This window comes from Cygnus atratus, chromosome 3, assembly GCF_013377495.2.
Source record: "Cygnus atratus isolate AKBS03 ecotype Queensland, Australia chromosome 3, CAtr_DNAZoo_HiC_assembly, whole genome shotgun sequence".
NCBI classification, from domain to species: Eukaryota; Metazoa; Chordata; class Aves; order Anseriformes; family Anatidae; genus Cygnus; species Cygnus atratus.
In genome coordinates this window covers 98,532,776-98,604,864 of record NC_066364.1, presented here as the reverse complement: position 1 = coordinate 98,604,864, position 72,089 = coordinate 98,532,776, and the positions used below count along the sequence as shown (strand labels likewise).

Here is a 72,089-nt window from a genome sequence, read left to right as displayed (position 1 = left end):
AGGTCTACATTAGACTGACTACATGAGAGTGACCTACCTAACTCCACACAAAAGTTAATGTCAGAAAAAGGCTAATACTCATGAGTTCTTGGCTTCTAGTCTTATGATTAACTCATCATATAGAAAATAGGCCAGATTAAAGAGCAACACTAGGGAAATGAGCAACAGGTTCATATGTGACCAAAGACCTTTTTTTTTTTTTTTTTTTTGTGACAAAAGCTTGGATGTTTTTTTTTCCACTGAGTTGTTTTGGGTGGAGGGAAAAAAAAAAAAAAAAGCTAGTTTAGTAATTCTGCATGAACTCGAATTGTTTTTGTTGAATTATTTACTGGAAAAATGTCTTTATACATTTTTGTTGAAACATCTCCTTTTTATATTTCCTTAATAAAGCATTCAGAATTTTCAAATTGAAATTGATTTTATTCCAAACGTCTTTTTGCTTTTATTAACTAAAAGAAGAAAATATGTTTTAAAGGTCATACATATGACATATGACCTTTTCATAATGTATTGCACAATGATTCTCCAGTCTTTGACTTCCTGACATTACCAATAAACCATAAGACCCAAAAAACCAGCTCAGCCTAGTTCCTGTTGCTCATTTTACAGTCATCACCTCCATCACTAACAGTATTGGCAAACCTTTCGGTATTTGCAGCACAGATCTCCAAGCCCATGAAAACTATATTAGAAGAAGTCAAAGAGAACAACCAAAGTAAAACAGATGCTAGAACAAAAGTCCAGTTTCCTACTGTTTGTGTGCTTTGTCATACAGCTTTCTCTGGAAAAAAAAACACACATATATATATACATACATACATATATTCCTTGCTCCTTAGCAAACAAGAGAAAATATACATCATGGTTTTAAAGGACATGCATTTCTGGTGTTAACTGGCCAATTGTCTACAGCAAACAAAATGGCAAAATGTCCAAGAGTTGTGGTTTTTAATCCATTAGCTCTTCCCCAGCTCCCATTTCTCATGAAACTCAATGTATTTGGGGAAATACATTTGTGACATCTATCTTTTATCAAATCTAGCTGATACTAAGCATTGATTCAGAACTAACTGATCAAAGGCAAGGAGGACTGGTAGACACACTTTGCTTTCAGCCTAATTTCTTGTACTAATGCCTTTTTTTTTAAAAGCTCATATGAGAGAAAGGACAATAAAATTTGTGGTTGAAAGGAATAGAAGGGAAAAAAAAAACAGGAAAAAACGGAGTGGCAAAAGACATGGATTGAAGGCTATAACTTTCCCCTATCCCCTGGCACGAGTGTTTCTCCAGAAAATGTTTGTTTATTGGAAAGAGCTCTATGCAGAGGAAGATAACCTTTTCTGTTTAATTGCAGGGGAAGATGACTTTTCCAGAAGCTGATGTGTATGATGGACGAAGCATACTTGCAGTTTCTCTACCTGATCTAATTCTGAGCCAAACACGGCCATGGGAGGAGGAAAGCTTACTTTGATTATCACTTGATTTGATGTTTTCCCTTGCCTGAAACACACCTTTCACACAGGGGACCTACTTCTTCTTTGCCTATGGAAAAACCTGACACCCCCTGCTCTTTCTTGCGCATTATTCTATAGGCTTTGCATGTAGAATGACTCTAACCCTCTTCCTCTGCTCACCTCATCCACCAGAGCTGCAAAAGGGTGACTTAGCCAGCTTTCCCAGGAGCTAAAGGCAGTGGATGCAGAGAGCAGAACAGCACCTCACTAACCACACCAAGGCCCAAAGAGAGACCAAAGAGACCTTCTCCAAGCTAAGAGGAGTTTACATCCTTCACCTTTGACACACCTTTCAGGTAACATGTGAAATACATGCCTGTCATTGGCTATCTCAAGAGGATGTACAGGAAAAGTGGTTGATAATTAGGAAGGAAAATATTTTATCATTAGGAAGGTGAAGAGAAGGGCAGAGGCAGGTAGAAGAGCTTGGGCACGGTCACAGAGCAATGCTGGGTACAAGGCCACCATGTGTCCCATGGTTCTTGCTTCCTTTGGGCTACATGGACACTGGTTCAAGTCCCCCTCCAGACCGGCTCTTGCTTATGGCAGTCTGTCATCTCACAAGAGTTCTGTTATTGTTATCAAGATATTTATCTTTCTAGGTCAAAGGCATGTTATAGGCTTGCTGACAGCAGGTGACGATTGTGCATCGGCTGCCAGGCCCCCAGGTGAGATGTGCGGCGCCAGCACTTCTGGGAACACTCTGGGGGTTGGAACCGGCTGAAAATCTATCCACTTGGCATGAACCCTTTACAGCCTGCACTGCTCCATTATAGAACATGGAAAAGGGTTTTGGAGGGTCACCTTCGTGTACGGTGCAGCAACAGGTAACTGAAATGGAGACAGAGCTTTTCTACTTTTTGTTCCAAGCTGTGAATGCTTTGGGCATTTTGGCATTGTGGATTTTTCAGACAGTATTTTTCATTACTTGCTTAGGCAATGCACTACTCCAGCCATGTACTTCTCAAGGAGAAAATCATAATTAAGTCAAAAGAAATGATTTTAAAGGAATTTTATTGCTTTGTGAACCTGTCCTATTTAGGGTAGACGTTATTAGAAAATAATTGTTTTAAATGGTGAAATAAGCAAATAAATTTGATCACGTGTCCCTGCAATACAAAGATTGTTTCTATAGAAGATGGGAACAACTGTGTCCAAAATATTAGCCTGCAGTTCCTGAAGACAGTACAACTACTAGCATAATCATAACTACATACAGGCAGGAAATGTTTCTCACTTAATTTGGAAAAAATCCTGTGCTTATTCACATTCCTCAGCTACATACCCTGTATCTGCACACAAAAGGATTGAACCATCAGCCTTCATCCATGGACGTGCCACAGGAAGAGAGCTGTATTCAGACCGAAGCCTGCTTCGCAGTGAGGTCATGGTTCTGTGCAAATGGCAAAACACCCCTCATGTTGATGGAGCTCTGCCTGTCATCTGTCCTGGTTCACCTAGTTTGTTCAGCCCAGCTCCAGCCAAAAAACATAAGTTAAAGCAGCGAAGACCAGGAAAATAGTGATGCATCAGCTGTCCGTCCAACCACACATCATTCACACATTTTTAAAGGTGAGTGAGTGGAATGGAATGAACCCATGTTCTCCTTCTGCCACCTGATTAAGCAGAACAAACACTATATTAATGGAAAGAAAATATAACTTGCTTTTGAAATCAACCCTACAAGATATAAATGACTGTCAAGCCAAACATGGCTATCATATTGCACTCATCTGAATAAAAACGTGACTCATTTTTTCCCCTGCTTATATATCTACCTCCTGCTTCCTCAAGTCCTGTCCTCATGCTGGCAGGACCCAGGTGCCAGGAAGCCACCCAGCAAGACACTGGTGACTCTCCATCAGGGGAAGAGTCTGCTACCTGCAGCAGAGTAACCTCTTTGAGGTTATCTAGCCTTGGGCTCCTCCAGTTCTGAGAAATTTTGGAAGATACAGGTCTGGCATATCCTCCACTGGATGAATAAAACTTCTGTGGATTGTCCCATATGAACTCCCCTTTCCAATGCAACTGCTCCACCGCAGGGAGTCTCAGTGCCACTCAGCATACTGACCTCCACCACTGCCCAGAGCTGGAGGAAGCTTCCCACCAGAGCCTTTGTGCTCATGCAGCATCTAAGCAGTGTGCACGGCAGTGGTGGTGTAAAGTGACACGTCAATGTTCAGGAGCATGTCAGATTTTTTTCTGTGCCTTGCAAGCTGTCTCCTGGAGCACTGGAGGATAAATACAGAGTGTTTCCACAGGGCTAAGTGTATTTGCAGTGCTGAATTTAAAATAAATGAACAAAGGAGCAGAGCCACTATGCCCAGGTGCAGCATTTCATCTAGCAAGCTGAAATTGCTGGCATGTATGTGTCCGAGCTCCACCCAACACACTTGGGTATATTATACTTGCTATAGAAGCACGGCCCAGAACCACAGCAGCAGGTCTTCCTTTTCTTACTGACACTGTGTCACTTGCCAGCATTGTAAGACACCATTCATCTTGCAGCCACCTGTGCATGAGGCTCTTGCTGCACACACCGGAGCACTCTACAACAGAGGGTGGGATAACAACTAAGGCTTTGCACAGAGAATCAAGAAGAGGCACGGTTCTTGCACCTTCCCCTCAGTCATCCTCTTATTCATCCAGAAAGGCCGAGTTACAGTCTTCCTACTCATTTCATGTATTCAGCCTCTCTGAAGTTAAGGACTAGCCCCTTAATTCTCACTTCTTCCCCTCACTGCATTGTTGTGCATGTTAAAATAAAGCAAAATAATCATAATAAAAAATAATAATAAAAAATACCAATCCCAAAGATGCGATTGGTTGTATGATGCCTAGGACCCATGCAAAGACCTAAATAAATTTTTATGAAAAACCGAGTTGCTCACCTAGTTATGTATCATTATATTCTGCTAATGATATTTTCAAAACGAAGTAGGTATGCAAGCAAGGTTAGGCTCTGGCAGAACACAGCTGTGCAGAGACCTCCAGTGTGGACTTGGCACTTGTGACAGAAGGTGCATGCGACTTCAGTACCTGTGGGCTTTTTTGACCTCTCTGGATCTCATAAAATAAAAATGTCTCAACCTATTTATATTTCCAAGAGGCTGTAGGACGAGTGCCCTTAGTTGGTTTATTTAGTTCAGTATGCCCCTTTCAACAGCAAAGTGATTATCTTTCACAGCTAGAGTTGTGAGAATTAATTATTAGCTTTGCTATCAAATATGTGATGAACTTTGTACATGACAGGTATAAGATGAGGTACGATCATTTTAATATAGCACTGAAAGCATTTGCTCCTTATGTCTCGAGTGATCAACTGTTTGCAGAACAGCCCCAAAGAGGCCCTAATCTGTGCAAGAAGCTGGGGCAGTTGGTCAGGAGCCCCCATACTTTCCTGCCTGCCCCTGCATTATGTTCACAAGCCTCGTACATGCTCCTCTACAGCAGCTATGGGAAACAGTGGTGATGATATGAGTAGGGCAGAAGATGGAGCAATGGTTGCTCCCACAGAGCTAGCCCTGCAGGTGAGTAGGTGGGCAGGACAAGGACATGGGGCTCAGGGTGGCAGGCAGCTGGGATCCAGCAGCGGTAGCCTCCAGTGAGCACAGGACCAGCACCGAAGGTAACACATTCACTTCTGAAATGCAACATCACTAGAAGGTCAATTAAATTATAGCTCTGGGGAATTCCTTGCTTTATAATTTACAAGGTTGCCTAAGGGAGTAGAGGAAACAGAGAGAGATAAATAGTAAAGGACTTAGACCAATGTGTTTTTTTTTGTTTTTTTTTTTTTTTTCAACATTTCCATTCTTGTTTTAAGGACTTGGCTGTAGATAGACCACTTCCTCTTCACTCTGCACAGAAGAATGGAGTTAGTGTACTGCAGCCTAGGCAAGAGTTTGTTAAGGATGGATCCATAGCTGGAGTCCTTTTCTTCCCAAGGCAAGGTTGATACTCATTCCTTCCCCACTCAAAACTCTAGCAACTTTTGCAAGATCTTCCTGCAAAAGGTGGCAACAGTGTTTGCACATGAACTCTCTCTCTCGATTCCACATATACTAGCATTAGCCCAGTCAGAGAAAGCAAATAAAAGAAAAACAGAAACAAAAAAAAATTAAAGGAGTTAGGATGAAATCCATCTGAATATAAAGAACCACTGCAAAGAGGGAAAGGAAAACCCAGGTCAGGCCAAGAACTGGTGGTCTAAAACTGGAGGTAGAGAAGAAAAAAAGGACCTCTAAAACTAAGCCCAGTGCAGTATTGCAAGGATGGCAGCAAGAGGCTGTGCCAGAATTCAAGAAAAAATAATTGTTTTTCCAATAGTGGTTTCTAAAACTAATCCCAGGCTGTGGCAGGACATGACTTTTCAGAGGCCCTTTCTTATGATTTCTACAGCAGCTGAACTGAAATCAGTCTCACTGGCTAAGGATCAGGCCTAGAAAGTTAAAATAAAATTGTCCTAGCTTCCATAGAAGTACTGTGTAAAACCTCAGCCTGAGGCTTTGCTTCAGGTTTGCTGTTCCTGTTACATGTCCTCTACCCAATTTGCCAAACCCAAATTCTCACTCCAGCCCAAGGGCAGGTCCCGCTTCCGTTTTATGTAAGCGAGGGAACAAGTCATCTGCACCAGTGGGCCAGCAAAACCCACCCAACACTTCCCATCATCTCCACCTGCTAGCAGTTTCACACCAGAACTGATAGCCTGCTATGACATTTCCCTAGAGTTTTCCTGGCAGTAAAAATGCTCCAAGGATGGTTCAGCATCATTTCCCTGAAGGTGGCAGTATCAGCTTCAACCCTACTGTATCAACTGATGTTTCAAAACTATTTAAGACAGCCACCTGAAAGCCAGGTCCTAGAGAGGTGGAGAGTGTACACTCCTTTGGACTGCAAAGCCCTACAGCAGAGGAGGTCCCAGCTATATTTGCAGTTCTCTTTCTCTACAGCATCAACTACAGACCCACAAAGCAGAGGCAATATAATACTGTCTCAAACATGAGATGCAAAATTTGCAGCTCTCCAACAGCCTCAAGAGGAATTCTTCTTTTTCTCAGCTTCCTCTTCCTCTTCCCTCCTACTCCTCCACCTCTTGCTTTAAAATAAATAAGCAAGTAAAGTCAGAACAGCAAGCCAGTGCTAAACTATGCAGCTAGTGTCTGTTGTTCTCCCTCCTTCTTTCTGAGAGATGATATGAGGGCTCAGTGATGGTGAGCCTCAGGAAGACTTAGTTGAGCTATTTTACTGATGAAGAAATCTGGTAGGCTCATCATGCTGTTTCATGAAGAGAAGCTGTGCATACACGGCCTCTGCTTCACTATACCTCACTGCATCTGAATTCCAGAGAGACGAAAGTTTAATCTTAGCTCTGTGCTCACACAGGAGTGGTCACGTAGCTCCGTATTTCAACAACTCCTGAAGGGGAAATAAGTGGCCCTCGTTTCACCCAGTGTTGTTCAACCCAACCACATGGCCCTACTCATCTACCATCATCTCCTATGCTGGCCTCAGGAGAGTCACATAACCTGTGTCACTTCCAGTTCTGCTAGCTAAACACACAGAACTGAGTAAACTCTAGAAAACTAACATTCCTTGTTTCAGGTCTTTGTTGAAAAGAAACATCAACAACAACAAACAACAACAACAAACAAATGACAACTGATCATTTGGTTCCTGGCACAAAGAACCAGGGCTGAAGTCTTTCACACTTCACCAGAGGTACCACTATAACTCATGTTGACTGACAGAGAGCTCCAGACGCTTACTAGATAGCAGCTTTACGAGACTGATGATTTAAAGACCTATCCAGAGAAGTCTTGTCCATGTTTGTATATAAAAAACACCATTACCCAAAGCTGAATCACTAAGACATGCTTCTTTAATTGTTTTTAAAGCGTCACTACAGTAGTTGAAGTGACTATGAATGAAGTTATATGTGTAAAGATGACTGGGAAGCATGGAGGAGATAATGGAGAACATTTTGAAAGGTGAACTCATGCTTCTTTCATCTCCTACTGTAGGGTAAAATACATATAAAATATTAGCAGACCATGCAGCCTCTCTACTCAGTTCTTAGCCTGTTCCAGGTTTTATTTTCACTCTGGTTGCGTTGCTATTGAATGAAATATTGTTTAAGCAAAACCAGATCCTTCAAACTCTAAGACTGTAAGGCACATCATGCCATCTTCCCTGCACAGTTGTTGTATCAGGACCTCTGCTGCCAACCATCTCAAAACTACAAAGAATAGAGAAGCAGAAAGTCTTGGGAAAACTGCCTCCTTTATAAGGCATTAAAGAAAAAAAAATAAAAAATAAATGGCAGCACCTATTTTTCATTAAATCGATAACCTGTGCGCATTTCAGACCTAACCCCCAGCCTGACTACCCAACCCATATCATGCCTTTCCAGAAAGATCTACTGCACACAGGTGCCAATTATCCCCAGCTGATCCTGAGTATACAGGTGCCCTGAAGTGTTGCACTTCAGCAATGAATTTTGCTGATGCTGCTATTTTACTCTTCAGTCATCTCTGACCCATTTATAAGCGCTCTGATAGCCAGCACTTCCAGCACCTTCTACATGTACACTATTTTTAGAAAGCACACTTTATACTTACACTTACATCTGTCATCGGGAGACCCACAGCCAACATCTTATTTACGCTATTGTATTCTGACACATTGTCAGGCCCACGTTGCAGCTGCAGTTTGATGCTACGTTGAAGGTCATGCCTTTGGTAGCATTTTGACGAGCACTCTTCTAATGCAGAAGGGCAAGGGAAGGAAAAGACCAAGGGCTCTCTTTTAAATAGTAAAATGTGGTGGGAAGGGCTAGACTAGTAGACTAGTATCTCACTGAGGAGCTGGAACTTAAACAGCCTTCGAAGTGTTAGTCAGGACTGACAGGACTTAAAGCTTTCTTTTGAATTAAAAACATATTTTTAAAACTCAGAGCTGTAGCCTTAGAGAAGGTTATGCAAAATTTGTTAGTTTTAAGTAGTTAACACTCTCCTTTCTACAAAAAGTGACACTGTCCACAAAAGTCTCACAAGAGGAAGAGGAGGGCTCAATATGGCTTCACTTCAAGTACGACTGGTACAATGTGGCTGTCCATTGCTATTTGAATAATTCAAAGAGGATCTGTGCTTGTCCCTTTATGTTTTTCCTTGACATTAGCACATAAGCAAGGCACAAGCCAGCAGCCCATACAGAAAACTGAGGACCTTTCATTTGCTTCATCCCTGTAAGTAAATGGAAGAGTGCTGCTTTGAGACAAAGAGATGCCTCCGGAAATAAGTGACACTCTTGCAAGGAAAAATATGGGCTTTGAGAGCAGATCTTTCAACTTCAAACCCTGCCTCTGGCACATGTCTCCCACAAAAATCACCTCCTTTGCCAGGAAGAGGAGCAACAACCCCAAATTCCTCCCACAGTGAGATATGTCCTTTGTCCTGAAGCCACCACAGTGACGCTGCTGCCTTATACCCTACCAAGGCCAGTAAACAATGAGCAGCACAATCCTTGACTCTTTCCCCATTAAACATGCACATAAAACAGAGGTATGTGAACTGTTGCTTTGATGTGAAGATGTTACGCCCTTTAGGTTGAAGAGAAGCTCTTCCAGCTCCTGGTTTAAAGGAAATAGCTTGTGTCAGTTTGCAGGTTACATAGGCTGACTCATCTGCTTGGGAAGGGCTGGACACCAGGAAGCCTTTTTCCCCTGGCTTTTTAAGGACTCTTTTTTTTCTTACTTTTACCTTTGAATGCTTTGCTGTGCCTTTTTTTTTTTTTTTCCCTTGAGTATGAGATTAGCAAAGCTTTTGCTGAGCTATGTAGTGGGATTTGATACAATCACATCTCCCTGGGATAACAAGGGGAAGCAGAAGTCACCTGAGGTATATAGGGACTGCAAACCCCGATGAGAATGGGCAAGTAGTTTACTTTGAGTATTAACTGGAATACTGAGGAGAAAAAAATAATGCAAAGTTCATGGCTTAGTTACATTTAAATAAAATGTAGGCCTTTCTACTGAAACCCCAGAAAGCAAAATGTTTTTAAGTGGATAATCTGTGTCCCAAATATATGTTTCCTGATCATAATTCCTACTGTGTTATGGCCACTGAAGAGGGGGAAGATTATAAGCAGTATTATTATGTACAACTTCATCTGTATTGATTCTTTCAGAGGAGGGAAAAAACAGATCACCTGCAGCTCCATGTAGAAAGATCAGCAAACTCAAATCTCACGTTCTCATGAGCAGTCATTCTGGACCAGACCAAGCTCCCATCTAGTTTTATTTGGTATCACCTACATTTTGTGTATGGGAATTACAGGGCAGCAATAAACCTACCCATAAGACATTTAACCATGCCAACAATTTCTATTAGAATTACCAAGCTTGGAAATCATTACAGAAAGGATTGCCTCTGAAAGAGACTAGTTCCGTTGTATTTCCCAGGATTTAAGAGTAATTCTGTAAAAATGTGCAGGCTTCATACCTGCTCATTTCTGTTCAGTTCTTAAATAGTGATTTATCTTGGGTATAAAAACAACTCAGCAGCATAACTCACATCTGCAACACAAATTCCTGTATCGCACAACTGCTGCCTGGTTGTCCATGGATCTGACTGAAGCAAAGTGGCAAGATTTTCCTCTTTCTACAGACCCTTTTTCTGAGTTATTGACGTTGAACCCTCACACCCCTCCTCAGATGACAGGCTATGGAAGCTATTACGTGCAGGACCCTGTGTCCTGGTGCTGATGTGGGTGGCTGGTCTCCTGGTAGTGAATTCAACACATGTAAGGTTACCCGGTAATCTTCATGTAAATCATCCTGTGTAAAAAATCAGACCATTTCATCCAGTTTGGGGAGCCATGGTAAGTGTTTGGATGGCTGGGAAGGTTTCTGTGCTGCATCCATGGGTGGACACATGGGCAGAGGTGGGAAATGCAGTTTCCACTTCCACCATTCTCAGTTGCAGTGCAGCCTCACTGTGGACGTTCCCCAGGCACATATAGGGTAGCCTACCTGTGTGCCAGGCTGCTTCACTGAGCAGTCTCCCAGGGGGGCCAGTTTCATCCCTTGGCAATGTTGATTAAATTCACTGAGCATATTATACTGGATCACACCACCTCTCCTTCATTCCAGGCAACCAGTCTTCATCAAAAACCATCCCATCCCCAAAAATTCACAGTCAGCACATGCACATGGAAAAACAAATCCAACACATTATTCAACCTCTGGGACAGCTTTTCCCCATTGTCTAGGTGACAATGTACTTAGATGCTGGTAGACGAGAAAGAAAGTGGAATATGAAAGCAGAGCATAAAAAGAAATCGTTAAAGTTTGTTAAAAGTTGTGATCCTGCACCCTTTCATTAGAACCCAGCTCAGAGGCTACAGAGGGCTGCAGCAGAACCCCCAGACATGACAGGCTTCACAGGTGGGAGGAAATCATGTCATCACAGCACCAGGTGGGACTCCATGAATTGTTACCCTTTTATGAGACCATATGACATCTCATGACACAATACAAATGACATCACTCCCCTGAGAAGCATTACATTTTCACTGGTTCCTTTGCCTGTTTTGAAAGGCCAAACTACAAAAACATTTACTTGGAAGTGATGTCATGGGACAGAAGGGAGAAGTCTGCCTTGTTAAAGCCTGCTTCTCCCTGGAGCTGGAAAGCCTTTGAGAAATGGAGTTGCATCATACCAGAAAATAAACACTAGGGGACTCAAAGTGCAGAACATCATTACACTAACCGAAATCTCATAAACACTTTACAAGGTAGGCAAAAGTAATTGTCTTTATTTTCTGTATTGCATTTCACAACTACATTATATCCCCAAATACTTACAAAAATGCACCAAAGCTATGAAGCCAGGTGCTCAAAGTTATTTGGATGGAGGAATTAAGGTAATCTCGTCCATTATAACAGAGTCCTTAATTATGTGATGTCATACCATTTTTTTTTCTGGCCTATGTTTTGTTCAATAAGGAGCTATTGAGGCAAACCTTCCTCTAACACACCTTATGTGCCCCAGAACTTGGTGACCAACCACTGCCACGTTTCACTTGCAGCACCCTGCACCTAGCTCAGAAGCCAAATTCACAGAATCACAGAATTGTAGGGGTTGGAAGGGACCTCATGAGATCATCAGGTCCAACCCCCCACCAAAGCAGGTTCCCTAGAGTAGGTTGCCCAGGCAGGCGTCCAGAGGGGCCTTGAATATCTCCAGAGGAGGAGACTCCACAACCCCCCTGGGAAGTCTGTGCCAGTGCTCCGTCACCCTCACCGTGAAGAGGTTCTTTCACATGTTGGTGCGGAACTTCCTGTGCTCCATCTTATGGCCATTGCCCCTTGTCCTGTCCCCACAAACCACTGAAAAGAGGTTGGCCAAATCCCTCTGCCTCCCACACTTCAGGTATTTGTAAACATTAATAAGATCCCCTCTCAGTCTTCTCTTCTCCAGGCTGAACAGACCCAGGTCTCTCAGCCTTTCCTCACAGGGAAGGTGCTCCAGGCCCTGTATCATCTTCGCTGCACTCCACTGGACTCTTTCCAGGAGATCCCTGTCTTTTCTGTACCGGGGAGCCCAGAACTGGACATAGTACTCCAGGTGAGGCCTGACCAGGGCAGAGTAGGGGGGAGGATCACCTCCCTTGACCTGCTGGCCACACTCTTTTTACTACATGCCAGGAGCCCATTGGCCTTCTTGGCCACCAGGGCACACTGCTGCAGGGGTGCGCACACAAATTCGGGGAGATGTGGGCACTCCCACAGCGATGTGTGCCTTGGAGCTGCAGGGCACCAGCGGGGTGCTTTAGCAGAGGACCCTGATGCCCAGGCCTTGCCTTCAGGCTCTGCAGCTGCTTTCTGGCAGCAGATGACAAAGGCCCAGCCTACTTCAGAGACTGTAGAGGTCGTGCTCGGGTCCGTCCTCCCTACTCTCTCTTGCCTTCCTTATCTCAGCTCTTTTCCCAGTCTGAATTTTGCCCCTATGTACTCCATTCCCTCCTCAGCCCATTTCCTCCAAGTTCAGCGTTCCCACGTTGTTATCATCCTTTCCTCCATTACATCTCCAGTCCCAGTGCTTTCTACCCCAGGTAGAAATTCAGTTGAGGATTAAAAGGAACATCTTGTTGTAGACAGCAGAGAATTTCCCTTGAATGGCAGGTTTGGGAAACTACCTCCACCAGTCTTCCTAGAGAAAGTCTTTGCCGCTCTGAATTTACACTCAGCCTATAGCTTCAGTTTATAAAAAGAGAAATCAAGAAATGTTGTTTTGTGTTGCCATTTTAAAGGACCTTTCCTCAGATAATACACAGGCACGGACAGCTGCAGCTGTCCTTCAGCCAGCACCACATGAAATAGCCTTCCCTTCACCCACCGAGGCTCTTATGTAGTAAGCTGCCACCCCTCCGAGCTGCCACCAATGACAGGGGCAACATATTCCAGGTCCTGGGGCACTGCACATGGGGGTCTACCTTCAGAGGGAGCTGGGGCCATGCCCAGGTATTCTCTGAACCAGAGGAGTTCCCATTTTAGCAGCACCAGAAAACATTGCTGCAGACTGCAGCAGCTGCAGCATTAGCCCTCAGGATCTGAGCTGGGCTGATGGGCATAATTAGCATCACTCAGAGCACAGTGCTCTGTACCATGTATCCCAACAAACGTGATGTACATGCTGGGTGAGTGCTTAGCATTTGGAGAATCTAGCCCCACACAAAATCTGAGCATTTTCTAGCTTGTTTATATGGTATGCTTCACCCCGGAAACACAGAAAATACTGGATTTCCAACCGATCACTTTTAACCATCTCCATTTCTACAAAGCAACTGTGAAAGGCACTGACTGGGATGGACAAACCCACACATCGGGAGGGTGTTCAGCTTCAACCCCACAGACACAATATGAAGGAAGCAGTTGAGGATTAAAAGGAGTATTTTGTTGTAGACAGCAGAGAATTTCCCTTGAATGGCTGGATCACATCCTTTTCCATCTTGCTGCACTCAGTTCCTCATTCAGGAAGGAATAAAAGATCCATTTTCTCCAAGCAGCAGTCTCATCTGCTCATGCATTTGGCAGAACAGATAAGCAAGAACCTTCACAATGGAATAGTTCATGTTTTTGACTTACAAAGCCCCTAGCATACACTCTGTGGGCCGCACTGTCTTGGGGAAAGACATTTATTTGGAGAAACCCCTGTAAACATCTACAGGGCTACTTCACTTACTTGAAAGCATCCAGAGGAGGGCAACAAAGGTGGTAAAAGAGCTGGAAGTAGTGAGGAGAGGCTGAGGACGCATGGGTTGTCTAGTCTGAAGAAAAGAAGGCCAAGAGGTGACCTCACTGATCTTTACAACTTCCTGAAGAGGTGAAATTGGGAGGGAGGTTTCACCCCTCCAAGGTAACCAATGATAGAACATGTGGGAATGGCACAAAGCTGCACCAAGGGAGGTTCAGACTGGACATTAGGAAAAACTTCTTTACTGTTAGGGTGGTCAAACAGTGGAACAGACCTCTTAGTGAGGTGGCTGATGCCCCATACCTGTCGGTGCTCAAGAGGTGTTTGGATAGTACCCTCAATGATGTGCTTTATCTTTTGGCTAGCCCTGAAGTGGTGCAGTTGGATTAGATGATCTCTGTAGGCCCCTTCCAACTCAACTATTCTATTTGATTGCCTTGCCCAGATACCCACAGACAACTGGACAGTGTGTAGGGTTGCTAATTGCCCCAGGCCCTCTTTTCATTATGCTGACCAACACAGTTGTGTTATTTCCTTGTCCACACATTTTGCCTCAGACCGTGGTGTTTCTTGGTAGGGGGGTTTACCCCTACAGCACTCATCTGTGCCACACCGTAGGCAGGCGTGGGCAGTGATGCTACATCCCCTCTTTATGTTTTGCATGGAAAAACTATAAAAGAACATTGCAACTGTTCATTGCTACAATAGTAACATCTCTCCATCAATATATTTCACATTCAATTCCAGTTGAGAGCCAATTGGCACAAAAGAGCGGGTAACACAAGCCTCCTGTCCCTCCAGGGGGGAGAGTGGTGCCAGGTACTTTCCCCCTTACCTGTGCTTTGTTATCAGAGCTCTCTGCCAATGCTGCACCTGCTGTTTCTAAAGAGTGGTAGAGGAAATCTTATAATAAACCTAGCTATTGCATTACAACCCATGTGGCATGCAGCAAAAGATCTGCGTAAAGCCCTCAGTGACAGATTGCTGAGTTATAAATAGGTGAGGGACCGACATAGCTGGAGTGACTTGTAGCTGCAGAGCAGCCCTCCAAATTAATGACATTTATGAAGTTTCTTGCTGCAGCTGGCTTGCCGGCTGCCCAAAAACTGTCTCTGCGCAGCGTGCAGCAGCAGAAGCTTCCCTCCAAACACTGGCAGCAGGCACATCCAGCCAAGGAAACCTAGTGGAACATGTGCAAGCAGAACTGAAAGTAGACAGGTGGGGGAAAATGTTTTTCTTTAAAGTTCCTGACTTCCAGTGAGTGTTACACACAAAGCACAGCCTGGATGCAATGCCGAAGCTTGTATTGTTTAACTGTTTTGGGCAGCAGTTATTTTTTTTAGCTGGATTTTTTTTTTTTTGCCAGAATAACAGACACAAGTTTAACTATCAGTACTGTCACATTTCCAAGTTTATAATCTGCTAAAGCAGGGATTATTTTATGCCTGATGAACTGCTCCTAGCAGCGTGCAGGCTCCGAGGCACACAGTACAACACACTGACTGACTGGCAATGACTTTTCTTGGGCACCATCTAGTCCAACCCCCCTGCCATGGCCAGGGACAACTTCCACTAGACCAGGCTGCCCAACACGTGTTACCTGGGGACTGCAGACAGCTGAATCATGCACAGAGGTTTCCCATATTGCTATAGATAAGGGCTCTGCAAAATGAAGACGAGGGTACTAAGTCTATTCAGGATTATGGACCTCACTGAACATGGTAATGAAGCAGTGAAGGAGCCTTTATGATCCCTCTATATTTGCATCATTTTATGTAACTATGGATTACATCACACACATGCAGCCTGACCTTTTCTTTTCCTTTCTTTTCCTTTTTTAGCTGTGAGTCCCACCTCTAGTGGGAAGTGCCCTTCTATGGACTGTGTCTTAAAAACAAATTTAAAAAAATCTTAGTTTCCCAAGTAGTCAAATAGAGGCTACAAACCAACTCAGTCTAGCATCTCTGGGCTAGGAGAGAAATTGTGCTGCTTTTACTTTATGTAGCCTTTTCTCTTTTTCTTGCTTTTAACATCCCTTTTAAATGTCAAAATCACCTGTTATATTTCTTGCCCGCAGTTATTCCCTGTATCATTCTCTGGAACCTCCCAGCACCACCCCATCCTATTTCTTTTTCTACTTCAGACTCAAATACCCAATCCTCTCTCTTGCTCTCTCCTTTTCACCTCCCTCCTGCATCCCCCAGAAATCTTTTTCCTCTCTATGGACACATTGGGGGCTTCACAAGGCCCCCTGGATGCAGAAGAACCGTAAAGCACCCCCCAGGACCACCACCAGCCATGCTGAGCTGGGCTGTGCTTCTATGGGGCTCCCAAATCCACCCTCTCCAACCTGCCTGCCCTTGGCTGGGTACAAGCTGCCTGGTCAAGGTCAGGACGTTTTTGTTGAGTATTTTGTGTCACACACCAACTTTGGCCATGTCCAACAGAGTAGGCAGAGAGGAGTCTGGCATTGCACACAGTGAGGGCATCTGGAGGAACTGTGCTGCGGGCACACTTGGCCAACTGGCTCGGGAGTTAGTTGGGCACACCATGCCATCAGCAAGCTTCTGAAGCCAATGCACAAACACTCTTCAGAAGAGCTTAAACACCCATCGGAGAGCTGACAGGCTGAAGCTTGCAGTGTTAATGGCAGACCTAAAAATACCTCCCCAGGAATTCAGATTGCATGGCATAACCATTAGGACTTTTGATTTCCAATAAAGTCGGAAGGTGTTTTTAGCTATAAAAAAAAACACCTGATCTCATGAAAGTTTTCAAAGAAATCTTCTGGCAGTTCTGGCTGCTACTGAAGTGCTTTAGATTAAGTTTCATACAGAAGACAAGAATAGAAATACAGAAAACAAACCCAGCCCTTTCCACACGAATAACAACTGCACTGCCTAGTGATAAATGTTGTCCTTCAGCAGTCAACTCCTCGTTCAAATCCTGTGCATATGACAAAACTGTCTGTAATCTGGGGCTGGAAATTCTGGAAATATCACACAAAGTAGTTTCTAGAAATGTTAGGACTGGGCAGAGAAAGTTTTGCATCCTGATTTTCCCTGCAGCCAGCAGCATTGGCTGGTGGCCACCACGCACATCCTGCCTTTGCTGGTCCTTTCCTCCTTGTAGCTTGCTGGGCAGCAGCTCTTGGTAGCACAATGAAGAGCTAAAAATACTTAAACTGTTGGGCATATATTACATTAGAATAAACAAACAAAAACTTCCAGTCTTCTAAATCAATATAAGGCCCCAAATAGCATATTAGACACTGAGGTTGGATGTCTCGGCCCTATTTCTAGGTTTGCCATTCCATCTGCTCTCTGAAGCTGGCCACTCCATGACTCTGCTTCTCTGCTGGTGACATTTCTCTTCTCTCCTACAAATCCTGAAGTACCAAGAAAAGCATGCAATGGGCTGCTAACTGAAGCTATTAAATAAAGGAAGAAGTAGTAAACATGTCTTTCATTTCTATTTGCCTTGTTGCTTTTAGGGTAGTCTCACACGTCTTGAAAGTGATGCAAAAAGGCTGAAGTAAAATAGTAATCTTAATCAGCTGCTAAAATATTTAGCTAGCAAAAACATTTTTTTTTTCAGCAGTGATTGTTGCTAACATACCAGTGAAAACTTCGGTAGACAAGCCCCAGTGAATAGTCCGCATCAAATACACAAATTAATAATCACTTGAGCCTCAGGTAATGCGGGTTAGAAATTTGGTTGCCAGAGCTAACAGAAAATGCCATGCTGCTCTGTGTATGGAGGACAATTAAAAATAAAGTAATATTAAAGCTGAGACGACTCTACCATGCTCTTTGGACATTACCTTGTCATCTTAGTGCTCTGGAAGTAAGGTTTATATATTATAGATGTTATTGGGGGCTACATGTAAATTTCACAAGACAGAAGCAGGTTATTAGAAAGTGAATAAAGACGGAAAATAACTTCAGACAGCCTGGGGAAAATAGTAAAATTTGCTCTTGGCTACTACTGTGTATACACAGAGAGGTTTTAATCGGAAGAAGTAGCTCTTTCTGTCAAGTATGGTGATATGTTCTCACTTACATCACAGCAACAAATACAAATGCATGAGTCAATATTCTGAAAAATACGGGACAGATTAATGAGTTATCTCCTACAGACCTCCGAATTATACTAGTGAACAATGCAATGAGCTACTCAAGCATCCGTCTCTAACACAGCTTTCTCACTAGGCATTATGGGTAGGATTTCAATGTGAGGAACTTGGAAGTGTCAACCTGCCAGAATTAAAATATGGCCATATTTTTTTAAAATTATCTACAGCAATTTCAATCATTTCCTGACACAGAAAGGCTCTATCTTTACTTGATCTGGCAGACAACAAGGCAACACAAAGCCAAAACAGAAACCAAATAGTTACTTCAGTGCATGAGAGCATGCTTCAGCTATTCATTTTGAACATCACAAATGCGGAGTCCAAACCACTGATCTAGCTCTACTTCCTGCCATTTCAGACAGTTAAAAACAGTTGACAGTAAGACAGAAAACCATAAACACAAAAATGTAAGTTATCATTTTTTAAGAGCATTTTACTAGATAACCTAGAAATGAAGATGTCTCATTCCAAAAAAAGCCTTCAATGATTATAAAAGCACTTGGCTTCAAGAGGAAAAATAAGTAATTCTACACTTGAAATTACATCAAAAACCCAAGCTATACACTTAGCCAAGTGGGGAGGTTGTTAACAAATAATATAAATTTAAACACAAATTAAGAGAAGGTTGAAAAAAAGAAACTGAATTTATCACTATAAAGAGGACTGTTTTTTTCTGAGCATTCTAAGAAGAAAAGCAAATGATACAGAAAGAGCAGAGTTATCAGTAATAACGAAGAAAATGCAGTAGTCAATAGATATTTCTGTTCTACAGAAATAGGTAGAAGAGCATGTGTTCATATCATATGGTGATGAACTACCCAGTGTTATAAAAATAACAAGGAAAGGTTTAATGAAAGCTAATGTGGATTCAAGTTTTAAAAGAAGTGTCCAAAGGATTATTTATATCCTTGAGGGTGAATCTTCAATTCTTTAAATGCTGGGGAAGTTCCAGGAGGGTTCATATGTTTTACCAGATAAGCCAAATTTTACGAAGACAAAAGAATGGCTGATGTGGGACTTCATAACAGAGTTGATGCAATATTTTTCACCCTTCTGCAATAACTTGCCTTCTGGAACAAAGAACAGCAAATACACACCCACGTGGTACATGCTAAGTGGCTCTCAACCTGGATAGCTGTCGATATCCAGCTGCAGTAGTAGATAAGAGATCATTTCCAAATACATGTGATTTTTGTTGGGATTTTCTAGGAATTGGTCCTCACCCTCAATTATTTACTATTTTTTGTCAGTGACCTCAACGCACAAGAAAAAAAAACATTCTTGATCAAGGGTTACAAACAAGATAGAGATTTGAAGGCTAGCAAGTAATGAGGACAGTCTTTAATGCTCGGTGGCCTGAATTGCTGGTTAGCCAAGAGCAAGAAAATAGCTCCTGCTCTAGAAGAGCCGACCATGTGGTTATGTACCCTTGAGTGAGGAATTCATTCAGACCATGCTTACCTGGGAATAAGCAATTTGTAAAAAAGGCTTATGTTTATAGCAAAAATCAAGCTGCTGTGAAATACTGTGACCAGCATATTTAAAGTATGCAAATAGGTGAATATCAAGGAGCCAAACAACTGCTCATTTGGCTTTGTTGCAGCTACTGCTGTGCTCCATTCTGGTATCCACATGTTTAGAAAACAGCTGAAAAATTGTAAAAGACTCAGTGAATAACGAAAGAGTTAAAGAATGAGTTGTGTACACAATTCAGTCTATTTAATTTATGGAAAAGAACATTACAAATATTTTAATCACAGTTTAATCATCAACTTTCACAATTGCCATAACTAATCACTCCTAAATTCAGCAACCAAAAGTATATCAGGAATTAACTGATGGAAGATGAAGCTATGAAAATTCCTCTTAGAAATAAAAGACAAAGCAAGAGGGGAATAGCTGATCATTGGGATTACATACCCCATACCTTGTGACAGATCATCCCTCACTGGAAATCTTAAAGCAAGAAGAAGTGCATCATCTGAAAGCTATGCTCCAGATGAGCTGTAAAGTGAACTTTGTGTTGTAGGTCATCCTGGGGAATTATCATGATCTCTACAACACAAGAGCTGATCACATATGAATTTTCCAAACAATTCTGCTCAAACCTACCATTTAAAATTGAAAGACAGTAGAATTCTCAGAAATATGCATTTTTAATCTATTTTGCAGTTCCTGTGCTATCCCATGGACTCACAGTAGCTCCTTATGGTAACATCTTCATGTGTCTGATTTGCTGATTACTACTGGAGGGCTTTCTTGGAACCAGCAGACATCAACGTTACAATTCAATACTTGATTCAACTCCAACTCATCTGAAAAGGTTGGGGCAAAAGAAAATGGTGAACTGACATATGTCTTTAAAATGGACTTCTGACCAGTCTTTGATATGTTTTGAGAGCACATGGAACAAGGTTTCAAAAGTACAGTGGGCTACTTCCTCTGAAGAAGGAAGAGCTGAGTGGTTCCTCACAATAAGCGAGTCTACAGTCCACAGCCGGTCATGGCGCTACGCCTTGAACTTCAGCAGTTAGCCCCAACAACCTCTGAGCTGTCATATCCTGCTTTATAGAGGCTGGCCACAAGTGTGCATAACACTGTACGGTGGAGCTTGGTGCTTGTGGGAGTTGGCTCTTCACAGTTTGCCCCTTAAATATTTACAAACATTATGTATAACTCATGAATTCTCAAGAAGTTACTGAAAAATCTTATCTCTGACTGCTTCATTGACACAGTCATTCAAAGTTGAACGTGTTCTTAAGTTCAAATGGAAATAACTTGGAAATGATGGTCTCTTTAAAATATGAAAGGCAAAACAGGTCATGATAAATACCACATGAAGATAAATTTTCATAGAAAGGGTTGTCCTATTCAAACTCCAGACTAGCAAAAAAAAACAGAGGTAAGGTCTGGCAGAGAGATGATAAGAAAGATCATGTTATCTTCTCAAAGGCATGCATGATGTCCAGGAAAAAAAAATAAATAACAACAACAAAGCTCTAGGACAGCCCTTACATTATAGTCTAACTTCACGAGGGGGACTTAGGGTGCCAAATGTATTTATTGTTGTATCTTATCTATTATATTCCTCAATGTGTTGATGAAAATACTCATTTCATTTTGAGCCCGAGAAAACACTATAGATGCTTATCAAACCTTATCAATAATTGCTCCTGTCCTTAACTATGGTTGTTCTAGAGAAGGGGTGAATAAGCTACCATGCATGAAGAAAAGGGCTCATCAGCAGTCCTTCACAGGTGGACCACCTCTGAGAAAGAGACCCAGAAAGGAGCATAGACATAGCAATTCCAGCTGTGCAATGCCTGGATTCAAGACAGTCAAGAGCCAAAAGACATGCAGAAGAAAAGGAGTAGGTATGTACCTATCCTCCACAAGTACCATAAGGGCACTGCCAAGACAATGTTTCAGTTTCACTGTCATGGATTGGAGGGAGGGTTTCTTCTCTGCTATGGTAGTCCCATGTCCCAGCCACAGTTTGCACTTACTTAGGTCTGATTCTCTGCTGAAGTAACTCAACTGAGCATTTGCCTTCAGGTTGCTGCTGAAAACAAGAGACTAAAGCTATCATATAATTGCAATCAATCAAAAATAATTCTCAGGATTATTACTTCTAAAAGGATGTATTAATATGTATTATTACATCTAAGAGGATGATTGAAGAACTTAATCAAGGCCTGGCTTGCAGGAAAAATGATTTAGGAAACAAGACTAACTGCTTTGTTTCCATGTGTTGTTGGGATAGTGGTGTCTTTAGAGACAGCCTTTTTATGAGGGGTAGATTCAGTAATATGAACCCTGCTCACAGTAGGAAAATGAGAATGGTCAAACAGTGAACCAGGCTTCCTAGTGAGGTGGCTGGTCGATGCCCCAAGCATCAGTGTTCAAAAGACATTTGGATAGTGCCTCAGTGATATGCTTTAACTTTTGGTTAGCCCTAAAGTGGTGAAGCAGATGGACAAGATAACCTTTGAAGCTCCCTTCCCACTGAACTATTCTTTTCTAATACGTACATTATTCACCACTGTTGTACAACACGTATGTACAGACTAAAACCCCAAGGGTAGAGGTTTCATGTACACATGCAGTGTTTTGCATTAAAGCCTCCTTAGACAGTGCAAACAAATGGGAAGGTACAGAGTGTAGGAGTAACGGTTGATCACCTCTTGCCCTTCCAGTTCAAGATCATCCATCATATATTTTTCTTTTAAAAAGAGCACATATGTATCAATAGGCACATATATGCCTATACAATTTTTTTTTTCTTGGCTTTTTCTTCTTAGCATGTTAAATGCCTGCTACTCAACCACTGAGATTGGTTTGTTGTGAAAGACCTGGCAGATATTTCTGTAACCTGAAGAGGGAGATCTCCTGAAGGAAACACATAGCTTTAAGTGTCACTCAGGACTTTACCCAAGACAACAGCATAGTACACGGCCACCACTAATGGCTTTCCAGTAGGCTTTGACCTCAACACTATAAGGCCACATCGGCCATGGAAAGAGCCACTTCAGCAGTCAGGAAACTCTCACTCGGTAGGGGACAATTCCTTACTAACAGCAAAGGGACGGGAAGATGTCTTACAGTGAGACACTCAGGATTGCAGTCCCATCTTATAGTGATGCTTCTGCTGTGTTTTCAGAGAGGAGGAAGAGCTATATTCTTTTCTAATTGACCTCAAGGCCCAATATCACAAAAGATGACCACGAGCAGAACTCCTCCCCAAGTTTTCTCAGAGTCCCTCTCCCTCCTCTTGCTGTGAAAGCAAAAAAGAAAACTCCATATTTTGTATCTGCTGTACATCCTCTGATAGTTAAAGGGAATTAAGTGCCATTTCGGCAAATGGCAAATACAGCACTCAGCAAAAAAAAAGAAGCTTGCATCTTTATATAAAGCTTCATTTAATGTCCTTTGAAATCAACGTAAAGCCTTGCATTGACGTCAGTGAGCTTTCAGTCAGACTTGTACCACTGTAAATATAAATTCAATCTTTCCAGTAGCAGAATTCATGTAATAAACCACATTTTTGATGTACTGAACAGTGCAATCAGACTTTCCTTTGATCACCCACAGCAATCTCCTTCTGTGGGTTTTAAAGTGTATTACAAAGGGCACCAAGCATCATCAGCCTCAATTTACAAGCAAGAAAGAAGAGACAGAGGGAGACAAAATGATTAGCAAAGCTGCATAATACGTCAGCAGAGAGATGAGAATATAGCACACACTTCCCAATACAAAACCAGGGTCTTATCTAAGAAGTCATATTAATAGAGGATCTAGTTTATTACTCAGATATCAAAACAAACCTCTGTTTTTCTTCCCAGGCAGAGCTTTCAGAGGGAACAAGCTCCAAAAGTTTCAGAAAGGAATCCCAGTTGATACGGAGGTTAAAAAAAGAAAAAATACTAACCAAGAACAAACAAAAAGAAGTAATAAACAAAAATAAAATGGTGCAAAGTACCTGTAACAATCCCATGTGGCCTCCACATTACTTAAAACCAGGCTTAGGTCCATAGTGAAATTTCATACGTGAGCCTTACTGTTAACTGGTCAAAGGCTCGTGGAAGCTATAATTTGGGTACCTTCTGGTTCCTTTCTCCTCCTTGGGGAGGGCTCCCTGAATGGACAACACCTTCTGCTGCATACCCTTATGGCCCCTTCATGTTGATCAGGTTGTGTCCTCATGGCAAGTTCTCCCAAGAGGAGGTGGCTCCAGTTCCAACCAGTTGGCATTGCAGGGCAGCCGTGGCCCAAATTTCCAGAGGTTAACTAGAAATCAGAGCAGTCAATGGCGCTGTGAACAGCTCCATGCCTTGCTGTGGGGTCAGCCACCCCATGTTCAGCCTCACCAGCAGTTATTGCTGCCTCTGTAGGCTTGCCTATGTGTTGGTCTATCCTTTGGGTACCAAAAGCCTACCTTTGGGATAGTCAGCTATGGTGCTGTGTCACACCCCACTTCAAGGACTGCTGGGATCCTACATACCCTCAGAGTGGGAGCAAAAATAAGGAATTAATTAATTAAAAAATAAAAATCCAGCCTCATGGCTGAGATTCTTCATGTTTCTATGGTCAGATACAATACCATGTGCTGATCTCAGGATGCATGGGTAGAAAAAGGAGGAAAGTCTGATCAGTTCATATTACGTCAAGCAATCACGTAATTGCTCAGCTTAAAATAAAATAAAAACAGACTAGTACAAATAAAACACTTATCTAATATTTTACACATCATTTCCCCTGCTCAGAATCTGCAGCAGTGTCTTACGCTGGTGTTAGCCTTTACAATTAGTTTGATTTCCCTGAATTTCAATGGACAACATATTGGCTGCCATAAATCCTCGTAATTTATGCAGAGAAAAGCCTGATTAATTAATCTTTTTTTTTTTTTTTTTTTTTTTTTTTAAGTACAGAAGTGGAAGGGAAAGCAGAGATACAGAAGCACTCCAAGAAATCAGTAAGGAAATGCTATTTTTAATATTAAAAAAATGGCTCACAGCATAGCGCTCAAAGTCAGAAGGACTTAAAAACTGTTTTCTGTTTCTGCTATCAGAGCAGTCACAGCTAGGAAAGCTAGAGAGCCCACTGCTTCTTGTGCATCAGCAACAAGCCTATTTATGTAAGCTGCCAAGTGTTAATATATAAAAAATCGCAGCATGCATAGTTTGTAAACAGGCAGACAATGCCAGAGAGTCGGTAATATAAACACACACACACACACACATACCATCTCCTCTGCGAGGGGAAAGGGAAATGCAGCATGCTGAGCTACCTGAGCTTCGCATGAAGAAATGCCTTCACCAGTCAAATCCGAAACTGCCAGATAAATGTTCTCTCAGGCGCACCCTTGCACATCAGCGTGACATCCCATGGCAGGCTGGGTTAGTCTCAAGTGCTTGCTCTTACCTGTTTCTGCCACGTCATTCTACATTGTCCTTCCACACCTTCGTCCAGCCCCAGGAGCAAGATGGCTGCTTCATGGAAGTGTGCCATGTGTGAGGCCTAGACGAGCGAGAGGCCTTTGCCTGGATGAGCTTCTGGGTTAACGCCTTTCTGCCTGTCCTCGCCTGGTGGTCAGTGCTACACCCCTCTTATCACCTCATGCTTTCCAGTCATTTTCTCCTGCCTTCCAGCAGGGGTACTGGTTCTGCCCGTGGACGTGGGGCACTGCTATGTTATTCACATTTCCTTTTAATATTGCACACACAGACACAGCAGTGCATTTTTCTGTGTCACGATACATATACCACATGGCCAAGCTACCATTAACGCCCCTTGTCTCCAGCAATTCCCTAGGGTGCTATTATGTTTAAACTTACAATCCAGCTCTTCTCCTTAGATATTTCCCATTCATCTAGAGGACCACAAGCAACAGCTTTTCCCTGTCAGAAGAATGTCTTGGCCTATATTCTGTTTTTACCAAGAAATTTCATTGGGGAAAAACCCTTAACATCCTACTGACATTTTGTTTTCTTACCCCCTGCTATCTGATCGTATTATAATTGGAAACTTCTCCAGCCACTGCCACTGTCCCACCGATCCTACAGAGCTGCACCTGAAACCATGTGGGCTCCTTCTCTAGCACCAGTGGCCAAGAGGAGAGGACACAAAGCTCCTGCTGTGACAGGCACGATATGCCAACTGCAATTTCCTTTCCTGAAGGTGCATATGAACGTTTGGCTGCCCTTCATTTTAGGTTTTTGAGATGTTCCTCTCCCCAGAGGAGGTCAAAAACAGCTTGGAGACCTGGCTGGCAGCTTCACTGGCAGATGGCATCTAAGATAAATCAAGCTGACCGGGTCTTTCCTAAGGATATCAAAACCTTAAATTGTTTTAGAGTCTGTTGAGCTACAGCTGGTTAACAAAGTCTGGGGAGCAGGGGTGAGTCCCTTTTGTTGCTGGGTGGTGGTGATAGGGCTTGTTCACACATCACGGATTAAAAGTTTTTCCATTAAAAAAAAAAAAAAAGCATCTGTATTTATTTGCAACAACACTTCCATAAGAGCTGCCTGAAGCGATATTAGGACTAAGTCTACATGGAATTCGCTAATCATACCTAAAACACATATTTACTTCTCCTGAGAGTCGTTAACAGGGCCGGGGACAGATGGGGCTGAGACTGCACTCCTTTATGGCTAGGTGGGAAAGTGAGCTCTGCCTCCTCAAAAGACTTGAGAGCCACTGCCATAACGGACTGTGATTTAATGTTAGGAAAAACTGTATCCCCTTAGTAAATGTACTTGGACTAGATTTTATGTAAGTAAACACAGAAAAACCTCACTCATTCTTATGTCACTAATCCACACACCTCATAATTTGCACAGGGTGGGGGGGAGGAGAGGAAAATCAGCACACCATTGCTTTCCAGCCAAAATGTAGCACCAATTTCTCACTGCTAAGATTTCTACTATTAATTTTCTACACTACAACAGTGTTTACTAATATACACAAAGCCACACACTGACCCTTGTAAGTATTTGTTGCCTTTGATCTTCATTATCTACTGTGTATAACTAGATGCCTATATACAGGCAGACATAGAGGCACAGCCTTTTTTGTCAAACTATATTTTAATTGTCATAATTAAATTAAACAACACCATGCCTTTTTTCCTGTATTGTTGAAGCTCAAATATTTTTGCAAATCGGCATATAGTGTCTCAGCATATTTTAAGAATAAGGTCTTTCTTTGCATCCTTGTGCATTCACTACTCTTGAAAAGACAGTACTGTCATTCCCTCTATCCACAAACATTTCAGAAGCATCAAGTAACTCAGTCACTGCTTTCTCACAGCTGCCGCCTTACCAACTGTGAGAGCATACTTTTATATAAGAAAGAGGAGTCTTTGAGGAGGTAAGGGAGTCTGAATGCACAAAAGTGCAGGGTCTCTTGATCAGCAAGAATACACACACACAGCGCCCCACATAACCCCCCAGATGTCAGATCAACTGAGTCATATGCAGGCACTTGGTAAGCTTCCACTTCATGAAGCAATGGATGTGCTTTAATCATCCATTGGCAGCACCCAAAAGAGTGTCTGCATAAGCAGAAAAAAAAAAATTAATTAGTTGCTAAACCTTTCCCAGGAACCACATTACCCGCAGACTTAATGATCTCATCTGCTGGTTGCTGGCTTTTTGGGTTCTTCTTAGCAACTTCTGATTCTGGGAACATTGCTTTTTTCATACACAGGCACATAATCTTCAAGGCCAAGTGGTAACATCCACCGAGTTCAAAGCTACTGTTCCATGAGTATACCATCATGTTACAAAAAAACTCTCAGCAACCACAAATGTCTCATTCCTCCTTGATGTGGAGACTTCAAGACTTCATTTCTTCCTTGCCATCAGTAGTCCTAAACAAACATACCCACTAAACAAGCCAAAACAGAAATACCTACCGCCTGGTTTCCAAATGCCCCTGACCCTGGAAACTTTGCTGCTGGGGGTGCATTATGGGAAGAAGAGAAATGTTAGGGCAGTCCTGACATCACTGCCCCATCACTTGTATGTGTGTGGTAGGAGAGTCTCTCTGCCTATTCAGCAAAGTCAATGGCAGAAATTTTGCTGTGGCAGTCTCCTGCACCTGGATACTCCTCCCACCAACACCTGCCTTGCCCTACCCACACTTCTGCTGCAGCCCCAGCAGGAAATGGCTTGTGCTGTCAGTCCTGATGGGTCCTCATCAGAGCAGCACTTTCGCGTGATGCAGACATCGGTGTACTCACACCATTGGGCCAGAGGCAACCATGGCATTTCAGCTGGCAGTAGCACAGTCCCCTCCTCTCATGATTGCCCAGGGACAGATGTGGAGAAAGGACTTGGCTCTGCTTACTATCCAGCAAGCTACTTTTTAAAAATTTCTTTTAATTCAAGATATTTACTTCAACCCTTTCTCAGCCCAAATTGTATGCCACTCAAAAACTCTACCCATCCCTGCCTGGAGGCAATTACTATGGTCTGGGTCTGTTTCAGCATTTATGAAAAGGCTTCTATAGATTCTGGCAGCAGATTTGTTTGTTATTTTTGTATAACATTCATAGACTGCAAACGATCACTGAGGGTGAGAGTGTTATTGCTAAAGAATTTCTTCCAGGTTGGCTGCAGCATTGTATTACTTTAAAATAAGTAAAAGGAAAGGTAGCTCAGTTTCCCTGCCCACGCACACAGGTTATGAACAAAAATGTCTTTAAATGAAAACTATGCAGATCAATCCTCCACTCATTAAATTGCTTACATATTATTATTATTTATCTATATATTTACATAACAGAAAACTGCAGACCCTAGCCTACAACTGGGTTTTCCTGATGCTGAAATTCATTCACAAGTAACTGATGCATTTCACACATGCCACAGGTAACTTTCAGCTTTTGGAAAATACCTGTCTGGATTGGATTTGAGTAAGTGATCTGACAATGCAAACGGGGCTCATCCCATTACCCTTTTGCTGAGCCATTGGATTGCCAGAAGCTACAGAGTTAACACTCAAAGCCAAATTATTTTCCCAAGTACGAGTTTAAAGACCATGCTGTTCAGTAGGAAGGGAGAAGAACACAGGAATGTGGTGCTTCAGGGATTAAATTTGTCAGGCCATAGTAGCTTAGAAGCAAAGAATGATGTTTATTTCTTTGCAATTTAGAAGTTAAGTTATTCATTGAAACTTCAAAACCCAGTGTTACTACCCGGATTGCAACGTAGTAAGGATATGAAAGCGTCAACACAATTAAGGTAAAAATGATGGAAGCGTATTAATAAAAAATTGCATTAAATAATTATCCCCTTCTTTGGATTAAAAAAAAATCCTTTAAAGAATTACTAAATAAGCTTGAAATAAAATTAGTCAATCAGCCAGCAAGTATGCAGTTAGGATGACAGAAAGCAGGCTAGCTAATTGTGGAAGGTTATTGCTGTGGGATTCAACCTCAGGGTTAGCCAAGGAGAAGATGATGAAGGATTAGAGCTGAGCAAGAGCAGAATAAACAGTGTGAACCTACCAGCAGTGGGGAAAATAATGCTGTTGGTGGATCGAGGTGAGTCAGATTGCAAGCATGACCCACTGTCCGCACTACTCATGGAGACATGGACTAAGTAAGCAAGTGATTAAAAAAATGGTGCTAAACACGACAAAACTTGAAACCTAGATTTATAAGTAATTACTTCTAAACAGGTACACAAATTTTGGCTTGGACTGCCAAAATTAGTGAGTAATTTTAAAAGCATGGGTACAGAGAGACAGACTTATTTTGTAATCACTCCAACACTGTCGTTTTGATAACTAGACTGGAATTTGAACTTCTGCTTATTTATTTTCTGGGTTAGAGTGGAACTGATAAGAAAGAAAGAAAAAAAAAAGATCATCTTTTCTGAGAAATACTGCCTTTGGTCTGGAACAGGGTAATCAAGTGTGCAGAACTTAATAAGAAGGCAGGAAGTGGGGGGATATCTAGAAAAAGAAAAAAGGCATTTTTCTTTACAAATTATCTCCAAGTTTCCTTTTCCAGAACAAAATCAGAACTTGAGAAGAGGGGCAACAGGAACCAGGTGTGTGGACCCCAATGCCCTGAGAGCTTCAGCTTCAAGTGTTTGAGAGCTTCAAGGCTTTTGAGAGGAGCAGGTTTAGAGGTTTTTACTTTGTAGGAGCTTAGGGGCTTTGGGCACTTCTGACTCAAGACACTATTAAAAAAAGAAAGGAAGATAAGACGTTTAAAAGGAAATTTTCAAATTCATCAGACACCTGGACTTTGGTAGAGGATGTGGAGCTAAAAATATGAAAATACCACCCTGTCTCACTAGATGGTCAGTCTTGGAGGGTTGAGGATGCCCATGCTCCCATCACTGGCTCACCAGCCCAACAGGTGGGAAATCTCATCCTTCATTTTCCTAGTGTCTGTAATTACATTTGTTCAACTATGCCACATTAAATATTCAGACAATCTCTAAGTGGGGTTTTCCAAGCAACTATATGCATCTTTTTTGAGACTAGTGTCAAAAACATGCAGAAAATTCCATGTCACAAAGATTTTTCTTTCACTTTCTAAAAAGTTATTCAAATTGCTATTGCAAGGACAGGTTTGAGGAAATTAGATTGCTAATACTGTGATCATGGGTCTGCAAAAGTTGATAGCAACTTTCAAGATCATGCTATAGACCTCAATAAAATAATTCAGAGGAGAAAATTGTAGCTTCATCCATGCAAAACCATAACTGGGTGTGTAGACTTCTAATAAACCAGACATCGTATTCTGAAATTTACATTTTAACAGAGAAATGTTGCTGAAAAATTATTTTAAATTATGCCTTTTACCTCATCAGTGAAATGAAAAATTCCTTGGTAACAACATGCACATGCTCTTTAAAGAAATAAAAGGTAAATTGCCAACTAAAGAATATATATGTCAATTATCAAGATATTAAAGTCCCTTTGGGGCATATTTCACTTGCTTCTAAACAGGAGTAGTTTGATCATAATTACTAACAATTTTGTTATTTTCAACACATTTCAGGTAGTTTTCTTATATTGCATTGCAGGGTTTTGTACCAGCTTTTGCTGCCTGTTCCCTTTTATCACAGAAAAACCAGCTTCAAAATATTGCTTTCTTCTTTTCTTTTCTTTTTTTTTTTTTGACTATGCTAAACACCAGGCTTCCTTTAATTTAGCACTAATCATCTTTGGTGAATACCTAAACCCTTTTGTTACATTTCTGAATGACCCAGGATCATTATGGACAAAGGCATGGGGGTCATATAGCTGAAGGAAAACAGGAACATCTTTCCCAAAGATAGATTAAATGCTCCAAATTATAAAATCTGTGTGTTACACCTTTATCACTAGCCTGATTTAGGCACACCTTGATTTCCTGCTTGCAATAGGAAAAATCAAACTCAGAAAGAGCATGACAATTTGGGCACAGGGTTGTTGGCACAGCTGAGTGCTAGGAAAGCTGAGCCGAACAAGTCAGTAACAGGCAATATGAGGTCCTTGTTTTCCATGAACACAAATTTTGATATTCCCTACTTCTTGAATTGCTCTTTGGCACTTCAGAGCACTACGTTGATTTCAGTAGCATTACATTGTTTCACAAACATATTAATGTTCTTGATCTTGTTAATAAGCATTCCTACCCCACTACCACATGTAGTGTCAAGTGCTCTTCAAGCACTTTCAGGACAAATCCAGAGATGTGCATGAGCATTTGCGCTTTAGGGCACAGCTCCTCTTTGAGGACCCCAACCTAACTTGTCCCATCCGCACTTTGTGCAAGGAGCACTGAGCCCTGAAACATAAGCAATTCTTTCTCTTCATTTTATAGGAGAGGATGCTGAGAATGAGAGTTAAGATCTCATTTGAGCACGTAAATGTCTGCCAGCCCAGAAAAAGAAACAGCAACAAGGAAACTTCCCCTAACATGGGTGTCAACGTGAGATCCCAGACCAGGGAGAGCAGTCCCTGCTGCAACCTCCACGCTGGCTGGTGGCTAGGATGGGCTCCAGGGAAGGAGCTGATGTCCCTCAGATCAGGAACATGGAATTGCTACAGCCACAACACTGTCCTCAGAGGCATGGTTTGTTTCTTCTTGGTGTTGGCTTGGAGCTGATGGTTTCCAGGGGTCCCAGCTGGGCTGGACCCTCACATGCGGATCCAACACTGAACACCCAGACCAAAGACACATCAGGAGTCCATAGTAAAGTCAGGAGGAAAAGAGAAGTCACATTTCCCAAGGTTCTTTTATGTCCTTCTCTTACTACTTTGAAGTTATCAAGCGAAGGCCTTTGTCAGTGGGCATACTTGAATACTTCTAGCCCAAGTAGTCCAAAGGGGATCAGGCAAACAAACATTTGGAAGAAAAGAAATACCAGCATAGAATTTGTTATTAGAAATTGTCATTTAGGAGGGCTCTGCCTACAATGCCCTCTAATACTAGGAGGCTGAGGAAAGTGGTACTTTTGGTGAGCCTGAAAATCTGGGAAGCTTATGGAAGTCAATATTTTTGAAGATCTCTCATAAATACAAGAATATGTCATTATTTTCTATAAACAGAATTTCATCTTCATGTTAAGACCCAGTCCAGGGAAACACATCCATTTGGTTTCCCTTTGCAACCACATAGTCTTAGTGGAGCAAATACATTGTCAACACCTACCCTCCAGGCACAGACACAGCAGTCTCACCAAGCACTGTCAGCCACAGGCATGTACATTTCCATCTCACAGCAAGAGTACAGGTTTCCTTTATCCCCAGTCTATACCACAGAACAAACTGCCCAAAGACAAGCTCTACAGACAGGACATAGGAGCTTCCCTCTCTCTCCCACCAAGGTTAGGCTGGGCCTTAGTTGGCTCCAACTATGAGTGCACTCCTGGGTGCTATTCCACCCGGAATAGCATCAGACTCATTTCAGAATGTCAGCACACCCCTTTCTGACATCATTAACAGATGTCTGTGCACCAGTGATCCCACCACTGACCCACAATCCCCACCCCTACCCCCAATACCAACCCATGGGGAGGCCCCTCCACAGGGCACTTCAAAATCCATATAACAAACAAGGCAATTAGGAAAAGCTCCTCTCTCCACTCACATTTCCAGTTTGCAATGTTTGCTATCTGGGATTATTATCCATTGGGAAATACTGTCATTCCCTATTGGAAGAAACATCATCATTTCAAAAACTGCCTGCACCAAGCCATTTCAAAAATGGTTCACTTACAAAACCGAAAAGTTTTGACAAGAGTCAGCAGCAACTTTATGTCATTTTCAATACACATTCAGAACATTAAGTCCTTCTTTGGAATGAAGAATTGAAGGGTTTCATTGCTGAAAAGGTCAAATTGAAACACTCTGACCTTATCAAAAGGGCTTCTTTCCAATTATTTTCTAAACAAAACTTTATTAGAATTATACATTCCATGCAATGCTTTGCTGTTAATGAAATGAATCATTTTCCTAATGAAAATGAAATGATTTTCCTTTTTGCTAAAGAAAGAAAGAAAAAAAAGTCATTCCAAAATTTTTCATCAGATCAAGTTAAAAGACAATTATCTATGAACACAAGGAAAACAGAGTAAATCAGCCTCAGCTGAGCACAAAGTGGTGTTTAGCCTTGACACCCACCCAGTATGGAAAATTTTAGCCCCAAATAGCTGAAGTTCAGCAAAATCATAAGGAACTGAAACTTGACCCTTCTCTTGGTAAGTGCAAGAAAACCACAATAAGACTGACACAGTCAGCAGAATTGTGACAAAGTGCCCATGGCCTCTCCTTGAGGCAACAGAAGTTAACCTTTGGGAAAAAAGGGTTGCAAGGAGGACAAGATGGTGGGCAAAGCTGCTGATGGGTTGGAGCTCCAGCCTTGTCTTGCTTCGGTCACCAGGGATATAGCTAATCCTGTCCCTCGCTGCGTGGCTGGAGACTCCAGGAGAATCTCAAATCCGTGGATGGGCACAGTCTCCAGAGCCTTCTGCAGGTATTATATCATCTATAGGACTCAGGGAGACATCATTATTTTTTTCCCCAGCTCTACTACCAAGATAACGAGAGGCAGCTGTGTCTCAGAGTATTGATTTGGTCTAGATAAACACCAGCACACCACTTTATTTCAGGCCTCTGCATTGATCTTCAGGGTCACACAGCTCTCCCCACTGCAGACAGAGAGGGGCTAGGGTGGAATTTTGGCTGTGTAAACTCCCTTCCCATCTGGGTCATCTGTCTGAAACAGACCAGTGCTACCAAAGAGATGTGTGAAGGAAGATTATTGCTTTGCTGCAGCCCAAGTCTGAGCACCCATTTTTTTCCCTGGTCAGCAGCTCATCCTGAGAGATCCAACTATCGATTGCCAGAGGTGGTGTTCCTGACTCCCCAACACGCAGCAGGGATCCTGGGATATACCTCAAACCCAGATGAGCTTTTTCTCACTTTCGCATCCAGTTTCCCCTGTATGTACCATCCTCTCCTTCTCAGCACCTCCCCCCACACAGTACTTTTCAGCAAGATGGTTATGCCTTTTCCACCCTCCAATCATTAAAAGTCTTGATGTTTTTCACCTTAAAGGTGAAAAGGAAGCAAAGAGGAATACCATCTCCAGCTGAAATGGAAAGGAGAATTTTAATAGTCAGAACATTGCTATTCTGTGGATGTAGGCTGTGTTCCTGCAGTGCTCCTGAAAGCATCTGGCAGCCAGAAATGTAGGCTCAGAGAGGCTAAAGAGGCAAAAATACTATAGGATATCTCCTTGGAATCTCACAATGATCCAGAAATCCTTTTGCCCAGTTTCTCCATACATGACCCTTGCTCTGACCGATTGCAGTAAGTCACAGTTCCTCTGCTTCCTCATGCACCATGTGTGGTCATCTTAGTGAAAGCAAGGCAAAGGTAGCAGGAGTTTATTTACTTAATATCTCAGCAATTTATCAAGCCATATCCAACCCAGTCATCCTGGGAATTCATCTGAGAGGGACACAAGAACCAGAGTAGCCTGTATTCTAACTTGCCAGGAGCAGCTCTTCCCAAGTTGGTGAGTGGGAAAGGGCCCAGCTCTGCAGAAGATTGTGCTGAGCTGGGCTGGTGTGTATCAAGTACCTGCAGCTGGCTGTGAGCATATAGCTGGCATATTCCCACCAAGTCAGGGTGTGCTATAAGATACTGCTGTCTAGCCTGAGCACTTACACCCAACAGGCTGTGTGCCATTAAAATGGGAAAACAGACGAGGAAACATTCCCAGCGTTCAGCAGGCATGTCCCAGAAACCAGACTCCTGCCTACACAATACTTAGTGATTTGTGTGCCATATGGGTGCAGGAGACTAAATAGCCATTTAGCAGCCAAAACATCAGCACCATCGCACCTGTATTGGCCCTGTCCCTGTGCTCCCTGTCCTTGCACAGCTTCCCTCCACCACATAGGACCCACTGCTTTGACATATAATACATGACACAGCCTCTGCTCCAAGCAGGAACTCTTTACTGGATGCAAGGGGGAACAAGACTACTGACGATAAGTCGGTCCTACCTGACCAACCTCATCTCCTTCTACGACTGGGTGACCCATCTGGTGGATGAGGGAAAGCCCGTTGATGTAGTCTGCCTAGACTTCAGCAAGGCCTTTGACACGGTCTCCCACAGTATTCTCCTGGAGAAGCTGGCAGCCCATGGCTTGGACAGGTACACTCTGTGCTGGGTTAAAAACTGGCTGGACAGCCGGGCCCAGAGAGTGTTGGTGAACGGAGTGAAATCCAGCTGGTGACCAGTCACCAGTGGTGGTCCCCAGGGGTCAGTGTTGGGGTCCATCCTCTTTAATACCTTCATTGATGATTTGGATGAGGGAATTGAGTGCACCCTCAGTAAGTTTGCAGATGACACCAAGCTGGAGGAAAGTGTCGATCTGCTGGAGGGTAGGAAGACCCTGCAGAGGGACCTGGACAGGTTGGGTCGATGGGCAGAGGCCAATGGGATGAGGTTCAACATGGCCAAGTGCCGGGTCCTGCACTTTGGCCACACCAACCCCATGCAGCACTACAGGCTTGGGGCAGAGTGGCTGGAAAGCTGTGCAGAGGAAAAGGATCTGGGGGCGCTGGTTGATGCTTGCCTGAACATGAGCTGGCAGTGTGCCCAGGTGGCCCAGAAGGCCAACGGCATCCTGGCTTGTGTCAGGAATGGTGCAGCCAGCAGGAGCAGGGAGGTGATCGTCCCCCTGTACTCTGCTCTGGTGAGGCCGCACCTCCAGTGCTGTGTTCAGTTCTGGGCCCCTCACTACAAGAAGGACATCGAGGCCCTGGAGCATGTCCAGAGAAGGGTGAGAAGCTGGTGAGGGGCCTGGAGCACAAGTCCTGTGAGGAGCGGCTGAGGGAACTGGGGTCGTTTGGTCTGGAGAAGGCTCAGGGGAGACCCCATTGCTCTCTGCAACTACCTGAAAGGAAGCTGTGGGGAGCTGGGGGTCGGCCTCTTCTCACAGGTAACTAGTTATAGGACTAGAGGACTAGAGAGGCCTCAAGTTGCACCAGGGGAGGTTCAGGTTGGAAATGAGGAGACATTTCTTCTCAGAAAGAGCAGTCAGGCACTGGAACGGGTTGCCCAGGGAGGTGGTGAAGTCACCGTCTCTGGGGGTGTTCAAGGAGAGGTTGGGTGTGGTGCTTAGGGACATGGTTTACTGGGTGATGCTGGTGGTAGGGGGATGGTTGGACCAGATGATCTTGGAGGTCTTTTCCAACCTTAACGGTTCTATGATTCTTTCAGAGTCCCCATCTGACCCACCCTCTGCTCTCTCTGCTGGGTAGCACCTCGCTCTGGATTTCTATTGTGAGGATTTCAGGAGGATGGCAACAGTACCGAGTGTTGTTAAAGAGTCAGGTTCCGTTTTCAGGAGAAACTCACACTGTCTCCTGAAAGAAAATTCCTGCAAGCGCAGTTTTGACTGCAGTCATTGAGGTCAACAAGAAAACAGAATTTGCTCATTAGCAGTGCTAGCTGCAGCCTCCGGAAACACTTTTTGAATGTGCCCAAGAAGAAAGGAAATAAGGAAAAGAGAACGACAGCACACGCCCTTTGCACAGCAGCTCTCCCTGAGTTACATCCCTGGCTCTGAAGCCGAGGCCGGAGCAGGTGCAAGGCCCTGCCAGCTGCGGTGCCGCCTGACAGGTGCTGACGCTGCGCAGCTGACGGTGGCTGTCAGCCCGGCCAGCAGCAGCCTGGCCTCCCTCCGAGCAATGAAAGCTCTCAGCCCGACCGCCGGTCCCAGCAGGACCACCTGTCTTGCCCATGGTGGGACCTGCCAGGCCTGCACCCTTGCACAGCCACGCAGCCCAAACTGAGGGTGCACCACACACGCCCCCCAGCCATCTCCCAGAACAGCGCAAAGCCCTGCAGGTCCCGGGCTGTCGCCGCTGTACAAAGCCAGCCTGTCAGGCAAAGTCCCTGACGGGCGGCACTGGAAGTTCATCTTTTCCAAATACGTCGAAAACAGAAGCCTAGGGCTGGATGTAGGTTTGCTGAGATCAGGGCTATTCTGGTGCAGACAAGCTATGTGCTGCTGATAGGGAGGATTAATGAGTCAGGCCACCCATCCGTTGCAATTAGAAACAACTCTACAACTATTTTGGTGCCATTTCTCTGCAGAGAGCTTGGGTTGCTTATCAGCTCCTTCCCCTTATATATCTCCATGTAATCGTTGCTACGTTAAATATAGGGTGGCAAACTGGCAGCAGCACCATTTGCACACACTGCTGCGTTTAGAGCCAAGGTGCAAAGGACCATTTGCTAGTGCCCACTCAGCAGTAAAAGGGGTTTAGAGAAAGGCACTAATAAGACTTCAATGTCACTTAGTTGAAGCTAAAATTTTTCAGTGCATATGGGAGAGCCAAGCACATCGGGGACCTAGTTTGCCTTGGCTCCAATGAGAAGGGCCTCAGCTTCTGAAACTTTAGCCAACTGCCACATTTTTGGCAACCAGCAGAAGTTAAGAAACGTCTTGTGGCATTAGTACAGCAAAAGGAGTCCTAGCTCCTGGGCTCCATTCTTTACTTTGCTCTGTGACCAGACACATCTCTCACCTGCAAAATGGGAGGGACAATGCCTCTGTAAAGGATGAGGTCTCGCCTCCTGTTTCCATGGTGTTATTTACAAATCTGGGTGACACTTAGGGGCAGAGAATGACCCCTGAAGAAACCGAATGCCATTTATTGCAAACATACTAGGCTTTATACAGAGCTGTAAACATTTTATTTGCATAACCTTTTCCAGTCTAGGCAAATAAAACTGTGCACCACATCCCCAACATGCCTCAAAAACGCAGAACAGCAACTGGGCTCTCACTGCAAGCTTTCCAAGATTTTTAGTGATGTTACACAGGCAGGTTCGGTGGAGTCAGCTGGCAGCAGCAGACATCCAGTGCATGAGTTCCCATTTCAGACAGTGTCAGGGAGCCCAGACCAGAAGAGCCCACCCCAGTTTGGTTCCTCCAGCAGGACCAACATGTGAAGCATGGCTGGAGGCCAGACCGTGACCTGGCTGTCACTGCAGCCCTCGCTACTCAAGGAGTGCAGCTAAACACCAAGGAGGGCTTGGAGAACAAGCCCAGGCAGCATGCTCCTCAGCACCTTTCTACCTCCTGCTGCAAATGAACCACAGCAACCTGCTATCAGTAACTGCAAAAGTCTGTTCTCAGTTGTCACAGCATTGTGAGACAGGGCAAAGCAATCCGAGGCAGATGCACAATACCGCACCTAAACTGCATACATTTAATAGAGCTTTCAGATGGATGTTACCGGGAACTGTTGGACATACCTTCAGAAACAAACAGCTCTAGGCAATTCCTCAGCCCAGCTGCCAATAGCTCACCATTTTTCATTCCAGTGTCCTCTTCCATTACCCCAATGGATTTTAACAAGTGACCAGAACATGTTCTCAGTGAAGCCCCTGCGTACGCCTCTGCTAGGCATTCTGTACCTGCATGTACCTCGAACCAGAGTGAGATCTTACAAACCCAGTGGCTCTCTATTCAGAGTCCTTGCACCACAGACAGACCTCTACCCATCCATACGATCCATCCACAGCAACTGACCGCGGTGTTCTACAACCTGATCTTCTTTAAATGCTCCACCAGCGCGTGCCAGAAGTGCAACTGGATATGAAAACCTCAAGTGCCAGACAGCTCCTTCACCTCTCCACGACAAATAAATCTTCATGATAAATCCATGCTCTCCTATGTCACATCTTATATATAGACAATCAAAGGAGCTAAGGTGCAGCAAGAAGTGTGAAGTCAAGGCATATGTGTCAAATTACATTTAACCTCTGGTTTAGTGCTTTCATCTGGCACAAGTAGTTCACATTCACAATGTTTCAGCTTTACTCCCTGATACACATAAATTTCCTTAAGTGTTTCTGCACTGTACCAAATTTTCTCCATCAAAGATATAGCACCTGTTATCCCCAGGAACTAAAATTCTGTTGTTTTTCCTTGTCACCGAGATGAAACCAACCCTGAGGCGTGAGCTCGCTGGCTGTGTGCTCACAGCGACAAACTGTCAGCACCCAGGTACAAAATGAACAGGAGAGCCTGTCATGATGGAAGGTTTAGGCCTGACTAGATCCAAATAATTTAACAAAAGCTCAGAATTTGTGAGGCAGAGACCATACCTCTCTGTACTCCAGGCTATTAACTCCATTAAAATGCAAGGAGAAGATCAGTCACCACCAGGTTTTCTGAGTCTTACGCTGGTTAAGTCGTGTTACAGCCCGTTTCACGCCTGCCAGGCCTCCCCATCCTAGACAGCACAGACTGGAGAGAACAGCATGCTACTCATCTGGTTATTGTAATGTGTAATTACCATGCCCACACAGCACCCCTTGCTTCTAGTAACAAGGTGGCTCCAAGCAGGAGGTCTTAGTCTCTGGCCTCTCTGGGAGAAATGCTTCCTGGACAACGCCTAAGTCAAACCAGGAGCCCAACAGGGTACCTGAAAACATTCATGGATTGTTAAGAATGTCTCACACCTTTAAAATGACTGGTTTTAAATCTCTTTTCTCTGGTCTGATGAGCACCGGGGTTGGAAAAGATGCAGAAAACAAACAAATCAAGACAAGAAAGGAGCCTGCTGCTCCACCTCACACTCCACTGGAACAGGAGACGAACATAGGGAGAGGAAGTAGAAGAAAGCAACCACTCACCAGAAGCAGCGTCCAGCCGAGTAGACTGATTAAAATTGCACCCATCAGTAGGGCACGGAGAGGCTAGCAGCACCAGGGATCGCTCCTTGGAGCGCAACACAGGTTGAACCATATCCCTCCACTGCTGGCAGAACACTAAGTTGTGCTTGGGGGAAACCAAGGCCTCCGATTATCAGCTACTGATGTCAGGCTGTGCTGAAACCATTTGAAACCTGCTCACCCATCACCACCTCTGTGGTACCTACAGGAACAGCAGGCAAGCATGCCACAGGAAAGCAGACACCTGCTAATGATCCAGCCATCAGCCACTCGTTATCTTTGATTACCTCCTTAACTCAGTCAAGCAATAGCATGCTTTATTTTTGTCCTCCTTCCTGAATCAGCATCTTCATTTCCTGGGAGACTTTGCTGCTGGTAGTGCCCATGCCAAGAGCCAGCTCGACAGTGGCCAGTCAGGACTTGAGGCTGAGACACTCCCAGCCTCTTGGGCACGTTCCCACACCCCTCGTGGCTCCCATCTCTGTCCCATCAGCTCCTGGGAGTGCTTTTGGACACACCTGCCTACAACCAGTGGTTGGCAGACCTCGTGACCATACGGTAACAACACACTCCCTCTGCGATTGCTTCACCGTGAAGCCTTCATAGCCCACACCTGCCAAGTGAACGGGCGAGGGACCTCTGATTTGTTTTTCCCCAAAGGAAATTGAATACAAGAACAAGAAAACAGTAACAATGGGAACACTGATCTTGAATTTAGTCCTCCTTTATTCCCCTCAAGCTTAGGACAGCTGTGTCCCAGGTTGCATGCTCCAGTTGCTGAGTATATAAGTATAAAAGATCTCCCTTGTGGAACTCCAGCATTATGCAGATCAGTAACGCAGGCAGCTAGGACCAAATTTTCAGCCAACCCTGCTGCTTTTTCCAGAAGGCCTCCCTTTCTCTAACTCGGAGCAGCAAAGAGCATTTCTAACCTCCTCTCTGCCAGCTACCAATGTGACTCAGGTGCACCCACACTACATGGAGAACAGCCGAAAAAGGTTGAGCCCAAGTGCAAGGGAAGGGGGAAGGAGACCATCTCTGCTAGGGGATGTCCTTCCTCCTGGGGCACACAGATTCCCAGACAGTAAAAGGTGCTCCCTCTATCGAGCCACTCCTCAGCCTGAGCGGTCAGAGCCTGAGAGGTTTTGCTGCCTGGGCAATGCTCGCCACCAAGGGCACCTCAGCAAAGGGACCAACATTGGAAAGAAAAAAAAAATCAGTTCCAGTAGAAAAATAATTTAATAAAGGGATAAGTTTCAAGAAAATATCTGTATAGTAACAACATTTTAAGTAAAATGTCCACAAAAATATACATGTCTAATGTGATTATACATAAGTTTTCTGACAGGTCCTGTTTTAAACTTGGTTCAGTCCACATTGGTTTTCATCTAGGAAAAACCTTCACATCTACCAGGCTTCCTGGGATATATCAGTTTGCACAACAGAATCATACGAGAAATGTTTTCTAGCTCATTTTAGGCTCATACAAATAAACTTTGAGTTGGAAACAGTCGAGATCAGGTTATACCATATCATCAGCAAAAAAGTAAATAACAAACAAGGAAAGCAAAAGAAGTCAGCCACCTAAGGGACACTGTCGGGCAAGAAGCACCAGCTCTACAATATGCACCACACATAACACTGACACAGCTAGAAAAAGGGAGGGATGAAGGGAAAGATGGGCAAAAGAGAGGGAAACATCCCAGCGTGGCCAGGGATCATGGAACTGCAAAAGGAACAGCCGGTAGAGAGGCCAGGGAAAAACATGGAGGAGACCAATATATTTCTAGAAAATAGTTTTGTAACACAGAAGATAAGCTAACTGCAGGAAATGAAAAGGAATCAGTAAAAAATGTTTATTTCTTATTTTTCTAAATGACTATTCAGCTGTAGGTCTGTCCCCAAAAGCCCTCCCCAGTTGTGCCAATTCAGCTGAACAGCTCCAAGCTTGATGTACTTCCAGGAGAGAAAAACATGGCTACAGAAAGCAAGGGATGCAAGAGTACAACAAAAAATAAATACAGAAATAAAGAAAACACATTCTACCAGCAGAGGACAGGAATAAAGCACTGAAAAGGAGATGTCAAACAAAAGATACCAGCAATGTACACTGAAAAAAAAAAAAAACCAACACACCATCCCACAGAAAGCAAATGGAAAATCACTAAAGAAATAAAAGGACACGCATTTTCCAAAGGATTTTTGTTTTTATAATCAATTCTTTTTACATAGACAACTGAAACACACCAATATTTTGTGCGAAAAATATTTTTAAATAAACTTTGCTTGTTCTCAATTTTTGTACATTCTGATATACATATGTAACAAGGTTTATGGCACTGTAACCAGGATCAAAATCATATAAAGGAACAAAATAATTGCTTTCATTTATCTCTTCTGAACCAAGCCGGCTGCAATTTCACTATTAGACCTTAAAAATTATTATCTAATTATTAGTGAGCAGCCAACTCTAATTGGATTGAACACTCAAAACAAACCCCAAATTATTATTGCACAAGAAGCCAGTGAAGGCATATGGCATAGAATGATCAAAGTCCCTTACTGTTAAAACCTTACACCCCAAAATAGAAAAATAGAACTGGAACATGAAACACGCCAAAAAAACTTTTTTTTTCTTTAGTTTGAGTCAGGAGTGTGAAAAGTGCCTTGCAGACTTTTTAAGCTGCTCTGATCTCCTTTGCATCAGTGAGCATTTTGCTAGGTTATCTTTAGCAAAGCGTTTGCAGAATGAAGGCCCTCATGTTTCAGGGAGTTTTTTCTGCTTTGTTTTGGCCTTCTGTATTTCATCTTCAACTTAGGTTTCTTCAGTCTATGAACCTGCACAGACTACTTAGCCATAAACTCTAGGAGTAGCTGGAGAGGAGGAGGAAGAAAAAACAAAACAAAAAAGCCCAATATTTCTTCTTCTTGTTTTGATTTTAAAAAGTACTCCTTTTGCTCCGAAGCCTCCCTGCTCTGCCAGTGCCTGGGAAGGAAACCACAGCCACATCCCAAACATGGCCAAGTTCTTGGATCTCTTTTAAAAACCTTTCCTCACAAAAAAGGGTTTTTATTCGCAAAAAGTCTGCCACAACCCCCCCCCCCCAAAGCTAAAAAGAAAAACCCACCCATCACTGCCCTAAATCAGGTGAAGAATACGCTAACCCCTTCGTTGACTTCACTGTCACACAACAGTTTCTACGCCGATCAGCTTTGGTGTGAGGATCCGTGGTGTGACGCCGTTGTTTAGATCTTCCTCAAACTCCAGTAACTGCCCCATAAAGTTAAGGTTGGGGGAAATGATTGGTCGCTTGCCTTTTACAAATTTATAGGCATCCGTCATGGTCATGCGTGTGTGCTTCATCAAGTATGCGATAACTATGGTGGCAGATCGGGACACACCGGCCTGGCAGTGAATGAGGAGACCTTTTCCACACTGATGGGCTTCCTCTGGAAATGAGAGAAACAGAAAAAGTAAAGTTTCTGCCATTTTGTAAATTAGAAAAGCTCAGTGTGATTAGCAGTAACGTGATGTTAAAGCCCTTCTATCTGTTTAGAGGCACAGCAGCATCTCCCCAGCTTCCAGCTCCAGTCTACCTTCCTTCAGGGTTTCAAAGTTACTTCAGGTGAAACACACAGACCAGTGAAGATCTGCATGTTTGCAGAATCTCTGTTAGAGATGAACTGTACCATTCAGTGATGCTACTGCGCTGCTCGTAAGCACTGTCAGCGAGTATTTATGCAGGCGGTCAAGGTCCACAAAAAGGCAGCCTGAGCTCCATCCCCACCTCTCTCACAACACCACTATGTTACTTCAGCATCTCAGCTTCCCTGTCTTGATAAGCAATATGTCTTTTCAGAAACAGGTATTTTCAGATTCAGTATCTAACAAAGAATATATGCACTTCATTGCCCTATTCTCTGAGGCTCTTGAAGTTAACTTCATCTGGGCACTCTGCACATTTCAGTTTCACTTCCTGCAGCTTTAATCTTTGCTAAACTTGTGTCTGTTCTGTTGTTTGTTTTTTTGTTGTTGTTGTTTTTTAAATATTTATATACATATATGCCAATGACCTACTGTTTAAACATTTCCAAACATTCTTGAATGCAAGTTAAAAGTTTACCCTGAGGGAGGGAAAGCTTTGACTAGTTACTTCCCCAGCTGGCTAAATTTGCTACGGAAAAAAAAAACTCAATGGAGAAACACTTGTTTATTAAAAACAAAGATAGCCCCTTGAGCTATAATTATTAAAAAGGAAAGCAAAATGGGTTTTAAAACACTTTCTAAACCTTTTCAGAGCACGGCTACTTTTTCTGCCCTTGGTTAGATCATGAAACAATTAAAAAAAACCACAACAACAACATGGTGTGTGGCTTAAGAGCTCTAACCCTGCAGTTCACAGGGAAGCTGGATGCAGATATCTCCCTCTCACCCCCAAAAGACCTCGGTGGAGTTTCGCAGTTTCTTTATGAAACCTTAGCGTTCTGCATCATCCTGTCTTGTAGAATTCAAAGTTTAAGGTTTTACTGGATTTCCTGACCCAGATTTTGTTCCCTAAGGAAAAAATGTATTTCCCCTCCCTTGTCCTCAGAGAGGGCTCTAGCCCTTCACTTCTCCCCAAAAGGTGCCTTCTTCCCCTTCCTGTGAACATAGTGATCAGTAGGCCTGACAGTGCTGCTGGTAGAGCTGGGGTTAGGAGCCATTGGGAAAAAAAAATGATTTTAAATAGAGATCCTTCGGTCCTCTCCATGGCAGAAGTCAATCAAAATGGCTCCTGTTGGAAGCTCCTTGTGGAAAGACTTGAGAATTAATGCTGTATATCATCAGAGCTGCAGCATAAGCAGTGTTTCACCTAGTCACCTTCACTGAAATATCACGCCTACAGGCTGTATCAGCACAATGACTCTCTGCTAACCAAAACACAGCCATACCCTGCAGTACCCGAGAGCTGCCTGCTTCAGAGCAGTGAGTCCCAGCACCACCATGGCAGATGGGCTCAGAAGAATATGCTGAGCTTGGACTTCCCACCCCAGGACCCAGCCCTACACCCAGTACCTGATCCTTGCTGAGCCCCAGAGCACCCCACAGAGCCAGCACAAGCAGTCTCAAGTTTCAGCGGAGCTGTGCACCTACACTCTCACTCAGGAGCCATAAACAGTGGCTATTTTTGAGAGCAGGGACAGAGAAAGACAGCTCTGAGTCCACTTTTAAAAGTCCATGGGGTCAGCTAAGGACCTAAGCTGTGATATAACACAGAAGCATGTTTTCATCATCTTGTCTTTCATTATCAAGCCTGAACTATTGGTAACAAGATTAGCCCGGCTTCAGCAAGAGGGAGAAAAATTGCATGCCTGTGGTTCTGCACCACATCCAGGCTGCTTCAGGAAACCTCTAAGGACATGTATTTGGGCTGGACAAGACCCAGTGGACATCCACTGTGCTGCAAAAGGTTGTGAACTCTGTACATGCACTGCGGGAAGCTGTACCCACAAATACATAGAGAAGGGCAAGAAAAGGTCCTCAAAAGCTTTCAGTATTACTTGATGTCCTCACTGACCAGACCCCCTACATGCGGATGAGGGGTGCATTATGTGGACTATAGCAAGGTTCAGAGCAATGTACGTAACTTCATTTCTCTAGCCACCTCCCCAGTTTCAGATGGAGCTGCATCTCTACTGTGAACTCTCTCACAGCCTACAGGGTTTGAAGCTAATTAATACTAGTTGTCACCACTATCCACTCACCCACACATACACTCTGAAGTTACAAATCTGATGGTAAAATAAGTGGAGTGTGAAGGTTTGTCAGTTTTCTCATAAAATTGAGCTGGGGAAGACTGTTGTCATTAAAAAATAATGAATATAAAAATTTGGATGGAAGCCACTGTGAAGATTAGGAAATGCAAAGGAATCAGGAAGAAGGGATGACAAAAAAAACTCAGCTGGGGGAAGCAGGGCTTCAGAAATCCTAAATTTGGAGATTTGGAAGTAGGCATCACTATCGTTGGATAAAGTTGTATCCCTAGGCTACTTAGTCAGATGTGCTAGAGATGAGAATCAGCAGAAACACAAAGCGCTCAGTGTTTCTGACGATCTAAACAGAAGTAAGTATGACCTTGCACAGCCTTCATGGCAGTTATAAGAATCTGGAATTAATATTATGCTTCACTAACAGGTAAGGAGAGAAGACGATAAAAAAGGAATCGTTTCAGTCGAGGATAATTACCAATGAACTCAAAAGCCTCTTCAAAATACTGCCTGAGATTCTGCTTGTTGCTGTCAGTGGCCGGGAGCCGCTTGTAGTTGAACATGCCTTTCTCATAGTGGTACAGGGGCAGGTGGGTTGTCACATTGATTACATAGCCTATGTTCATCCTCTGCATTTTCTCCAAGTCCTGAGCATCGTGCTCATTTCCGAGGAAAAGGAAGGGCAGGATGGGGGTGAGCTCAGCGTTCTCGATGTCCGGTGTGGTGGGGATGGACTGAGGTAGCGTGGGGGGCACCGCGGACGCGCCGCTGCCTCCTCCCCCCTCTGGGCACTCTTGCAGCTGAAGGGAGTTATCACAGAGGTTTTCGTGGTTCTGCCTGAAACCGCTGAGTCCTCCTGGGGAGAGAGGCCAAGCAGATATTTTGGTTAGAGACCACAGGTAAGCACCACTTCGGCCCCACCTTCCTTTCGAGCATGCCCCAAGGACCACCAGGACTGGTGGCAGCCCTGCTGTCCCCAACACCGCTGTCACAGCAGTCGATGCTGAGCACGGCCACTGCCGGTGAGGGCAGCACGAATCAGTGGCACACACTGTCCTTGCCTCCACGAGGCTGACAGTGCCAAGGAACAGGCTCGCAGACAAACGCGGCTCTGTACAACATCAGGGTGCCGGGATCGCCTCACCTACGAGCCTGTGGGAGGAGGTGAAAGGAAAACAAAGGCTTTTTTTTTCCCCCCAAGAAAGAAAGCATCAAAACCACCAGAAAACCAGCTCAAAGTACACTGGAACAGAGCAGCAAGACGGCCTTTTATCGAGACCTGTTCGCATTGGCAGCCAGTTTGCTTGCCAGAGGGCAGACCTGCAGGGCACCCCCAGCCCCAGGAGAACAGTGCGCACGTGCGCGGCCCGACAGGAGGAACACCACCCCTCGTAGCATAACAGCAACCGAGGCTCTCGCTTAACATGTGGCTAACAGCTCTCCTTTTTCTGCCCCAGTTGTCTGAAAATATCTAGCAAGAGCTATTTTTAGGATATTAATATGGATTGGGAAACGGGTCCGAGGGGGAAGGGAGAAGTCACTTTTTTGGCTCACGTTTCCCCCGGCTCTACCGCAAGTCACACCACTGTTTTTTTTCAAGCAGCATTTTCCCCTTTCCCCCCCCTGCTCCCCTCACCCCAGGCTCCAGGAGGGTGTCTCCCCGGGCCCAGGAAGAAAAGCAGACCTCCTTTCCACACCTCGGTCGGCGATTACATCAGCCGCGGGCTCCCCACCTGCCCAGTTTCCATAGCGCTTACACAAAGCACGGGGTGACATCAGCTGGCATGACATCAGCCCTCTGAGCGCAAACAATACCAGAAGAACCACTCTGTGTCGGGCCTTTGGTTCCTGGGAGCCGATGAGGTAATGCGAGCAGGTGGCGAGGCTCGCCTCCACCGCCCCGGGGAGGCAGGGGCAGAGAGGGAGGAACGCCGCCATGCCCCCGCCTGCCCGCACAAGCGCGGGTTACTCTTTCACCGGGACGCTCGGAGTCACGCAGCCTGCCGAGACAGGCCAAGTGTTCAGACTCAATTGCACTTTTGTCAAAGGAAAGCCAAAAAGGGAAAAAAAAAATCAGGAGGGGAAGAAATACACTTAAGTTACTAGAAAGAGCTCCACCAGCCAAAATAAATGCTGAATGTCACCATCCTGCCTTTTTTTTTTCCTCCTTCAAAAAGGTTATTTGTCTTTTCCATGTTCTTTCACAATGATCTAGCAAAAGAAAGATTTTAAAGCCACGCTGCCACACTGGCTTTGGATCAGAAACAGCCAAGAACTTCAATACCCAAGCGTTGAGTGCTGCAGCTCCCAAAGCCCAAGTGCCAGCCCACAGGGTGCGACCCATACAGGGCCCCTCTCGGCACCCCACACAGCACGTGATGGGTACAAGTGCCCCAGACCAGGACTTTGAGAAGGTTGATGACCAATTAAAGCCCACACACACTATCTGAATAAGCCATGAGGGGAAAACAAGGCAGGTTTGACCCCACATTGATGACAGGGGCGAGTTTTAAATCCCAGCCCTTCCCCTGGAGCCTGGTAATATATAGCCCTGGATCCTTCTGCTGAAGGCAGGTTTCCATGCCTCTCTTTTCAAGGCCCGCTCCTCAAGCGAAGGGTTACTGCTTCCTTTCCTGTGTTTCCCACTCCTCAAGCACTTCCCTGATTCAGTTTCCCCCTCTGCATGCTCAGGTCCCTATCTCTCAGGCAGCACCACAAACACTGGCCACCGCTGTGGGGCACGTGCCAGGAGATGGAAATGGGAGGCATCAGTGAAACCCTGATGATGCCAAGTGCCTCCACAGCAGGGCACTTCTCAGACACGATGCAGCATGCTAGAGATCTACAAAACTCAGGTCTATCTGTTCCTCTCTAATACCAGGGATTTTTATTATTATTTAAAATAAAGTTCAGACTTCTGTCCTTCGCGTGCTGCTAGTAACTCACTTTCCCAGAAATCCTTGAATCACTCACAAAATGCAGAGCAATTCCCCTGCCTCAAAAGCATGCTTATCTTCAGCTGTTTCTGCAGTTTACAGGACAAAGCACAAATAGAGTTGCCTTAAAGATCCAAAGCTGTTGTAACAGGGGCAGAGGACAGAAGAAAGGGCAAGGACAAAAATCTGAGCTCATCTGCCAACCACACCACTTGGCCTTGATAAGGTCTGAAAAAATCCTTTCAGGCTGCTCAAGAAAACAAGCAAGACCATGGTCCATGGTCCCCATGCTGAAGATATCTGACATCTCACCCAACCCAACTGCTACAGCCTGGGCTAAACGCTAAACTCTGAGCCACCTTCCAGTTGTCCGAGCCCCGCTCCAACTCTTACTCTGCTTTTGCATAGGTAAGCAATCCCTTCCGCTTAAATGCTTCTATTTAAACAACACCCAGGGCATGCTAGGGTTCCCAAGGAAACCTCCAAAGAATAAGCAGCTTCAGTCACCCCAGGGTCAGCGCTCATCTTCCACAGCCTTCTGGGAAGAAGTGGCCATAGGTGGAGATAAGATCCCATTACTTCACCACCCGGGTGCAGACACGCTTATGGTGTGGCAGGCATCATCTTTCACCAGCCACCTCGCAGATACAGCAGGGCTGGACAATCTGTAGGCAGTGAGCAAAGAGCTTGCTATATCTTTCTTCTGCCATCTCCATCTGCCCCACCGGCCAGAAGACACCACCACTCCTGTTACCCATTCTTCCTCAGTGCCTGGTATGAACTTGGGCCCACTGGATGAAAACCTCTTGTCTCCTCCTCCTTGTTATGTTTTACAGAACTCTTCTGCTAACACCATGGTCAGCAGGGCAATCCCCACCCCTCCAGCCGGAGCGTCAGGCCAAAGGGTGGAAGGTGATTCCAAGCACATCGTGTAGAAGAGGCCCAAACAACTCTTGGAGCACACAGCCCTGAAACAGCGTGTTACTGGGGATAGGATCCATCTCAGACACGTAAGCAAGGAATCAACAGGAACACTGGTGCCCAGAAAGGATGCAGCAAGATGCTGCTGGAGGAAAGCTTAACTCTAAACCCAACAGTAGGAGCTCTGCTTAGATCTGTGCTGAAATCAGCCTCTCAGGCCTCAAAACAAGATCTAGATGCCTCACAAGCACTGCTCCCTAACTCTACTTCACCCACACTTAGCATGCACCATCCTCACTCCTAGTCAATTTATGTGGCACTAACATAATTTAAATGGAGCTTGTGCATGCATAACACTCTGGTTTGCCACAAGTTTGAAAGACTATCTCCAATAAAGAAACAAACAAAAAAAGCCCAAGAGAAGTTCATTATAACCACTCAGAAAGAGTCAAGAAAGGATGGACTTTCCACACAATGGTAAACACAGCATGCAGAAGACATCATTTAAGGTCTTTGAGCAGTAGGGGAGAGTGATTGAAGATGCTCAAGCCTTCCCAAACCTGGGGCAAGGAGGAGATGTTACTGAGGACAGTGGCAGGGAACATGGGTGAGGGGTACAACCTGGTAGAAGCCTCTCACCAGTACAAAAGGAAGCTGCGCTTAGAAGCAGCTTTTCAGCTGTTAGTTGCAATATACTGAAAGCCTTCATCGTATACAGGGAGCCTCAGCAGATAGGCAATATATGAACTGGAAAAGACCATCAGCATGCATAGTGGTACAGTCTGAGCTCCAGCCATGAAGCCTACGCTCAACTTTCAACAAGACATTCGGATGTTCAGGTGCAACCCACTGACAAAACAAAACGCTAGCAGCTAGACTAGCTATCAGCGTTCATTTCTACAGAATGCCGTGCTTATAACCTGTCTTTGCTATCTTTAAACACACCGTGTAGCTGTAATAATCAGGTAAAAAGCCTGAACCACCCAGCCAATTTGATACAACCCATAAACAGATGCAGAGAACATCCCAAGTGCTTTTGTGCACACTTCTCCAAAACAGCTGCTGGGCATGTTTTCGTGGGCCTGAACCTACCCAAATCCAAATGAAGTGACAGGCATGCAAGGCTGCCCAGCACACCTGGAAACCCATGGTATTTCTACCAAAAGGGAAGGGATAATGGCAGTAGGATGCCCACAGCAGACAGCCTGACCTGCTATCTAGCGAAACGCATCAGAAGCCAGTGCTCCTGCTCACCGCTGACATGAAGAGCCAGAGTGGTTTGCAGTTATCACTACATAAGCCACATGAAATATTCCACCACCCTGCCTTGCCAGAACAGTTAGTAAGTGATAACAGACTAGGGATTGTCTGAGACGTCAAAACTTTTAGGAAGTTTTAAGTCAGCACTGTGTACACTCCAGCTATTCATACTTGTTTGTTCAAGGCTTTTTTTTTTTTTTTTTTTCAGCCATCTGCCCATAAACATCTTGCTTGATGCTTCTCAAACGCCCCACTGTGCAGCGCCTGGGCAGCAGCTGCACGCACATTTCCCAGCTCCAAAGCCACCCAAGAGCCCGGGGCTCACACCAGTGCTCTGAAGCCAGGTTAGCAGCTGGATGGGAGCCAGAGCAGCTCTGAGCAAATTAAAGAGAGACAAGCAGCATGATGCTTGCATAAAAGTCACGCCAAACACGGTGTCTGTCATTTGCTATCAGGAAAGGGTGCATTTGATGCAAAACAGGCACAAAAACGTACGGCAGAAACAAGGCAACCAGTTTTTACAAGGGACCGTGACCTTGCAATAGGAACGGACATCTTTACACAAAGCAAAACCAACAAAGCTTATCTGTACACATTTTGTGCGAGTGATTTTTAAGGGAAGACAGAACTAAAAGAAGTGCAAGGAGTTTAGTAACACCTGCCCCCCTCCCATGCCTCCTGTGACACTTCTTCATAGGCGTGAGCATATATACACTAGGATGTGGGCTTATGATATGTTTTTATAGATATACAATAAGCTTCCTACCTGGAAACAGGTTCTTACCCCACAGTAAAGACAGTAAGTTACATTGCTCCCTCTCCCCCGGGAGAGAGAGCTGAAGCAGAGGCAAGTACCATGAAGTAACCTGACCATAGAGTAACACCTGCACTTACCTTTACATCACCTCATGTGCACGGCTGGGCTTTGTTTTGAGAGCAGCAGGTACTGGCTGTTCCTGTTACAACTACAAACAGGAATGTGTTTTTATACATGACAGACTGCAGATGTGGGATCCACATTTAGATAGAACATGTGATCCCTGCAGACAAACAGGCCTTTTGTACAGCTTTGAAAGCTATTCAGATGGATTTTTGGATCCACACATCCTCGATTACAATACCACAAAGCCAACTCAAAAAAAAAAAAAAAAAAACACCCACCAAACTAAAGCACACATGCAACAAAAGCAGAAGTCTCACAGGGTTGTGACAAAGATATATTTGGTCTGCAACCTCCACCCCTCCCAAAGTGCCAGGCTCTCATAGGTAGGGCCACTGGAGAATTTGGTGATACGTAGCTTGTAGTGACTGACTGAGAGCTTCAATAGCTCAGGAACAAATCCAAGTTTTAGCACATCCACTCAGCATGTTTCCTGTGAGTACCTACACAACAAATCGAGCCCCTACAGCTCAACTGTGATTGTGTTTAACACCAAAAGGTCACAGCTTTAAGCAGTTAGCGTGTAGGGCGCAAGCTAACACCAAGATGGGGGATATTCAGGCAACTGGTGCATATCCGTTTAAGATCACACTTCGAATTTGTGCAAGTACAGCCTGTTCCTTTAAACCTGTGACCTCATTTATTTACATTACTGCAGAAAAGCACTGCCAGAAGCAACAGCTGATGACAGTCTCATGTATTTTTCCACTAAGACAACAATTAAACTGCTTCTGTGTTATTAATGAACAGATGACTTTGTGTCAAGTCGACTCAAAGCGCAGGACGCCTCAAGGTTAAACAAACGTGACTCCAGCATGTAAAAATAGAGGTGTGCAGCAGGCAGGGTGCTGCCCAGCCCCACGCCACCCAGCGCCGCGCTCCCGCCCCAGCCGGGCAAGAGGGTGCAGACCTGGGGCCACCCCTGCACCCTGCTGCTCCTGTACCATGGGCAGGATGTGCCCTGGCACCCGCTGATAAGTATGAACTAATCTGGGTCGTGCTGTTGTGCATCTTCTCTCCACGCTCGGGTACGCTTTCAGCAGCAAATCCATCACAGCTACTTGCTTCCTACCCTGCCCCAAGGGAAAAAAAACAGCTTTACAGGCTGAAGAAGGGTTCTGCCAGTAGTGGTCAAACCCACTCTCAGGATGTGGACAGCCACCCAGATCATGCCTTCTTACCACCGACCAACGTCATGCCTTGGAAGTTTATGGCCATGCTTAAAGGGCCTTGTATCTGAGCTGTAACCTGACAAGGGGTGCACTGAGCGCACTATCTTCCTTCTGCTATTTCTGCGTTGTCTGACACAGGTAAAAGTCCCTAGCTCTCCGTATTTCTTCTGCTACTCTCTCAACCTCTCTCTACTTTTGCCTCAAGCAGGGATAGGCCTACATGGTACCAAATCAACAGCAGGGCCTGTAGGCAACTGGTGGCATGCCTAGAGAGCACAAGAGCAAAAACCACCTTGTAGTGGAAGATCTAGCCATCACCACAACGTGGGTACCGAAAGGATGGACGTCCAGATTCCTTACACACCACGAGACAGCCATTTTCCCCAGCAGAGCTCCACAGTAAGCTACAGAGAACCGTGTTTCCCAAATCTTTCAGAGCAACGGGGCTAACTCAAGCATGTCACTGCAGGAGTGTTTCTACTATCTGAGACAAATGTCCTCCTCACCACAGCTGCTGGTGAGCATTGCTCAGGGTTCACCCTTGCTGCTGTAGAAAGCTCAAGAGTTGCACCACGGTTGAAAATAATGTATTTGGCCCACGTAGCAGGAAGCAGAGATGAGAAGGGCAACTCCTCTCTCTCTCAAAAAGGGTGGGGACCTATTGAACCACATTCGCCCAGATGACATTAGAAGTAGCTCCTTTGACTTCAAGGAAATTTTGTTGCTGTTGTTTTTTTATAAAAACATTGGATGGAGACTAAACTGAGGTCGAGCCCACAATGCAGGGGGGTATGCATCCTTCAGCAGTACAAGGAGAACACAGTGATACCAAGACTGTTTTACACATTACCATTTTTGCTGTTGAAGAATAGGAAAATAAATAAGTAAATCACTAACTGCAGCCACATTCAGCCCTTCAGAGCAGAAACCTCATTCACCACCTTTTCACAATTTAAGTATCTTCATTGGCTTCAAGAATCTACATTGATTTTAGAGAACTGGGGGTTAGGGGAATGCAAAGGCATAAGTAACTAAAGGTTTTTTCTACTCTGCGGCTGCTAATGTGAGACAAGTCTCACTCGCCAGTCCTACAAGCATGTTTCTCGCCTGTCCGCAGGAGGTTCAAACAGCCCGTTGCAGGGTTTCTTTCCCTATCACCCACACAGCATTTGGCATCAGCCTTGCCACAAAAGATTAAGCTTTAAACAAACAAACAAAAAAGTAAAAGTAAACATAGTTCACAAAGAACAGCTTCCACCTTGATATACTCAATCTTATCTAGTCTCCCTCTAATCAAGCTGCCAACAGCACTTCAAAAAAGAAAAAAAAAACCTCCCAAAAAAGCAAACCCATGCATTCCAAAGAAGTTGCAAGGTCAGTTTTTTTCCATGTGGAAACTACTATGGGAGGCTGGTTCATAGACAAGCTCTGGCCTACAGGAGTTACAAGCACATCCTTGACACAATTGCTTTGAGGTCCCTTTAAAAGTCAAGCGTGCAACACCAGATAAAAAAAGATTAAGCCCCCCCCCCCAAGCTTTGAGGCATACGCGCATACATTTGCATGTTATTTCTAATTTCAACTCACTACATCTCACGCCCCTTGCTACAGCATATCCTTTCCTACTGGCCTCTTGCAGCCCCTAATCTTATCTACTGTTATCTAGTACTTCAACACCAGGAACAGAGCAGGCTGCTGCCCAGAAGGACACGGCCCGGTGGGGCAGGAGAGAGGACACTGGAGGCAGTTTCCTCTGCAAAGGGACGCTGCCTCTGCCCAGCTCCACTCATTTTCTCCTGTCACGCTACCACCCTCGTTCAACCGCATTTTCTCCCATAACGTCTCCCACACCTGAACATATGACTTGCTTCTTCCCACCACTAGCTCTTACCCCTTTGCTTTTCCTCTTCCAAGGAGCACTAGATCATCCATTAGCTGTAATTAGAAACACGCAATTTTTTTAAAAATTTTCTTTTTAACCTGCTGCTGGGGAATGTTTTTTAGTATTTTTGCTTGAAGGTTTTGTTGTTGTTGTTTTTGTCAAACTTGGTTTTGCCTCAAACTCTAAGTCTGGGACACAGGCCACCTATGCAAGTTATATACCTCCCTTCCCTGCCTCACTCAACAGCTCTTCCGAAAGATACCATTAATGCTTCTGGACAACTTGCCAGCCCCTCCAGAAATCACTGTGAATACTTCCGGACCACATGTCTGAATTCAGGACAGTGGTTCCAGCTTTGTAACTGGAATCCCCTATATGCTGGGATATATACAGAGTCTCTCCATGTGGGAGAAACAGAAGCATTCACAGGAAAGAGAAAGAGAGAAGGGAAGAAAAACACACCAAGCGACAGCATCCTTCAAAGTTATTCTCAGCAAGCAGTCAAGAAGGTGAAAGAGGAGACGACCTTCTTGATTTCAGTATAAAGAACATTTATTTATTTTTATATATATATACATATATATATATATATATATATATATACACATACATACATACATACACACACGTTCTTATATATAAATAAGAACACAGCTTGGAACAAGAAAGTAAGTCCCACATCCCAAACACACTACTGTGACAATTTTGCAGTGACAGATGAGGACTGGACTTACCCTCCCTGGAGGGCAAGTGTTTATAGCAGAAACTCAAAATTAGACACGTTACAACTTCTCATAGCAAAAGTATGCTCTCCCATGGGGATTTAAGCTAACATGAAGTCCAATTAAATAATCACTGGAAATGTCAGCATAAACCCTGAAGGAATACATACTTCTACTGTGAAATGCTCCCACTGGAAATCATATTATCAAAAAGGTCATCAAGAAATGCTAAAGCTATGCATGAAGGGGAAGTGAGGGGGGAGGGAACAGAAACTATTTTAATGTCATAAAGATACCACAAATTTTTTTATATTGACAAAGAGCTATAAGTCTGTTTTCACAGAGGCAGAACAGAACAGACTTTCCCAAAATGCCAGTGCTCAATTTGTATTATTATTATTTTTAAGCTTATTTTAAATATCAACATAATATTAAATAAATATTATATTTTTATATTAAATTGCCTCCCATGACTGCCTATCAGCATATGCATCCCCAAAGCAACCCGCCCATCTGCTCATCCTCACTGCTTGACCCAAAGACAGCCAGCAGCTGCTGTGCCCGTGCTCTGGGGTGCGCAAGGACCGAGGCAGCTCAGAGGGCTCTGGCTCAGCACATCTGAAGAGAGAGAAGAGACCAGGCACTGTTTCAGACATCTGTAATCCTGCATGTGTAGGAGGGGACAGTTATATTTAATTAGTACATATTAGAGAACACTGACATTTTCATGGGTCAGCCATCCATTTGTTCACTTTACCCTTTTAAGGGCAACCTCTTCAGGACAGCTTCACTCCAACGACCAAGCAGGCTGATTTGTTTCTCCCGAGAATGAACACAGGCTCTTTTCCAGTCCAAACCACTGTTCCTCTGCATCAGAAACACCAGCGGTACATTGCATTAACGTGAAAGAAAAACAGAGTGCTGCTGTAACACACCAATGTTTGTGAATGCCATGCATTCCTGCTGGATTTAAATCCTCTTAAAAATGAAGAGTTTCTGTTCTTTTGCCTAGAAATAATTATATCTGGCTCTCATTTGACACTTTCCAACAAACTATTTTGAAGCACATTAAGAAAATCCAGAGGAAGTAAAGGGCACTGCCTTGAAATATTCTAGTGTCATACTGTCCTAAAATAAAAGTATCAAACTACCAGAACGAGCAAAGTGCCGCCAGCTCCCATGCTGTCACATAAACAGCAGGGCCAGCCCAACCAGAAATTGAATCCCGGCATGCTACAGGGCTGTTTGTTGATGCAGGCTGAGGACCACTGAGCTGTACATCTCGCACGCCTTTCCCTCCTCATGACATCAAGCCAGTTGCTGAGCACTAAGCAACTCACACCTTCCTGGTCTTCAGGAGACACAAATTGGGTCACAGCACTGGGTCAGGCGGTGGCTGACAACCCTCATGGCTGAGGAAGCATGACTACAACCTACACTCCAGGATCAAAGGAAGAAGAGGGAAGGGTTACGGAATCCAAAACTCAGCAGCAATCAAACAAGGAAATCTCTTCAGCTAGATCAAAACCAAACTGGGTCTCCTTGTCTCTGCAGACAAAGAAAACTTCCCAGAGAGCGCAGGCACTGTGTTATTCATTGATACAGATGTACTACTGCCTTACAGGGCTAACAGGAAAATATCTACGAGCGTAACATTAACCTCAAGCTAAACAATCGTATTAAGTGTTTTTATTTATACCTACAATATGCCAGCAAGTTCTATTGTGTAAATAAAGAATAACTTAATTTCAATCAAGTGAACAGACAGGACTCCTATTACCTTAGCTAAGAAAATGCCCAAGACAAATTAGAGCCTATCATTAACATAACACAGGTCACCTGCTTTAACAACAGCTTTTGCTTTAAAACATTATTGGTCACTTCCTCACTTAAGGCTTAATATCACCCTTCAGTGTCATAAATTAGTGACAATCAATTCAACTAACATGACAGAAACTTGCAAGTTATCCTCTATTTTCCAAATTCCTTAAAACCACTGTAAAAAAATATATATAGTAATTCATGTGCAGATGAGGAGTGGCATCTGTTGTTCTTTTTACTACATTTAACTTGAAGTGTTTCTTCTCTGTTACGGTGAATCAAGTGGGAACTAAACTCAGGCACGTTACAGATTTCTTTTTTAAAGCTAGATTGTAGCAAAAACAGTTGGAACCCACACCTTCCCCTAATTTTATTTTATTTATTCCCCTCTGCCCCTCACCCAATTTCTTCCTTCAAAGCCTTTATTTCGGACTGAAGGCCCCCCCAGCTCCAGAAGCGCCCCTGTGCCCCCCCAGCAGCAGGTGCTGACAGATTTACAGTCCCCCTGAGCGCTCCAGCCCCAGGCCCCCCCAGCTGGGACAGCCCCGTGCACACACTTGAGCCGCCTGGAGCCCGGCCAAGGATGCTGCGGATGTAGGCGAGCCAGATGAGCCCAGCAGTGCCCCAGGCAGCAGCAAGGGGAGGCTTATTCCTTTGGGACAAGTAGGACTAGGTGGCACCTACACCTACAAGGTTGGTCCTTGCAGACTTGCTGGTTCAGGTCTCCCTGCGCTGACTACAATGGCAGTTGCGATGTGCTCTTAGAGGCACCACTATACACAAGTACCAGGAGAGCACAGCCTTGTGCTCCGTCAGGATCTCGAGCCACTCACATTGGAGCTTTTTTGAGAAAGGACATAACCTGCTCACCAAAGCAGAGAGAGAGAGAGAAAAACGAAACTTGAGTTTTCAGATGAACAAAAGCCACCCACAGACAAATCCTGCAGTTGATTACTTTAGCAAAGATGCACTGTTAAGGGACGAGGGTGTCTGTAAGCCCCTCTCCCACTCCATGGGCCAGGAAGATCCATGGCTGAACCTGGGTCAATGACACTTAGCACAGATCACAGTAAGAGATGAGATCAGTGTTACAAACAGTGCAAAGAGGAAAAAAAAGCTCAGACATTGAAGTGACTTGTCCAAAGCCTCACAGCAAGCCTATTGTGTGCGCTTAGTCACAGAGCGAGAGAATGACCATTGCGTGGCCTCGGCCAGAGCTCGCCGGCCCTTAAACTGCTCTGCTACCTAGGCACAGATATCCCTCCAGCCAGATTACCCCTTTCCTGCACCACACAGGGAAGGAACTTCTCCCATCTTCCTCTCCCCTTCAAGCCTCAAAATGCTGCTGTACAGGTCCAGAGCCAGGTCTGAGACCACCTGCTTGAGGGACATTCGCTCCTTGGGCACCAACAGCTTTCAGAGCTGATGCACAAAAACCATCTCCAGTGGGCTGAGATGCTTCCAAGGCATGAGGTTGCTTTTATCACAGATACCGGCTGAAGCAAAGAGTTTCCTGTACTAAAAAGTCACAAGGCACTAAAAATCCCCACAGATTCATTGCTGAAGCTGCTGGGGCATAAGAGCATCAATCGGCCACACAGTACAGAGACCACGATTGCCCCGGGACGTTGCAGCTGCAGAAATAACCCCGATGAAACATTTAGAAAGTAGGGTCAGTACCCCTGCGTGTGTGCTTTTCATAGTAGCCTCCCATTCTGCCTCCACATAGTACTGCTACGTTGACAGGTACAGCCACGACTGCTGGCTAGTTTTCTACCCCAGCCAAATTCCAGAGGCACTGGTGCACGAAGAGCTCTGCCGTTATAAACACTGTCAAGAAATTTACTGGACCAAGGCCACAGCTCACAGGTGAGAGGCAACCACCTGAAAGACCTGCCAGATGAAGCTAAAGCAAGAAAATGCAGTGCTCAAGAGGGCACTAAGAGGATTCTGTACCAGCTCTAAATTTCAGGGGAGGAACTAGGAGGCGAAAGCCATAAGGTATCTGCCCTTCTTTCAGCCCTGACTTATCAAGCACCTCAGGTTTACTTTACAAAAAGTGTAACTTTCTGTACTTACTACAGTACATAAATGTTTTAAAAATAAATAAAACATTGAAGACAGTTTCAGGTGAGTACCTAGAAACAAAGCTCCAGACAAACAACCACAGTGATATTCAGGTCAACCTTGTGTTTTCTGCAGCCAGTGTTCCTCCAAGCCTACCAGAGACAACCCAGAAAGGCCAACACACCACGCATAATCTTATCTTTTGCACAAAGGGACAAACAAAGCATTAGGTCATCTTTTAAACAGATTAACAATGATCTGTTTTATTAAGCAGCAGGACTTCTATCACCCTGCAAGCTCACGTTGAATATTTCTTTCTTGGTTGGTTGGTTGATAAATGTGTATAAGATACAAGTGTTAACACTGCACACAAGTGTTAACACAGCGCACGCTGCTCCCATTCATGGTATTTCTTCACTTTAGAATTTCTTCTGTAAATAAAAAATTGTAACATGGCTTTTCACAGAGTAAAGAGTCATAGCCTGAAGACAAGTGGCTGATCCCCCACTTCAAAGGTATTGAAAAGGCAAAGAATCTTTTGTGCTCCTAAGCATAGTTTAAAAAAAAATGCATTAGTGGCTGCTGCTTTAAAAGAAATAGAAGCATATACATATTCTAAAAAATAAAAGTACCTGTATTAGTTAAAAACTAGACACTGCTCTAACCTCAAATACAGTTATTATTCCACCCTGTGCCTCTCAGAAAGGCTATGGTCACTTTAAGAATGAAAGGCCATAAAACATCAGTAAGCACTTCTATAAAGGCACAAAGATCTTACTGGTAGAGCATTTCACCCATAACAGGGGAAGGACAGCACTTAAGGCTTTCAGCTAATTATAACCCAACTTATATAAACTAAGAACATCACAGAGGATGCCTCCTCAGTTGAAACAGAGCTGGAGCCAAACTTTTCTTTACTAGCATTACAGGTATTTGGCTAATATAACAGTTTCCTTCTTGATTCTTAGTTTAGTTTCCAAGTGTATGAGAAACTGGACACCTAAAAAGAGAAGTCTTCACGCTCGTCTCTTTCCAAGGCATGGACTTTGCTCCTTTTGCCTCTCAAAACATGGCAGGTACCAAGCAATCCAGCACTTCAAACTTTAAGATGTCATCATCTGGGAAGAAATGCTACACTTTCCATTACTGTTGAACTGGAAAATTTAGGGGTGCAATCTTCTGCAGAAGCATCCACTTCAGGTAAAGAAAAGATTTTGTTCTCAAAAAAAAAAACAACAACCAAAACACTATTACCCCATTTTATCTATAAGCAAAAGGTGTACATGCATACACCCCACTCATTTACACTCGTTTAAGTGTTATGGCTGATAACATTATTACCTCGGGGTGGAGGGGCAGGGGAGGGGAGGAATGTATTTCAGGTCCAGCAATCAGCCTCTGAAACCTGAAGGTAAAATCCCTCACAGAGCCAGGAGAAGTGTCATCCCCGTACCATCCCCCCCAGTGACTGATGAGGCCAAATTTCCTTCACAGCACAGAGGGAACACATTTTAAACACAGTGGATGTTTCACATGTATTACTTAACACTTAAAAATACACATTTCCATTTCAACCATGACCTAATAATTATTCAGTGGAGATCTCCAGTGGAAATAAGTGCCAGGCACATATTTAATTGGACAGCTGGATTTTTTGACCGTTGTGTCAAGTTCTACTCTCAAACATACTTGTGCAGAGTAATTCTATTAAGGCTTAAAGTAACACTGGCACTGTTGAATTATAATTAATAATAATAAATCATGTATTTGCAACAGATTATGACAGCAGGTATTCCAAAGGCAATTGATCGTAGTATTTTGCACTAACATGGGAGAGTATAAAACAGGTACATGTTTATTCCTTTTATAGGTTTCTTGGCCCCTCTGTAGTTGTTTCAACTTCACTGATAGGTGACTTCAGCATTGGTAAGAGATCTGAAGCTATTCTTAGACTGTGGCAGCAAGCCTGAAGGGATTTTACTGGCAGGTTTTACACTCCTTGCTATTGAGACCCAGTCAATTTATTTCCCTGTTAGATGAGCAATGACAAGACTGAAAAACCAGAGCACAAGTAAGCTCCTCAAACCAGGAACAAGAACAGAGAAGCAACTAGTTGTTATCATCGCCACCCCCCTTGCAATGCTCCAGCCATCACTTTAAAGCACAAAGGGGAAAAAATGGATTATTAGCAAATTTACATCTTACACCTTTGTTTCTGGATTCTGTTCTTCCCCGCAGTCAAACACAGGAGCTTTTAAAAAATGGAGCACAAGACTTCAACGGGTTCACAGGACTCCTGCAGCTGGGGCTCGAAAAGGCAGAGGAGGAAGGGTAAGATGAAACCAATAGCACTAGACACTGACTAGGGAGACAAAAGCAACTTCTCTTGTTGAAAGCTGTTGAAATGTTTTGGCACAGATGCTTCAATTTTTCATTTTCAGTTCATTTGTAGATTTAATTTAACTTGAACAGAGATGCTCAACTCCAAACCTAAACATTTCATTCTGTGTAAAATCATGCTTCCCATTTGAATGCAAATGCATTTCCTACTTCCTATTTTTATGTCCCAGGAGCAAAATAAAGCACACAAAAAGCCCAAAACTGCAGGCCATTTTCACTATGAGCTAACACACCCAAGGAAGGCAAATTCTTCCAGTAAGGCAGAAATACATTGGTGTTCTCCTGTAATGGTCTCACCACACGGTGCTGCAGAGTTTGTGTGAAGTAAGGAGGGCACAAGCCCATCCAGGATAACCTGGGCTGCTGAGGTCTTTCTCCCCAAATTCAGCAACAGTTTTGCCATCAGCATCAAGCAGAATGGGGGCTGGGCTCACATCACTATTTTTACCTCCTCTCCTTCCCAATACTAGGCAAAAAAGTTGCATACACAAAAAGAAAGGCCTTTAGGCTTCAACAGAAATGCAAAACCACGGTCTAGCACGAATGACTGTGAGCACACAGGGGAAAAACAGGAATGCTTCATATTTCATATAAAACCTGAATAGTAGCTTCAGCCCTGATAGCTTCAGCTGCTAATGCCCATGTAACAACAATGTTAAGAACACGGTATCTTTCTGGGAGGAAAAAAAAGAAAAAAAAGAGTTACACTAGTGTTTAAGTGACTGATATAGCTTCTGTACAAAGAAGTGAGCAAGTCTTTGCTTCTGAAGAGCTGAACTGAAAATGATACCAATCTTCATTTATGACAAGAAACACTCCCTATTAAAGGAAGTAGCAAAGAGACACAAAAGGAGGCACAGAGTTCTTAAAAACCCCGTAAAGCCCCAGTGCTCTCCTGTCAGTCAGTTTATATTGGTCTGCTACATTAAAAATAAATCAGACCACCTCTTTTTAACTGGAGCCTAATAAGGCACCCTATACATACATTTATCTATAGATCAGTCTGGCCGTTGGAAACAGCGCAGGAGTTTATCTGCGACTTAAAAAGACTGGGGCACCTAACCCTAAATACACCCGGGGCCATGCCGCTACCCGGAGAGCGGTAAGCCCGGGCTGTAACCCAACCCCGGGCTGCTGATCGGGTTCCCCCCACAACGTGACACCGGGCCACGAGCGGAGCAGCCGCGGGCCGCCAGGCCGCACCAAAGATGGAGAACGTGGCACCGGATCAGGGGGACGCGAACTTGGCCGGCGAGGCTAGCAACCAGTGTTTGCAAACACAACACGGGATCAGATGGGCCGCAATAAATTAGGACTGGACTGCAGCAAGCAAGAGAAACCACTTGAAGGGGGGGGGGGGGGTGGAAAGAAAAAGAAAGACAGGCAGAGAGCTACCCCCAGCTTCCTTCTGGTGTCTGCACCCACAGGCGTGCAGGCCCACAGGGCGTCAGCTCTTGGGCTACCAAAGCATGAGGGAAAAGTGAAAACGGAATAACGAATGCTTCTAGCACCACTCCTTAGGCTCTCTTTCAGTTTCTGATCCCTTCTAAATGCTAATTTATCATGAGCTTTACCACGAGCTGGCTCCACTGGAGCCCACTTTGAGCCCCACTTCAAAGATGGGGAGGGAGGTAAGGTGATAGCAGGAGCACTCTTATTTTTATATCTTCTCCCTTCTGCTTCCCCAGGTGAGGTCTGCTCTAACCGAGCCAATTATTACACCCAAAAAGCAAGGGATTTGGCTTCCTTTGTCTCCTAGCACAGTTCCAGGTTTGTTGGCAGAAACGTCTCAGGGAGGTGATTTTTCCTAAGCAAGTCTTTGAAATAGGTGCTTACATTTCTCAGTAGCTGAAGACCAAAAATGGCCCAAGTAATCCCACGAGCAACCAGTTAAACCCATCGTAGCACCCAGAAAGCAGTGGTCAGCCTCGGAAGGTGGGAGCAGGGGCTGCCCCTCAACCTGCCCACAGGGCCTAACAGCTCCGTGGCCGCATTTCAGTAGGTGCCTCCTATTTCAGGGACAGAAAAACTGCCAGTTTGTGGTGGCAGGAGCTTCAGTGTTTTCAGAGACACACAGAGAAGTGAGATGCTGAAGATGCCAGTCTTCTAAGGGCAGGAAGACTTCCAGACTACCCCACATAAGCCATACGCCTGGTTACAACAGAACAAATACCATCAGAGAGAGGAGACATCAGGGATGAAACCTCTACAAAGCACCTCTTCTCTCTGTCGCACAGATAAAGGGCACCATCTGACCCGAGACACTCAAAAGCACACTGTGAACCTTCAGCAACTGTTAGAGTCAACCCAGCATAACCCAACACTTGCTGTGAGTTAGAAGAAAGTTCAGTGCAATTTTAAGTTTCCACAAGATCTAGTCAAAGATGAGTACCTCACTGGACTCTTAGCTCCTAGAAGCGTATCAAACTAAACAGAGAAAATGAGCTAAACCATTAGCCCAATCCTTACATCTGCCGCACCACGCAGGGTAGCTTTTCCTGTAAAAGTTACTACTTTCAAGTGAATTAAATATATACAGTATGAGGTAAGCAACAACTCCCGCAGTTTCTCAGTACCATAGCCAATCTCTATCAACCATGCCTTCAAATGGCATAAATACCCAGGGGGCAAAGAGCTTTAATCTAGAGGACAGCATCATTATAAATAGGAGCTACAGAATAAAGGGAAGAAAGGAAAAGTGTCCTTGGATGCTGCCTTAATTGGTGGGGCACATTCCCCTCCCTAGAACACTAATGGATAGGCCAAAGAACTCATTAAAACATGAGCCTTTCAAATAGGAAAAAATACATATAAAAGTGTGCATCCACACATACACATGAACACTACCCTTTCAGACCACTTTTTGGAGGAACATCTCCTTCTGCCTGTTACTCTGACCCTTTACCACCAAAACAAGGTTTGGGGGCTCCTCAAGTTTTGTCAACTGGTCCATGATGCAATGCCTACTAAGCAGCCTCCTTTGTCTTTCTTCCTCCCTTCTTTTGCTCTCCCATTGCCCATCCCTAGCACCTAAGAGTTCAATTTTATATAGACTAAAATAAGTCTGCTAAGTAAAGGTCAATCTGGTGACTAAGAGAGAAGTATGCCCTCCTGGACTTCTGCCCCTCGGGCTATAAATATTTAGAGAAAACAGTTGGGGAAATTCTTTGTCTACGCAGACAGACACCAGGAAGCACGCTTCCTTCTTCTCCCAGTTCCCACCCCCTCCACTACTCAAGGACAACAGTCACAGAAAGGGGAGCATCTCCCCACTGCTGAGCTACCAGCTCCATGATCTGGCCATGGAAGACATTTGCTTTGCCACTCATGTGCCACTCGAGGCACACAGCTCTTCCTAGAGACAAATAGCCACAGTGAATGTTCAACCACCAGCAAAGATTACAGCCAGAAGTACATGCACAGCATGTGGGGGCAAAGAGGGAGGTTACCTTTTAGGACCAGGGGTTCCTTGCCTTCTCGCTTGAGTGACTCCAGCACTATGTGGAGTGGCTGGGAAGGCATTACTCTGCTTGGCTCATTGGTATTCTCATCATAAACTATGATTTCTTTGGAAAAGATCCTCTTGAAAGAGTCCTTGCCTTCCCGGCAGGAGATCAAGTCCAAGACGGTGATCTTGCCCTGCTGGAGCCTTCTCCGGCTGATCTTGTCAGCACAGTTAATGTGGACAGCCCCTTGAATGTGGCTTTTGTTATACTCCATGAACGGCCTGCAGTCAATGATGACAGGCCCTTGGTTCTGTTGGTGGCTCTTACTGCATTTGGTCATCTTCTTCGCCAGATCGTTGGGGTAAATGATTTTGATGCTAGCTAGCTGCTTGGTGGTACCCGAGACCGGGCTCCCCACTCCACCCAGGGGGCTCAAGCTGCCGGCGTTCTCATTGCTGTTGACCATTTGGTTGGCAGGGCAGGCTGTGGGGGCTCCGGCGCTGCTGGTGCTCGCTTGAGTTTGGGCCTGAGTGTCCTTGTCGTACGTTGCCACAGTGCAGCAACTGGCACTGCTGCATCCACAACTCAGGGAGCGTGCAGAGCCGTTAGATGAGGGCATATACGTGAGATTAGCAGTCTTTAGGGACACGACAGCTGCACCGAGCAGACTGGAGTGGCTCTCGCTGACAGAGGAGGCAGGTTCAAGACAGCTAGAGTCTAAACAAAGGTTGAGATCCTGAGGTCTCACTGGCCTCGAAAGTGCCACCACTACCCTGTCGTCTAAAGGAGACGGAGGCATGAGGAGGCTGAGGACTAGCGAATTAGGAAGAACTCAAGATCACCCTGCAAAAGAAAAAAAGGAGGGGGAATGGGGAGAAGAAAAAGGTGATGAAAACAGATCATGAAATCACGTAAGCCTCCCGATACTACAAATCACTTCATCAACACCTATTACCCACAGGTTAACAATCCCTTCCAACAGCTACTGCAGGCTGGTAGCTGTTGAAGAACCTTCCCAATCCCGCAGCAAGTACTCCAGCTCCTTGCATGTGTGCGAGTGGAATGCCGAGTGCATGCAGCTCGCCTGGACTGTGCTGCTACACCCGGGGGGAGGCATTTCTCTCCATGCAGATGGTGCTGAGCTATTCTGAAACCCCAGGCATGCAACTGATAAAGAGGCACGCTCTCGTTTCCTTTGCTTACTGCAAGGGAAACAACTCCTGGACCGACTCTGCTGCCGGGAGCAGCATACGGGAGCCGAACGTCTCAGTGGCGATACGTGACTTTTCAAGCAAGCTGGAATAAGATTAACTTCTCAGTAAATTGTCAGGGACAAACTCGAATGTAAAGTTAAGCAAAAAGGAAAAAAAAAAAAAAAAGAGGGAAAAAAAGAAAGGGGGTTCTGGGGACCTTTACAGAACGCAGGTGTGTGCCTGGTGCTCCCACCTGCCCGGGGGGTTAAGGCAGCCCCAGGCCCAGGCTTCCAGAGGGGACCCCGCCGCCCCGGGCTGACAGCCCCTGCCGCACAGCGCAGCGTGTAAGTCCCGAAATCTCCCCGATTCCACGAGAAAACGGAGAAGAGCAACAAGACCAGCACAGCCCGAGGAAGGGCTGGGGAACCCACCCGCCCCCAGCACAGCTCCGCCAGGACCCCCCGCTCCCCTCCAGCAGCACGCCGGGGGGCTCGGCACCGAGCTGCGGGACGGAGCGCGGGCGGCTGCGGAGCGGGGCCGGCACCAGCGGCTTTTTCCTTAAAAACAAACATAATAATAACGATAATAATAGCGATAATAACGATGGCGATAATAAAAGGAAAGCAGCGAGCGCATTCTCCTGATGTAGTTTAAAAGAAAGAATAAGAGACAAGGTGCGGAGCCGAGCTCTCTAAAAAAAGCTAGAAAAAAAATTAAAAAATAAAAAAAAAAAAAAAAAAAAAGGAAAAAGAAGCGGAGAACCGAACTTTTACCCCGCGGCTGGGCAGCGCTGCCCCGCGCAGCCCCGCACCGCACCGCGCAGCCCCGTGCCCGTGCTCGCCCCCGTGCCCGTACCGGCGCGTGGCGGCGCGCTCCGGTGCGTCCCGCGCCGCCGCCGCCGCTGGCTCTGGCGCTCGCTGCCCCGCGCCGCCGGCCGCGCGCCGCCCGCATCCTCCTCCTTACTTTCTCTTTTGCTACCGCGTACAAGTACGGCGCCGCGGGGGCGGGGCCAGCCGCGACGGGCGGGACCCGCGGCCAACGGCGGGGCCGGGGGCGGGGCCGGGCCGGTGATGTCACCGCCAGCCAATGGGGAGGGCGCCCCCCCCCCCCCCTCGCGGCCGGCCGTGGGGCTGACGGGCGGCTTCGTGCCCTCGGGCGGGCAGCGCCGCTCCCCTCAGAGCCGCTGCGGTGCCCCTGAGGTGCCAGCCTGAGACACCCCCAGCGCCTGAGACACCCCCACCGCCTCACGCCCCCTTGTACTCCCTTCGTCCGAGGCTGGCACCAGCCTCACAGAGCAGAGGCTTGGCTCATGCTTCCCCCAAAATGACGCCCTTTTTGCTGCTCTCCGCAGGCCGCTTGATGCTCCACACGTGGTGTGCAGGGGTCCTTCCAGCCAGGGCAACTGGGAATCACAGAATCGTCTAGGTTGGAAGAGACCTCCAAGGTCACCGAGTCCAACCTCTGACCTAACACTAACAAAAGTCCTCCACTAAACCATATCACTAAGGACTACACCTAAACGTCTCTTAAAGACCTCCAGGGATGGCGACTCGACCACTTCCCTGGGCAGCCCATTCCAATGCCTAACAACCCTTTTGGTAAAGAAGTTCTTCCTAATATCCAACCTAAACCTCCCCTGGCGCAACTTTAGCCCATTCCCCCTCATCCTGTCACCAGGCACGTGGGAGAACAGACCAACCCCCACCTCGCTACAGCCTCCTTTAAGGTACCTATAGAGAGCGATGAGGTCACCCACTGCTTCTGCGTTTGGGCATCCTCCCAGAGTTACAAGTGTCCTGGAGCAAATATTTGCTGGTAAATGCTTGGAGTCATTGGTTTAGCCATCTCCCTCACCAGATTCCTCAGTACTCACGATGTGCCCTGAGCAAACGCCTCACGGCTTGTTCATGGAGGGGCTCACCGTGCACAACAGCCACGCAGAGCTCACCATAGGCAGGCACTGCTCCAACTCAGGCCAAGTTTTCTCACCGTACAAAGGGAGGCCACGTGTAACTTTGTCTCATACTTGCCTTAACGTTGTGTTTTTGTAAGAACGTTGACTGTAAGTGATATAGTCACTATTCATCCCGTTTCAGATGGCTTCCTACAGAACTTTTTACTGACTTCATCTTTAATATATTTTATTAGCCTATGACATACGGTTGGCCTTTTTCCTGCTCACAGAAACCACATCCCGCTGTGATTTTCTTTCTCTGAGCATTTTCAATGAACAGCTTTCTAAATGCTTTCGCCTTCTGTAACTCAACACCCATAAGAGACACAACTTATCTCTCCCGTAACATCTAAACGCCTATTTCCCAAAAAGCACACAAAAACTCTTACTACCAGAGCTGGCAGGTCTTAGTTAAATTTCCACTTCCAGAAGCAGCAGCCCATGGGATTTGGACATTCATTTTCTTCAAATGCTTTTGCCGTCTCAGTAGGCTTGCTCACACGTTTGTAGAAAACTGCAAGCAGACAAAGAGAAATCATTGCTGAATTGAAGCAAATGTCCCAAAATTGTCACGGTATACTAATTGCATAAAACCCAATCAAACTCGTTCAGCCTAACAAAATGGGCAAAGATTGCTAAAAACACACATTGAATATTTAACAGATGTGAAAAAGAATCCACCAAAATTCCCACTAACAACACCAAAATCCTTCAAGTGCTCTCGAGTTAAAGAGTCTCTTGTTATGGAGGGATTTCTTCCACATGAACCATTCTTGTCTTCTGCTGTACAACCAGGGACATTTTTTCTCTTTTCTCCAAATGACAGAGGGAAGAAGGATCCACCCTGGATTCTCCTCAGCCCAAGGATTCATCCCTGTATCCACAGCCACATGTCTCTCCATTTGCAGCAGAGGACCTAGTACACTGATGGGCTTTGGAGGTCTGATGTTCACACGCATGTCCAAATACACGTATGGTCACTGAGGGACATACACAGAGGTGGTAATGTCTCACATTCATGTAGCAAAGCTCTTGCAAGGAGCCCAAAGTGTCATTCACAGTGAAGTAACACTAGTTCTGGAAGAAAGAACCAAGAGGTTGGATGACTTTCCCAAAGTTACACAGCAACTTAAACCATGGAGCAGAAGACAGGAAAACATGGGGAAAGCAAAGGTGCTAAGCAGCACAGTACTTAAATTTCAAAGCCAGTATCTTGTATTTCAGCAGGTATTGTATGGACTAGATGAAAGGAGATCTACCTGGACCAGACTGAGCGTTTGTGTGTACACCACTAAATTCGCCTATGTCTTTCTGTAAGTGCTGTGTGATTCTCGGAGGCTTTAATGCACTGCTTCACACCCTCCCTGACTTTGTCCTCAGTACAAATGTCAGTTCACTACACAAGCAAAACTGGAAAACCTCCTGGTTTAGTTCCTGTTAGCTTTTTGCAATAAAAGGTTACCCCTTTTTTTTTTTTTTTTGGGGGGGGGTTGGAGGGGAAGCTTATTTTCAAGGCACCTTCCTCAGTAAACCACAAACTTCCCTGTTAAATGATCCTCTCCCTGGTACAAGAGGAAACTTAACTCCTTTTCAGACAAACAGTTCATCTTCTAAGGAAGTGGGTGGGTTTAAAACCATGCACAGAATGAGTTTACAATGAACATTAGATCCAGCATTAGCCCCAGACAAGTATCCCTGTACACCTGCTTCCTTTGGTGACATCTGCAGTGGGGAAGCTGCCGTAAAATGACCTCAGTGAGAGATTAAAACACAACAGCTATGGCACCGTAGCTCCATTCGGATGCTTTTTGGATGCAATGGTAACTGCAGCCTGTGACTAAGCACAGCGCCCAAGCAGGACTATGCAGCAGTAGCGGCAGTATTGGTCCCATCTTACCTCCTAACCATGCTGTGGGCACAGCCTTGAGTGGGACATGAGCCTCTGCATGGGAGCTTGGCCCTACAGCTATACAGACCCCCACCTGCGCCATCACGGGGACCTACATGTCCCCATGGGAACAGCTGTGCACTGGGAAACACGGGAGGTGGTCTGACACCTTTAACATTCGACACTCGAGCAGAAGATGGCCTGCGCTCACAGCCTTATTTATACAGTTTCATTAAACAAATGCAGCTATAGATTGACATTTTAATTCCTCTACAGGACATTTACCCAGGGCTTCAAAACAAATATATTTCCACTTACCTGGCAGGATATGCCACCTTCAAATCTACAGAGGAATGATTAAAAAGGAGTTTGCTTCAGAAAAGCAAGCTAGTTTTTTCAAACCTACCTGGGTCCAGCTTACTCATTTGTATTTAAGCTTCTTTGACCATGTCTGGCTGCAGCCTGATCAGGAACCTCAACAGGAGGGTCACTGATTTTTTGGCAGTTGCTTTATTATTATAATTTCCCCGTTTAAGCAATGGCTATTTGGGTGAGCACACAGTTACTAGCCTCCTCAGTGTAACACGTACCACAGGGAGCAGAACAGACTCTGGGCACAAGGAGTCTGGTCACAAGGTGTGCTCTGGGGGACAATGCCAGGATCTCATCAGCAGGAAGGGACAGGTGGCACATGGGTACATGAGGATCAGGGAGATAAAGAGTAAAGAGTGTCAGAAAAGAAAAAGGGAACCGCTTTCTGAAGATTAATAAATCATGTTCAGATCAGACATGATCTTAGTTCCTTTTCTTAGAAACTGGGTGAGACCCCGACCTATGCCTCTCCTTCATATAGCCAAAGGGGAAGATGCCAGTGATGGGGAACTGAGCTAGAAAGCAAGAGGGCTGGAGAAGGTCCAGCTGGAGTCACTTCCACAGCTCTGCCTAGCAGTTTGGGGTCATAAAGGCTAGTCCTCCTGGCTTAAAGAAGAGATCAGGGAAGGTGAATTATTCGAATCAGCTCTATCAGAAAGTTAAGTGCATGGATAGTTGCTGCCCTGACAATAGCTGTGAACTGAGAAAGCAGCACAGTTTTTGACAGCCAGCTGGGCTGAATTCCACTCTGCCCTTCACCCAGACAAGCCTATTGATTCACCGAGAGCAAACCTTGCCTTTCTGTGCACTCGCACAAGGTCTCCTTCCCGGAGGCAAATATCTGATTGTCCTGTCCTGGCAGCCTGGGATCTGCAGATGGACATGCACGGGAAGGGCGAGGGCACACTGGAGATAGCACCACAGGACCAGGTTTTTGAGAGTCCTTCAAGGCCCCCAGGTGAGAGATGTTGTAGGTGCAGTCCTGGGCAAACTTGAGCCCTGGTACCCTTTTGGGTATCTGGGTGAGGCCAAGCCCTTTCTTCCTCAAGCTGCAGAGGGCGGCTGCCTGCCAGAAGTGATGCTTTGTGCGCTCTCCCTTCTGATTTTATTTTTTTTTCCACAGGCTGATGCAGCCCCTCCCTCCTAACCCACAAGGGAACACTCTCCTTTCCCCTGCAAAGGTGCACTGCATATTTCTCCCTCCACCCCCATAAGCAGAAGGGGAAGCAGGACAGGAATATGACCTTTATGGCTTATCTGCACTCAGTGGTACCAGAACAGATCTTCAGAAATGCTTGTTTCAACTGCTGCTGTTGAAATAAGCCCTCTTCAAGGAGAGCAGCTCCTGAAGGTTCTCATCTTCCAGAATGTTATTCCACACCAGACCTTCCACCTGGACTGTGGTTTTGATCCTGGTCAGCAGCAAACACTGGCCAGGCTCTGAAGGTCAGGGGTATGAAAACATGCAACACTACATGGCCAGCTGAAGACTCGTGAGACAGAAGATGTATGTCTTTATAACGCAGCCCAGTTCCTGCCAGCCCCACTCACTGCCAGTAGCAAACTACCTACCGGGGTGCAAGTCATGCCAAATCGCCACTGCTGGCAGTCCTGGTTCCCAAACAACTTTTTGTGCCACATCTTGTGCCTTGCGGCCTGCACTGTGCTGCTGCTACAGGCACATGGCACAGGGAGCTGATGGCCTTCATCCAAAAACCATCAGAAGAGGCCCAGATCCTGCTTTTG

The 72,089-nt window shown here is 44.9% G+C and overlaps 1 protein-coding gene across 1 annotated transcript; it reads right to left on the bottom strand.

The window, feature by feature from the left end:
• Positions 1 to 40,331: 40,331 nt before the first annotated feature.
• On the bottom strand, positions 40,332 to 67,110 carry DUSP10 (dual specificity phosphatase 10). The gene is made up of 4 exons (XM_035560719.2): positions 66,985 to 67,110; positions 64,940 to 65,779; positions 45,848 to 46,225; positions 40,332 to 43,071 (listed from the first exon to the last, which is right to left on the bottom strand). The coding sequence occupies exons 2-4, from the start codon at positions 65,733 to 65,735 to the stop codon at positions 42,806 to 42,808; spliced, it is 1,440 nt and encodes a 479-aa protein (XP_035416612.1). The 5' UTR covers positions 65,736 to 65,779; positions 66,985 to 67,110; the 3' UTR covers positions 40,332 to 42,805.
• Positions 67,111 to 72,089: the final 4,979 nt, after the last annotated feature.

Excerpts from the sequence above, each read along its gene's own strand:
- DUSP10 (XM_035560719.2), bottom strand. The coding sequence starts at position 65,735 with ATGCCTCCGTCTCCTTTAGACGACAGGGTAGTGGTGGCACTTTCGAGG. Across the intron at positions 46,226-64,939 it reads GGAACCCCTGGTCCTAAAAG|GAGGACTCAGCGGTTTCAGG; the intron begins GTAACCTCCCTC and ends CTCTCTCCCCAG. Across the intron at positions 43,072-45,847 it reads AGAGGCTTTTGAGTTCATTG|AGGAAGCCCATCAGTGTGGA; the intron begins GTAATTATCCTC and ends TCTCATTTCCAG.